Source organism: Acomys russatus, chromosome 26 (genome assembly GCF_903995435.1).
Source record: "Acomys russatus chromosome 26, mAcoRus1.1, whole genome shotgun sequence".
Lineage (NCBI taxonomy): Eukaryota > Metazoa > Chordata > Mammalia > Rodentia > Muridae > Acomys > Acomys russatus.
Genome location: NC_067162.1, coordinates 31,166,132 through 31,237,127, shown reverse-complemented (window position 1 = coordinate 31,237,127; position 70,996 = coordinate 31,166,132). Strand labels below are relative to the sequence as shown.

Below are 70,996 nucleotides of genomic sequence, written 5' to 3'. Positions count from 1 at the left end.
AAAACCCCCCCCCCAAAAAAGATAAAAGCTCAAAATAGTATGACTGGAAAGGATTCTGTGGCCAAGTTTGCAGTCTTCACCACTGAGACTGTTTTTAGTCAGGCCATCTCTTGTGAGCTTGCAACTGCCTGTGGCTTAGCCTATAAGCATCTGTTCCAAAGGCAGAACTGGGCCTTGGGTGGTGTTCGAGGGTGCAGAGCCTGAAGCCAGGCACTTTGGGCACCAGTCCCAGCTCAGATGCTCACCAGACATGCAAATTATTGGCTCTGTGAACTTCCATTTCCCCATTATGAAATGGCTTCATGATGTCAACGGTAGAACTTGCCATTTAGAGTTGTTGATGAATCAGCTAACAAGCTGACCAGCACCTGGCACAGAACACACTAGGTGTGCGTGGTGGCTACTCCATAGCACACCAGTCGCTTTTCGGTCCTTCTTGAAGGACAAAGCCAGAGCAAGTTTATCTGGTTTGTGAATACCTTCCCAGTTCTAGGGGTGGAGCAAGGATAGGAGCTGCCTGAGGCTAACAGCTGTGGCAATGAATGACTGAATGGCCTTTACTCTGGGAGCCAGAACTGCTGGCTATGTGACCTCTGGCAGTTAGCATCCTTTTTCTGGCCTTCTGTAAATTAGATCAGCATTGTGCAAACTTTACAATCAAGACTAAATTGTGCCGGGCGTGGTGGCGCACGCCTTTAATCCCAGCACTTGGGAGGCAGAGGCAGGCGGATTGCTGTGAGTTCGAGGCCAGCCTGGTCTACAAAGTGAGTCCGGGACAGTCAAGGCTACACAGAGAAACCCTGTCTCAAAAAACCATTAAAAAAAAAAAAAAAAAAGACTAAATTGTGCTGTACAGCTGGGCATGGTATCACACGCCTGTAATCCTAGCACTTGGGAGGCAGAGGCAAGCAAGGCCAGCCTGGTCTACAAAGGGAGTCCAGAACAGGACTACAAGAGAAACACTGTTTAAAAAAAAAAGAAAGTAAGAAAGAATGAGTCCAGGACAGGCAAGGCTATACAGAAAAACCTTGTTTCTAAAAATCAAAAATCAGCTGGGCGTGGTGGCACATGCCTTTAATCCCAGCACTCGGGAGGCAGAGGCAGGTGGATCACTGTGAGTTCCAGGCCAGCCTGGTCTACAAAGTGAGTTTAGGACAGCCAAGGCTACACAGAGAGACCCTGTCTCAAAAAACCAAAACAAACAAACAAAAATCAAAAAAAAAAAAAAAAAAAAAAGAAAGAAAGAAAGAAAGAAAAGAAAGCAAGAGAAAAGAAAGCAAGAGATGGTCATAGCCAAAAGGCTGAGAGCCATTCATAAAAACCAAAAATCAATCAATAAATGTGCTGTACACATTGAAACAGAGTTTCTACAACTTTTTCCTCCCCAGTTTTTCCTGACTTTACCTTTCAAACTCTGGGTTTACATGCATGGTTTTCTGTGGTGCTTGAGGTCAAACACAGGGCTTTATGCACTATAGGGCATGCTCTACCAACTAAATCACACCCTGCAGCCTTTGGGAAAACATATTTCATTTTACTTATTCTAGGGTTGGAAGGAGTAGGGATTGAGACAGGGAATCAGCTTGTGGCCTAGGTCAACCTTGAATTTAAGATCCCTTGAATCAAGCCAGTTTGTAGAGCAGGCTGGCTTTGAGCTCACAGCTCTGCCTTACTGAGGGCTGGAATTAAAGGTATATACCACCACACCCAGCTTTAACGTATTTATTTGCTTACTTGAGATACCGTCTCAAGGTGTAGCCCTGGCTGTCCTGGAAATCACGCTGTAGACCAGGCTGGCCTTGAACTCAGAGATCCCTCTACCCTTGCCTCCCAATTGCTGGAATTAAAGGCATGCTCCACCACATTAGGTGAGTGGTTTTTTGTTTGTTTGTTTTTTTAGTTTTTCCAAGACAGGGTCTCTCTGTGTAGCCCTGGCTGTCCTGGATTCACTTTGTAAGCCAGGCTGGCCTCAAACTCACAGCAATCCGCCTGCCTCTGCCTCCCGAGTGAGGTGATCGTTTTTTTAATTAGATGTATTGTATATGCAGTCCAAATGCCACAGTATACATGTTGGGGTCAAAGAACATCTTGTAGGATTTGTTTCTCTTTCCTTCCACCATGTGAGTTCTGGGAATCTAACTCAGATCCCTGCTTGGCAACAGTGGGGAGGAACCATTTCGTTCACCCAGAGTCGGCTTGCTATACATCTCAAGCTGTACATCTGTACCTCTCCCCCACGGGTCTCAAGCTGATGTCTCACCTCCAGCACTCACCTCATCCTAGTGCTGAGCACATTCCTACCATCGCCGACTTGAAACCCGAGAAGAAGCTCCACCTCTCATAGGTACTTTTCCAATAATGGAACCTAATGATCTCTCTCAAAGCCACTTTGCCTCTGTATTAACCTACAAGTGTCTTGAGACTTGATTCCTGTCTAGAGGCTTCTCATTCCAGAAAGCCTTCTGGCTTTAGCATCCCTCCAGCGACAGAATTTCCATGTACCTGCATCAGTGTACCATAGCACCCGCGTCACATTAAGCCACACAGCTAGGAAGTAAAGCAGTGATAATTTGAGGCCAGCTGTGTCTAGCTCTAAGGCCCAGCCATCACCTACACCATAGGAATGCCTGCACACACATCCCCGCCCCCCATATTCACAACTCCCCCAAGGACTCACTGTGGAGTAAAACAACAACGATGACAACATGCTATTGATGATCTACGTTTACTAAGTGAAGGGACATAAGGGCCACTGGCCAAATAGCCTGGGCAAGTCCTGGACCCTGAATCCTCTTCCTCACAGGAGGCAGAGTCCCACATCAGCCTGCAGGGAGTTGCTCAAGAGCAAAGGCCGACTGTACTAAGAAAGTGCTCTTGGCGGATAACATTGTAATAGAGGCTTCTTGTTCTGCTCCCCTTGAGAAGCTGCCCCATTTCCTACCATACCACCACGAGACGGTCATAGGAATAGTTAGCATCCTTTGCTGAATGACGAGCCTCAGGAGCTGCTTCAAAGCAAAAGACCTTAAAGGACCAGGCCTGGTGCCAGACCTCTCCAAGAGGGTCACCCTTCCTTGCTGGTAGGCAAAACAGAAGGCTCAAAACAGTAACATATGCACATTCTTGGGTTTTTTTTTTTTTTTTTTTTTTTTTTTTTGCTTTTATTTCTGTGTGTGTGTGCGTGCCTGTGTAGAGGCTGGGAAAGACTGTCGGGAGCCTCTCAGTGTGGGAGTTTTGTTTTTTTGGGGTTTTTTTGTTTTGTTTTGTTTTTGTTTTTGTTTTTTTTTTTTTTTTGGTGTTTCCAGACAGAGTTTCTCTGTGTAGCCTTGGCCATCCTGGACTCACTTTGTAGACCAGGCTGGCCTTGAACTCACAGTGATCCACCTGCCTCTGCCTCCCGAGTGCTGGGATTAAAGGTGTGCATCACCATGCCTGGCTTCAGATTGGGAGAATTTGAGACCTAAATTTGAGTTTTCTGTGAGAGCAAGTGCTCTCAGCTGCTGGGTCCTCCTTAAAGCCCATGAACACCATTCTTGACTTAGTAACTCTAAGAAGTTGACCCTAAGGACCTTTCCCATCAAAGCTCCACAGGATACCCAGGCCCATGCCTGGAATCCTAGTACTTGGGAGGCAGAGGTAGGAGAGTCAGCAACTTAAAGTCATGCTTGGCCTGTTAATGAGTTTTAGGCCAATCTGTACTACACGAGACCCTGTCTCAATAAAACAAAAAAGCAAAGCCTCATACATAAAGTGTTCCTTAGGTTTTTTTCCCTATAATTTTTCAAATTTCTCTATATAGCCCTGGCTGTCCTGGAATTCCCTCTGTAGATTAGGCTGGTTTTAAATACAGAGATCCACCTATCTCTGCACCACTACTGCCCAGGTATTTTTGAAAAAATTTAAAGGCCTACTGGTGGTGGCGGCAGCAGCAGCATATACCTGTAACCTCAGGACTCAGGAGGCTGAGGCAGGCAGATCACTGTGAGTTCGAGGCCAGCCTGGTCTACAAAGAAAGGCCAGGGCAGCCAAGGCTACATAGAGAGACTCTGTCTTGACAGCCCCCAGGCTCTGTTGACATCAGCTAGAAGAAGGCACAAAGTATCCCAGTAAGGAGCAACTAGTTCCACTGTCAGGAGTGAAGAAAGTTTTGTAGAGCAAGCATTGTGAGAGAGCGAGACACCGTGGCCATAATCCCAGCAGTCAACAGTCACAAGGATGCTGGGACAGGATTATCTTGAGTTGGAGGCCAGTCTAGGCTCTCTAGTGAGTTCCAGGATACCTTGGACTATGGTACACAGCCCCCACCTCACCCCAGTCTAACAATAAAAACTATTATCAGGTGTGAAAGGAAAGATAGCTGAAGCGGGGACCCTGAGAAAGCGTCACAGTGGCAAAGCCAACACCCCAGGAATGGGGACGGAGATTGTATCCTGTGGCTATGTGGCCTGTACCTGGAAATGGGACAGGTCAGCAGGAGCTAGAACTTTTGAACCAAGGCCAGGAATGAAAGAACTTTAACCAGCCTGCCATTGTATTTCAATGAAGGACTCATGGGAATGCAATGAAGTGTTTTGGCAGAAAGGGAGGAGGGCTAGGTTCTAAGAGACTGGTCTGGGGAGCACAGACTCCTGCAATCCTCTTCGTGGGGAGTCCAAGGTCTGGTCCAGGCCAGAGGAAGTGGGAGGCACAGAAAGGAAGGGGAGTGCTTGTCAGCCAACCTGAAACCCAAGCCCTGATACTATTCCCCGGTGGCCCCTGAGGGAGATGGCTAAAATCCCTAAGATAATAAAGGCTCCTGACACTGGCAGCAGCAACCTGATATGCTTCCTTGTGACTAGGGACCCCATGTTGATAGCCACTGAATTACTAGAGGGAAAAGAGCACAGTTTTTCTTTTCTTCTCTCATGCCCAGCAAGAGAGCAGCTATTAAAGTAAAATGACTCATATTGGTCTCCTGCTTCCTGACTGTGGCTATATGTTGTGACCAACTGTCTCCTGCCACCCTGACTTCCCTGCCATTATACACTGTTCCATTAAATACATTCTTTCTTGCTGGGCCTGGTGGTGGCGCACACGCCTTTAATCCCAGCACTGAAGAGGCAGAGGCAGGTGGATTTCTGTGCGTTCAAGGCCAGCCTGGGTCTACAAAGTGAGTCTAGAACAGTCAAGGCTACACAGAGAAACCCTGTCTTGAAAAACCAAAAATAAATAAATAAGATGAAAAAACAAAACAAAACCTTTCTTAAAACAAAACAGAAAAACATTAAATGGGGGCTGAGGAGATGGCTGCACGGTTAAGAACACTGGTTGCTCTTCTAGAGGTCTTGAGTTCAAAACTAATAAACCTTTCAGAAATGCATTAATTAACTAAAGGCCTGGAGTGATGAATGACTGGGTGAGCACTTAGGGCTTGATCACTAAGGCTGGAGTTCAGATCCGAGCACTCACTCACTAACAACCCGGTGTCCATCCCTCAGATCCCTGTACCTCCAGCTCTGAGGGATGCCATACCCTCTTAGCTCTGAGGGATGTCATACCCTCTTCTGGCTCTGCACTCACCCACACATAGGCACCCACACCATGCACACATAAATACACCTTTAAAAAAAAAGCAAAGTGGAAAAAAAAAAAAAAAAGGCAAACTGACTTAGTTCTATTGTTTTTTCCTTAATGGGAACAAGACAAGAATTTATCAACCTGGGTATGATAGCACACTCCGCTCTCTAATCTCTGCAGTTGGGAAGTGGATTGGTTAAAAAAAAAAGAAGCAAAAATTCAAGGTCATAGCAGGGCATGGTGGTGCATGCCTTTAATCCTAATACTCAGGAGGCAGAGACAGAGGCAGGCAGATCTCTGTTAGTCAGAGGCCAGGCATGTCTATGAAGGGAGTCTAGGACAACCAGGACTTCAAGAGAAACCATTTAAAAAAAAAAAAAAAAAAAAACGCCGGGTGTGGTGGCACATGCCTTTAATCTCAGCACTCAGGAGGCAGAGGCAGACAGATCTCTGTGAATTCAAGACCAGCCTGAGAGTTCCAGGACAGCCAAGGTTATCAGCATAAAGTGTAAGCCTAGTCTTACACTTGTTTTACACCTACAATCTTGTCTTTCTAGGAGATACCTAGAGGAGTGTAAGGAGGAACAGAAGGGCGTGACCACAGGGAGGAGGACAGCTTGCCTAAGTTACATAGGAGGGAGATGGCCTGCTGCTTCCTGAGAAGTAGACTGCTTAGTGACCTTGAAATTGGGAAAACTCTAGGTTCAGATCTCAGGCAAATCCATGAACTGTTCCCTGCCATTCTGTGAACCTGGGGTCAGCGAGTGCCTCTGCACCTGCACCTTAGGTCTTAGTCCTCAGGACACTTGAATGAAGTCCGATTTTCCTAAAATATCCTGCGGCTCTCTTGGCAGAGAGAAGGCTCTTCGGCTAAGGGCAGCACTATGACCGTCACCACCACTACCATTACTAAAAGTTTACAGATGATTATTTATTTCTGTTTGGGATTCAGATTGGCAGCTTGCCACAGCTCCAGCTGTCCTTTAAACCTCCTGTCTGCTGCGTAACCCATGATATCTGGCACCTGGGAGATATAGTTCCTTGGCACCTCAGCACAGGGTTGTCCCAGTGGCATCTGCCGGCTTCCCATGCCCCGAGCATTGTCACTGCAGGGCTCTATCCTGGCTCCAGCAGCACCAGGGTCAGCTTTATTCCCCCTTCCTCCCACTGTCTGACACCCTTCAGTTGGCACAGGGCATCCCTGCATCTTTTCATGTGCTGTAGGCTCAAGTTTCACTCCTCAGCTTTTACTTCTCTTTCCTGGAAACCGCCATGGGGAAGAGATGAGAAATACGCACTAAAAGAGGTGAGATCCCTTAGTGCTGTGGCATCACCACTTCTCCTTCCTCCTCCTCCCTCTGTGGCTGACGGTAACTTCTCTTCCCATTTCTAGTGGGAAGCAGGGTAGAGTCTGTGGGAAGCTAGCAGCGATGCCTCTCCTTTCTGGGTTTCCTGGCTGCCATACAACTCAGAACCCTCTCCAGGACCCAATGGGACATATCCACTTACAAGTCCCAGAGGCGCCTCAAATGCAGTGTTCAGAAGTGACTTGGTGATACATGCCTTTAATCCCAGCGCTCAGGAGGCAGAGGTAGGCAGATCGCTGTTGGTTCGGGCCCAGCCTGGTCTACGGCATGAGTTCAGGACAGCCAAGATAACATAGACACACCATGGGGAGGGGGGCGAGGGCGGGGGAGGAAGTGACTTGTCCTGTGGGTATCGTGGTGTGTGATACAGACTTGTAGGTGCAGTACTGAAGATAGGAGAATTGCAGGATTGCCACGAGTCTGAGACCAGCCTGAGTTACAGAGTTAGACTGTCTCAAAACAAAACAACCAAAATTCAGGCCTTTAGAGAGATGGCTTAGAAAGTAAGAGCACTGGCTGCTCTTCCAGAGGATCTGGGTTTGACTTCCAGCACCCACATGATGGCTTACAACCTTCTGTACCTCCAGTTTCAAAAGAGCACTTAGGGCTCGATGCCTTCTTTTGGCCTCTGCAGCCACTACTGGTGTCGGATAAGCCATGGACTCCTCCCAAGTAGCCCTGAATCCATTTCCATCCTTTCCCCTCCAGCCCTTCTGGGATCACCACTGTGATTCCCTTGCTTGTCCTGCCCTGGGCCCACACTTCCCTGCTCTAGACTCCTATCCCTGACAAGACTCTCTTACTCCCTGGATACTTGGCTAAATTGTATCAAGGAACCCATAAGAAATGCAGTAAAGGATCAAACTGGAGTGTCCCCATGAGAGGCTGTGTGCCTGTGATCCCTGCTTTTGTCATGTGGGCCCTGTCCCAGGCCTGAAGCTTTCTCCACTTCCAACTAAGACTATATCTTCTCTTTGGCTCGAGAGATGGCTCAGAGGTTAAGAGCACTGACTGATCTTCCAGAGGTCCTGAGTTCAATCCCCAGCAACCACATGGTGGCTCACAACCATCTATAATGTGATCTGATGCATATTGTATACATAATAAATAAATCTTTAAAAAAAAAAAAAAGACTTTGTCTTCTCCTTGCATATCTGTTTGGTAGTCTAGGGATGCCCTAGTTGGCCACTGTCCTACTTTAACTTCTTTTCTTTCTTTCTTTCTTTTCTTTTTCTTTCTTTCTTTTTTTAGTTTTTTTGAGACAGGGTTTCTCTGTGTAGCTTTGGCTGTCCTGGACTCCCTTTGTAGACCAGGCTGGCCTTGAACTCAGAGATCTGCCTGCCTCTGCCTCCCGAGTGCTGGGATTAAGGGTGTGTGTCACCATGCCCGGCTCCTACTTTGATTTCTATTGCTGTGACAGATCCCATGACCAAGATCGACTTGGGAAGGAAAGGGTTTATTTGGCTTACAGGAACTAGGCCACAGGGGGAATTTTGCTTACTGCCTTGCTCTCTATGGCTTGCTTTTTTTTTTTTTTTTTTTTTTTTTTTGGTTTTTGGAGACAGGGTTTCTCTATGTGGCCTTGGCTGTCCTGGACTCGCTTTATAGACCATGCTGGTCTCGAACTCACAGCGATCCACCTGCCTCTGCCTCCCGAGTGCTGGGATTAAAGGCGTGCGCCACCACGCCCGGCTGGCTTGCTTTTTTATACAACCCAAGACCACCTGCCCAGGCGTTGTACCTCCGGTAGTAGGTTGGATCTTCCCACATCAATTATTAATCAAGAAAATGTCCCTGTAGACTTGCCTAGAGGCCAATCAGATGGAGGTGTTTTCTCTATTGAGGTTCCTTCTTCCCAGATGACCCTTGCTGTGTCCAGTTGACAAAAGTCTAACCTGTAGAGTTACACTCATTATGTGGTTTTTTGTTGTTTGTTTGTTTGTTTGAGACAGGGTTTCTCTGTGTAGTCTTGGCTGTCCTAGACTCACTCTGTAAACCAGGCTGGCCTGGAACTCACAGTGATCCGCCTGCCTCTGCCTCCCAAGTGTTGGGGCCGGCATTTTTTTTTTTTTGTTTTTTGTTTTTGTTTTTGTTGACAGGGTTTCTCTGTGTAGCCTTGGCTGTCCTGGACTAACTTTGTAGACCAGGCTGGCCTCGAACTCACAGCGAGTCGCCTGCCTCTGCCTCCCGAGTGCTGGGATTAAAGGCGGGCACCACCACGTCCGGGTCCATATTTTTTAATTTTAGATTTATTTTATGCCTATGACTGCTTTGACTCTCTGAACCACATGTCTGCCTGGTGCCCAAAGAGGGAGTTGGATCCCCTGGAAGTGGAGTCACACACAACTAAATAATGAGTCACCATGTGGATGCTGGGAACTGATCCTGCAAGAGCAGTAAATTCTCTTAACCACTGAACTCCTCTCTCTAGCCACCTGCAACTTGAAATTTAAATAAAACAGCCCTCACACTGTGGGGTGGCCCACACATATCAAGGGATGAGCCTTGCAATGGGCGGGATGGCCTCAAAGTACTGGGCGGTCCTCACTCACAGTGCACTAAGGGGCTCCCTGAAGGAGCAGGAGGACATTTGCACAGCGAGCAGCACAGGGAATCCTCACACAACAGGGAATCCTCTCACCCACATGGCATTAGGGCTGTAGCTGTGAATTTACTGCCCTGTCACCCTGCTGCGAATGGTTCATCATTAGCACTCCTTTTTACAAGTGGGAGTTTTCTAAAGCGCTAGTGCTGGAACCAAGGCTTAAGCAGGATGCACACCACTCTACCACTGAGCTGCGAATACCCAAGCTTGCAGGCGAGTCTATGAGCATGCCTCTCTTAAAAGCATTCTGATGTGACCGGTCACTCTCACATTTTCTTCCTCTCTAACTACTCTCCACATAGACATGGGAGAGTCTTACATCTCTTTCTATCTCCCACTTTGCTTTCCTTTAAAAAAAAATATTAGTATAGCTGGGCATGGTGGCACATGCTTTTAATCCCAGCGCTCAGGAGGCAGAGGCAGGCGGATTTTTGTGAGTGAAGGAAAAAGCCCTTTCCTTCCTCCAGTTGCTATTGTTCTAAGTGTTTAATTGTAGCAGCAGATCAGCATGGAAACAAAGCCTGGGGTGGATAGAGAGGTCTATAAACTAAGCACTCAGGCGGGGCGGTGGTGGCGCACGCCTTTAATCCCAGCACTCAGGAGGCAGAGGCAGGTGGATCACCGTGAGTTCGAGGCCAGCCTGGTCTACAAAGTGAGTCCAGGACAGCCAAGGCTACACAGAGAAACTCTGTCTCGAAAAACAAAACACAAAACAAAAAACTAAGCATTGAGGAGGATGAGGCAGGAGGATGGAACATTTGAGGCCAGACTGAAAGCCTGCCTTAAACATTAATAAGGGTCTTGTTTCTATGGGAAAGGGGGTACACTATAGATTTAGGTCACTTTTTATAGAGTTTGCCAACCATGCATCAAGCCTGGGTTTGATCTCCAGTGTGTGAAAGCAGTATGTAAAAATTCAGGTCCTCGGTGCTAGATGTGGCTCTCAGCGGATGTTTCAATCGCGGCAGAAACGTCATTTGGACAGCATTGTTTTAGTTTCTGTGCATAGTTAAGTAAAAACAAACAGACAAAAATCCATACAGTCTTACTGTCTTCCGTTTCTACCCCAGAGGCAGCGCCCTTTAAACACAGTCCTCGGTCCTCCTGGGTCAGCTGGTTCTCTTGGGCCTTTCCACATCAGCACACAGCAAGCTTCCTCTTTCTTAATTTTCAGTGCCAGAGCATTCCACAGTAAATGGGGCGCATTATTTAAGCAGCCCCCACTAGCCGGTCAAAGGTCACTAGCCATCTTTGGCTGATACAGACAGCGCAGCGGTGGAATGAACGCTCTTTGTCCACCTGCCACCTTGCATAGGTGCAAGTGTCCATCAGCGATGGCCACAGGAATGGACTCTAGACCACCAGTCTGATCGTGCCTCTGTTCCCACTGAGCATGCCCTGCTCTTGTTGTCCTCCCAAGCCTCTGGAAAATTCCTACCCAGCTCTCCACTTGGGCTCAGTTTGGGCTTCCCCTCCCTAGGATCACTTCTCCCATCCTCAGACTGGAACCCTGTGAGGGAGGCATGAGGCTTCCCTCATCTCCAGGGCCCTGCCCAGGCCAGGCTTGGCAAAGCCTCCAGCCATGTCTGCAGAATTCTGAGCAGGCAAGGAGCGCCAGATACATGCACTTTCTTTTATCTATTTTTTAAAAAAGATTTATGTATTTATTTATTGCATATGAATGCTTTATCTGCAGAAGAGGGCATCAAATCACATTATAGATGGTTGTGAGCCACCATGTAGTTGCTGGGAATTGAACTGAGGACCTCTGGAAGAGCAGGCAGCGCTCTTAACCACTGAGCCAGCTCTCCAGCCCCTCTTTTATCTATTTTTAAGTGTGTATGTGCGCGTGTGTATGCATGTGTGTGTGTGTAAGCATGTGTGACATACATAGGCAAAGGCCAAGAAGGCCAGATAGGGTGTGAGCCCCCTGGAGGGGGAATTACAAGCAGTTGTTCCAGGCAGTTGTGAGCTGCCTCATGTGGGTGCTGGGAACCTGGGTCCTCTGCAAGCGCAGCAAATGCTCTGAAGTGCTGAGCCATCTCCCCAGTCCCCCTTCCTCCCTTACTTTGATCCTCTTAATTGTTACACACCCTCCAAGGCCAATCGGAGGGTTTCCTTCCTTCTTCCTTGCTGGATTTCCTCATTAGTGCAGGCCAGCCTTGACCTTGGTGATCCTCCTGCCTTGGCCTCACAAGATCTGACAGGCCTGTGTCACTCCTGCCTATCTGCCTAGATTTCTTTAGCAGTTTCCTTCCACCCTGCCCTGAACATAGTGACAGGGTCTTTTTTTTTTTTTTTTTTTTTTTTTTTTGGTTTTTTGGAGACAGGGTTTCTCTGTATAACCTTGGCCATCCTGGACTCACTTTGTAGACCAGGCTGGCCTTGAACTCACAGCGATCCACCTGCCTCTGCCTCCTGAGTGCTGGGATTAAAGGCGTGTGCCACCACGCCTGGCTCGTGACAGGGTCTTACTATGTAGCCCTGGCTAAATATCCTGGAACTCACAGACGTTCAACTGCTTCTACTTGCAAAGTTCTCAGACCAAAGGCCTGCATCACAACACCTCGCTGTCCTTGCATGTTCACTGCTCCTATTTGAACCTCACAAGCGCTCAGATTATTGGTGAATGCCACTATGTCTGGGTTTTTGTTGTTGTTGTTTGTTTATTTGTTCTATTTTTCCAGATGGGGTTTCTCTGGCTATCCTGGAACTCACCCTGTAGTCCAAACTGGCCTTGAACTCAAGAGATTCACCTGCCTCTTCCTCCCCAGTGCTCGTATTAAAGGCAGGAGCCACACCACCTGGCCACATCAGGTTTTAACAAATATTATTAATTACTATTCATGGGCTGGGCGGTGGCGGTGCATGCCTTTAATCGAACTCACAGAGATCTGCTTGCCTCTGCCTCCCGAGTGCTAGGGATTAAAGGCATGCACCACCACACCTGGCTTTAAGAGAGACAGCTCAATGGCAAGGTTCTTGCAATGGGACATAAGGACCTAAGCTCAGATACGAACATCATTGTAAAATGCCAGGGAGACTGTGCAGCAACACATGCCTGAAATCCCGGCACCTGCAAGAGGAAACAGGTGGATCCTTGGGGCTTGCTACCTGACCAATATAGCAGAATGGTGACCTTCAGGTTCAATAAAAAGCCCTGTCTCAAAAAATAAGGTAAATGGGTGTTCTAGCTTGCCTCCTATTTATGTGATAAACACCATGACCAAAGCAACTTGGGGGTGAGTATTTGACTTACACGTCAGAGGCCATTGTGAAGGAAGCCGGGACAGGAACTCAAGTGGGGACCATGGAAAAATGCTGCTCAGTGGCTTGTTCCTCGTGGCTTGCTCAGCCTGCTTTCCAGACAGGGTTTCTCAGTGTAGCCTTGGCCATCCAGGACTCACTTTGTAGACCAGGCTGGCCTGGAGCTCACAGAGATCCGCCTGCCTCTGCCTCCAGGGTGCTGGGATTGCAGGTGTGTGCCACCTTGCCCAGCTCAGCTTGCTTCCTTAAAAAACACAGGGTCACCTACTCAGGCATGGTACCACCCACAGTGGGCTGGGCCCTCCCACAGCAATCATTAATCTAGAAAACGCAGGTTGCCTGAAATAATGAGACATGCCTTTAATCCTAGTACTTGGGCACTTGGGGAGCAAATGCAGGTGGAGCTCTTTAGTTCAAGACCAGCCTGGTCTGCAAAGTGAGTTCCAGAATAGCCAGAGCTACATAATGAGACCCAGATTGGGGAGTGAGAGGAAGTGGAGAGAGAAAGAGTAAGCTCACACTAGTTAAGAGCACTTCTTGCTATTGCAGACAATTGGGGTTCAATTCCCAGCATGGCAGCTCACCACTGTCTGCAACACCCTCTTCAGCCCTTCATGGCATACACGCATAAATGCAAACAAAACACTCATACAAATAAAATAATAAAGTAAATTTTTTTTTTTTTTTTTTTTTTTTTGGTTTTTTGAGACAGGGTTTCTCTATGTAGCCTTGGCTGTCCTGGACTCCCTTTGTAGACCAGGCTGGCCTCGAACTCACAGCGATTCACCTGCCTCTGCCTCCAGAGTGCTGGGATTAAAGGCGGCACCACCACGCCCGGCTATAAAGTAAATCTTAAGAAAGGAAAACCTGCCTCACAGAACTGCCTGCTGGCCTATCTGATGGAGGCCATACCTCAATTGATGTTCACACTCTCCAGTTGACTCTAGGTTACGTCAAGTTAACAAAAAACTAACCAGCACAGCAGATGGGTTGGCACGTATCTGTAATGCCAGCACTTGGGAAGCAAAGGCAGATAATCTCTGTGAGTTAAAGCCCGTCTGGTGTATATAGCAGGTTGTACGTAAATCAAGGCTACAAAGTAAGACCCTGTCTAAAAAAAAAAAAAAGAAAAAAAAGAAAAAAGATAGTAGGTAGTGATGGTGGCACACACTGCCTTTATCCCAGAACTCAGGAAGCAAAGGCAGGCAGACCTCTGAGTTCAAGACCAGCCTGGTCCTACAGAGTGAATTATAAGACAGTTGGGGCCACACATAGAAACTCTTTATGGAACCCCCCCCATCCCCTGCCACACAGATGATGATGATGATGATGATGACAATAAGGTAGAGAACAATTGAGGAAGATACCCAACATCACCCTCTGGCCTCTACATCCCCAGCACACACATGCACATACACACAAATAGGTACATACACACAAAAAAAGAAAGAACAAAGAGGCCTATCCGAAGCCAGGCATGGTGGCACATGCTTTTAATTCCAGCACTTGGGAGGCAGAGGCAGACAGATCACTGTGAGTTCAAGACCAGCCTGGTCTACAAATGGAGTCCAGGACAGCCAAGGCTACACAGAGAAACCCTGTCTCAAAAAACAAAACAAAACAACAACAAAAAAGCGCTATCCAAGGACAGCAGCCCTGACAAGCTGACATTGGGCGGTGGCTGAGGAAGGGAAGGGGCTGGTGTGCCCGGCAAGAGGCAAACATGGAGGCCCTGAGTTAAGAAGTGGGTTTGATTTGGAGGAAGTGAACCTTAACCACTGTGTCCTGCGATGGTAGGTGTTTCAGTCACAAACCTCAAGTGCTTGTAAGTCCTCTGAGTCAGCACTGTCTTCCAGGAGTGCTGTGGTAGTCAGCATAACACACAGGCCTTTTGTGTCCTGCCCTGATAGCCACTGAGCCTGGCTCACTGAGAGAGCAGTGGGGACAGGAATGGCAGAGCCAGATTCCAGCATTCCTGACCCACCCATCCCCTTTCAGATTTCCACCCTAGACAGCCTGTAGCTTGCTGGGTAGAGACCGGGCTATGTTGAAGGACTGGGCAGGGCTGCTGGCCCACCTTGAACTTGGAGAGGGCCTAAGAACAGATAAGAGCAATAGTACCAGCAGGTACCTCTCATGGAACCTTCATGTCAGCCCAGGCCCTGACACTGGGTGCTCCTCAAATACCACCTCATAGGGCTCCCTTGGGCCCTTGGGGGAGATGTCAGGCGCTCCCCTGCCCCTCCACACACCTTGGTACTTTTAAACCAGGGCTCTGCTTTCTCACAGCCTCTCAGTCTGCCCTAGGGCCCTGAGAGAAGAATCTTGCTGTGCCTGTCTGCCAGGTCTGCAGCTGACACAGGCCCAGGCAGGCCCTGGCCTCCTCCTTGGTGACTGGGGATGGCTCAGTGAAAGAATCAGGTTTTGCTGGCTCCAGAGCAAGGCTGAGTCAGGACTTTCCGCAGGGTTTCCAGGCCTGGCCGGCTATCTTCACTCAGCCCCTAGCTGAGGAAGCTGTTCAGCACAGGGCACCCTGGATCTTGTTCCTTACTTCTCTCTCGCTCTTGTGCTACAGACAAGCTGGCCTGCGTGCCGAACAACCAGTCTCTTCTTTCTCCTTTCTTTCTTTTTTCTTTTTTTTTTTTTTTTTAGTTTTTTGAGACAGGGTTTCTCTGTGTAGCCTTGGCTGTCCTGGACTTACTATGTAGACCTGGCTGGCCTCGAACTCACAGCAATCTGCCTGTCTCTGCTTCCCAAGTGCTGGGATTAAATGCGTGCGCCACCACACCTGGCTTCACCAGTCTCTTCTGCATAGAGTTTTCATTTTCTGTTCCTCACACTGAAATATCCACTCGTGAGCTTGCTCCCTAAGTTTTTGCTACACACTTCTCAGCAAAGCCTTCTTTGGCTCTAGAACCAAGTCCTCTCTCCAGCCCCTTTCCCCTAACCCAGCTCTCTCTTCTCCTTGGGCTCACCTTTTATTGCACAGCAAACCCTACACATTTCATTTTTTTGTTTTTCTCTGTGAGACAAGGTTTCTCTGTGTAGGCTTGGCTGTCCTGGACTCCCTTTGTAGACCAGGCTAACCTCGAACTCACGGCGATCCGCCTGCCTCTGCCTCCCAAGTTCTGAGATTAAAGGTGTGGGCACATTTCACTTTTATTAGACAGCTTGTCACGCAGCCCGGGCTAGCCACAAACTATACAGTATATAGCCAAGGCTGGCCTCAAACACCTGATTCTCCTCCATCCACCATCCAAGTACTAGCCTAATAGATGTATGCCACTGAATCAAACATCTCTACAGAGATTTTTGCCCAGAGCCCCTGGTATGTTGGAGTTCAGGATTTTTAGCTGCTTACTGACTTTCTTTTTTTTCCATAACCAACAATGGTACCTGGCATAGAACACATTTGATCAATAGTTGTTACATAAAGGAATACAAGAGCTGTGGGATAACTTACAACATGCTCAAAGGGACCCCCAAAAGAGGCTGGAAGGGGTGGCATAGGGCATGGGGTCTCACAGCCAGGTGGGCAGTCTGCCTGAGTGCAGGAACAGAGTGACATCTGAAGGCTACACCCCTGAGCCATAACCTCCGGCAGGGTGGGGTGTGGCTTTTGTGTAACACTGGGCCAGGGCTTTACCTTTGAGTGTAAGGCAGGAAGTTGGTTCCTGGATTCATCAACCTTGCTTTCTTGTTGGTTTTGGCTTTCTGTTTTGTTTTGTTTTTCAAGACATGGTTTCTGTGTGTATCCTTGGCTGTCCTGGAACTCACTCTATAGACTAGGCTGGCCTTGAACTCACAGTGATCCGCCTGCCTCTGCCTCCTGAGTGTTGGGGATTAAAGGTGTGCGCCACCAACGTCCGGCTTGGTTTTGTTTTTTTTTGAGACAGAGTCTCTCCATGCAGTTCTGGCTGTCCTGGAACGTGCTATGTAGGCTGTTCTAGAACTCACAGAGTTCAGCCTGTGTCTGCCTCCTGGGTGCTGGAATTAAGCACATTTGCCATCATGCCTGGCTGAGAGGTTTTATTCCTAATGATAAAAAGAGCTGGGGAAGTACCTCCGTTGGCAGAATACTCGCCTGGCACTCATGAAGCTTCAGGCTCAGTTACAGCACTACATAAACTAGGGTGGTGGTGCCTTCCTGTTATCTGGGCATTTGGGAAGCAGGGAAAGAACAAGGGTTAAGGCTCCATAGTGAGTTCAAATTTGAGTTCCAGACCAACCTGGCATACATGAGACACTGTCCTTAAAGGAAACATAAAAAGCCATTCTTGGGGATCTAGGAGAACTAGATCTGAAGACTGTTGCTCTTCCTCGCCCTGTGTCTTTCTGTGTAGATCTGCCTAGAGCTCACAATTCCCACCTCGGTTTTCCTCTCAAGTACTGAGATTACAGGTACGCACCCTGGTGTGCCACCATGCCCAGCCTGGCACTTATCCTTACTCACAATTTCCTTTTTTTTTTTTTTTTTTTTTAGACTTATTCATTTTTATTATTTTATGTGTACTGACATTTTGCCAGCACCTGTGTGGGCCGGTACCAATGTAGGTCATTAGAGGACTTTGAATCCTCTGGAACTGGAGTTATGAATGGTTGTTGATAAACCTTATTGATCGGTGATATGAGCTAATGCAAGTCAAGTTGAAGTATATAAATGCAGGTTTACTGGGAGCAGCTCTTGGCAGCCAAGCAGGAGGAGGGGCAGAGACAGGTGCCTGAGGAGAGAGGAGAGAGAGGAGGGGGAGAGGGGGAGAGAGAGGGGAGAGAAGGAGAAAGGGAGGGAGGAGAGGTAGAAGAGAAAGGAAAAAACGGGAGGGGGGATGACAAAAAAATGTCTGGATTATATAATGAAGAGCCTCTGGGGGCCATGAAGCCCCCAACCCCACCCCTGGGTTGATGAGTTCAGGATAGAGGGCAGGGTATGCCAGCCACGCCCTGTAGCAGGTAGGGACCTAGGGATGCTGGGAGAACCTGGAGGTCACGTCCACCTTGGTTGAACGGGCACTTCAACTGCATATACGGGTCTGAAACCCAATAGTTGTGAGTCACCATGTGGATGCTGGGAATTGAACTTGGGTCCTCTGCAAGAGCAATACGTACCGTGCTCTTAATTAACCACTAAGCCATCTCTCTGGCCCTCAGTTTCCTTTAAAAACAGAAAACCATTAAACTGCTCCCCCCCCCCCCCAAACAAACAAAACAACCCGCTCTCTCCGTGTGCCTGACAGGTTTGAGAGAGCTGACTCTCTGGTAAAGGCTATAGACAATGACAGCCCAGTAGATATGGACCGCTGCTGTCCACTCAGTCACAGTCCCCATATGAGGATGGCGCATCTTCTGTCAGAAAGCTTTTTCCATTCACTGATTGAACACGTCTTTATGGCAGATCTGACTTCACAAGCAGACGTCCATATAAGGTATGCCACAGCCAGGGGCTTTGTCGCGTGACCTCCCTTCCCGTAGGCCCCACCCTGGCAATCCTGGCTGCAAATGCCTGCTACAGCCGTGGTTTGGGAGAATGGTGCCCTCTGCTGGGAGGGAAGAGAACGTCCCTTTGGGATAACCAGAGCGACTGGTCACGTGAGGTGGGGTGAGGTAGGGTGGGGTAGGGGGTGGTCTCTAGCACTCTGGGACTTTCCGGGAGTTCTTCCTATTGGAAGCTCACCTTCCAGGCAGGTTCCTTGTACAAGGATGTGTAACCAGGCCCGCCACTCCCTCAACCTCCCGCGTCAGCAGTGCTAGCAATCACTCTTACGCAGGCCTCACAGGCCAGGAACCCTTCTCAACACTTTGCAGATGAAACCTTGTTTACTCATCCCATTTGTAAAAGAAAAATGAGGGAGGGAGGGAGGGAGGGAGGGAGGGAGGGAGGGAGGGAGAGTGAGAGAGAGAGCGAGCGAGAGCGAGCGCGTGCCCGTACCTCAAGCGATTTGCTCAAGGCCTTACTCAGAAGTGCCGCTTGTCAATTTGGCCTCTGAACCATGCCTCCTTAGACAAGTTGCATGAGGCCCGGGTGCGTTGGGTCTCTGTGAGTTTGAGGCCAGCCTGGTCTTCAGCGTGAGTTCCAGGAGGGCTAGGGCTGTTACAGAGTCCCTGTCTCGAAAACAAAAACGACAGCAGCAGCAGCAAACATACATACATATATACATAAAAGGAAAGAAAGGGAAGAAAAAGAAAAGTTGGCTGGGAGGTGGAAGACTGGCTCTGCCTTCGGTCTGTGGGGAGGTGGCCCATACCGTTCCCCAGTGAGCCGGGCATGGTGGCGCACACCTTTAATCCCAGCACTCAGGAGGCAGAGGCAGGCAGTTGCTGTGAGTTCGAGGCCAGCCTGGTCTACAAAGCGAGTCCAGGAAAGCTAAGGCTACACAGAGAGACCCTGTCTCGAAAAACAAAACAAAACAAAACCCCAGTTCCCCAGTGAGCCGAACTAGATATATACAGGACAGGCTGCTGGCGCGCCTTTCCAGGGGGACTGCCCCAATTGTCAATGGTGGCTTGTCAGTCAGCTGACCTCCAGATAGTCCCTGCCTTGACTTGGACATCTGGCCATGGTTCACTACTTCGATTTTTTTTTTTAAGTTTTTCCAGACAGGGTTTCTCTGTAACTTTTTTTAGTTTGTGTGCTCATGTGTATGTGGGTCTGGGGACAACTTTAGGAAGTCAGTTCTCTGGGTCACCAGGCTTGGGCTTGGCAGCAAGCACCCTCTCCTGCTGAGCATGTCAGGCCCCTGGTTTCTGGTTACGGAGCCTGATGCCCACCGGTCCACTCTGCAGATGGGAAGTGCATTCACAGAAAGACAAGAGCATGCCGCACACCCTAACCACCTAGTCCAGGCCTGTCCTTCCTGGATACTCAGGCTGGTGACTCCATTCAGAGTCCAGACTTGGCTGTGAAAAGCCACGTCTCCTCTTGACACCCTCCAGAACCCCAGGGGAGAAGGCGGGCCGAACAGTAGCTGTGGGTAGGTTTCCCTGCTTCATTCAGCCTCTGAGAGGGGAGTTAGAGATAAGGGGTAGCAGGTGTGACTGGCTGGGACATCCTATCCGTCCACACCTGCTTAGCAACAAGAGTGGGGGTGGGGATGGAGGGTAAGGGGGGGCAGAGGCAAAGGGGCCCAAAAGAAGCAGGAACAGACGTGGTCTGACAGCTGGGGAGCAAACAGATCGAGGATAGACAAGAACCCTACAGAATTCCCTAAATTTTTTCCTTTTTTGGAGACAGGTTTCGTTTCCTTTTGTTTTTCAATACAGGGTTTCTCTGTTTAACAGCTCTGGCTGTCCTGGACTCACTTTGCAGACCAGGCTCAAAGAGATCCACCTGCCTCCGCCTCCCGAGTGCTGGGATTACAGGCGTGCACCACCATGCCCAGCTTTAAAAAAAAAAAAAAATATATATATATATATATATATATATATTTTTTTTTTTTTTTTTTTTTTTTTTTTTGAGCGTGTTCAGAAGCGCCACTGGCCAAAGCCCTAAAGGGGCCTTGCTCAACCCTGGCATGGCTTCTAGGATGCTCTGGTCCACAAGCGAAGCCCGGCAGATTATATTTTTTTATTAGTGAGCACGTGCACAGGTATGCAGGCCATGGTGCATGTGTGGTGGTCACAGGACAACTTGGTAAACTGGGGGCGGGAGAGGTTAAGAGCACTGTCTGCTCTTCCAAAGGTCCTGAGTTCAATTCCCAGCAACAACATGGTGGCTCACAACCATCTATAATGTAGTCTAATGCCCTCTTCTGGTGTGTAAGTGTACATGTAGGCAGAGCACTGTATGCAAAATATATACATTTTTAAAAAAAGGACAATTTTGTCTAAGGCTGTTCTTAATGTACTCAATCTCTTCTGTTTAATGTTTTCTCGATCTGCATATACACCTGCAGGCCACAAGAGGGCACCAGATCTCATTATAGATGGTTGTGAGCCACCATGTGGTTGCTGGGAACTGAACTCAGGACCTCTGGAAGAGCAACTAGTGCTCTTAACCACTGAGCCATCTCTCCAGCCCCTCAATCTCTTCTGAAAAGAACAATTTTGTGGGGCTGGAGAAAGATGGCAAAATGGTAAAGAATGCTAACTTGACTGCACAAGGACCTGGGTTCGATTCCCAGAACCCACATGACAACTCACAACTCCAGGTTCCAGAGCATCCAACACTCTCTTCTGGGGCCTCCTTGGGTGAAGGGGACGCCAGGCACACACACGTTACAGAGACACACATGCAGAAAAATCACCCATACACATAAAACAAAACAAAAAAAGGACAGTTTTGGATTTCACGTAAAGACAGCATTCTGATAGCTGCTTTCTTTTCTCCCTCCCTCCTTCTCTGAGTAGCCTTGGCTGTCCTGGATTCACTGTGTAGACCAGGCTGGCCTTGAACTCACAGAGATCTGCCTGCCTCCACCTCCTTGAGTGCTAGTGTTACAGGCATGCGCCACCATGCCATGCTGACCTGTTTTCTTGCCCTAGCAGTGTCAGCAACATTCTAATTTATTCTAATATGGCTAACACTCTGAATGGGTTCCCTTATTTCCCGTTTTGCTTAATTTCAATATATTGTTTAAAAACAAAACAAAAATAAATAAATAATACATAAATAAAAACTCACAAAGTTGTCACTCTTTAATGCTGGAATACCCACCCCCTCAGAGTTTGGCTATGAGGCCAAGCTAAAGATGTCACCAAATGGGGGCTGGGGAGATGGCTCAGAGGTTAAGAGCACTGTCTGCTCTTCCAGAGGTCCTGAGTTCAATTCCCAGCAACCACATGATGGATCACAACCATCTAGAATGAGATCTGGGTCCCTCTTCTGGCCTGCAGCAAAACAGGCAGGTAAAAACACTGTATACATAATAAGCAAATAAATCTTAAAAAAAAAAAAAAAAATGTCACCAATGTTAAGTGCTGTTAGACTTGGAAAACACTCACCATGTGGCATGTTTGTTTGTTTGTGACACAGCCATCACAAAGCTCTGAGCGAGCCCAGTGTGGTAGCACATACCTTTAATCTCAGCACCTGGGAGGCAGAGGCAGGCGGATCCCTGTGAGTTCAAGGCTACCCTGGTCTACAAAGTAAGTCCAGGACAGCCAAGGCCGCACAGAGAAACCCTGTCTCAAAAAAACCAACCAACCAACAACCAGCTCTGGCTGCCCTCCTAAGTACTTTTGTCTTGAGACAAGAGTCTTGATTCGTAACCCAGGCGGACCTCCAATTTGAGATCTCCGGCCTCAAGCCTCAGAGCTAGGATTATGGAAACACACCACCCATGATCCTCCTCCTCCTTCCCCCTCCCCCTGGGCACTGACCTCACTTGCTACAAAGCCCACAAAGGCTTTCAACTCCTGATTTCACACCCCAAGTAACTACAGGCTTGGACCACTCAATTGCAGGGAAGGAAGTAAACTGTGGGTCTCTCAGGGCTCTGAAGCTGCAGGGGAGGGACGGAAGGTCTATATAGCACCTCCTGTCTGTCGCTGCACCACTTCTGCCCGCCTGTCCCAAGATCAGTTGAAGCCACAGGGCATGTGAGTGAATTCTGAGCATATCTACCACAAGGGGAAGTCGGGGAGAAGCAAGGGCATTTGCAAGAGCTTGTAAAAACCACCAAACTCAATGCTTCACATAAGAAGCACTAAGTTGCTTTTCAGATTCACTCCCCTAGCACCTCTGGGAAAAATTCATTTAATAAAAAAAATTCTAGTACATTTACACGATTGTCATCACTTCCCATCTACAGCACAGAGGAAAAAAAAAATACAAGGCAAAAAACAAAAACAAGGCGACTTAAGACATACTCAGAAAAAATAAAATAAAATCGACAATCCATTCCAATGTGAAGCCTCAAGGTCTGGAGATCAGAGAAATGTACTAGGGCCAGTGAGCCCTGCAGGTTGTCTCTTTTGGAGGACCTGGGTGGACAATGATGCCCCCCCCCCCCTTTGAAAACTGTAGTAAGAGGCCTCTTTTTAAAGAGAAGGAGCCATTTGAGTGGGAAAGTCATGGAGGGCAACAGAGCAAGTCGGTCCTGAGGTGGCAGGGTCGAGCTTATGTTGCAGGCTGAAGACCTCTAGAAATTCTGCCTCTGAGAGGAGCTCAATGTTGGAGTCGGTGTCACATTCTTGCACCTAAAAGGCTTACAGTCCAGCCTTCATGTCAGATGCAGTATGGTACGCAGGACGCTTCCGGTTGAGCTGCGCAGTCCTCGGCTGAAGCGGAAGCTAGGCTCTCTTGAGATGCTGCTGTGACCAGATCTTCAGTTGTCGCCTGGATAGCCTGGCGGGCCGGCCTAGTCGTCCTCGCCTCCACCGTACATATCAGCCAGTTTCTTGAATCGACTTCCCCACTCGTTAAGGTAGTTGTAGTCCTGATCCTGGTCTGAAGCCGAGGAGGTGAGGGAGCTCAGGGAGGCAGCATCAGAGCCGCTGCCCTCATAGTCAAAGACCAGCAGGGAGTCATAGGGCGGGGCGGTGGGGTCGGTGTTGGCAGCCTTCAGGTTCTAGGGTAACAGAGATCAGCAGTTAGCCAGGCAGGATGGCAACCCTTGCCAGCTGCCTGGGTTTTGGCAGATCAGTGTATCTGCTTAGCCTCTGTATTCAGCCCCTTACCCCCACCCCAGGGAAAGGCTGCCTGGCCTCTGCCCCTCAGGCTTTGAAAGTTGAAATTAAATAATGCACAGAAACTATTTAGCACAGTTGGGCAGGGCGACCCAAGCCAGTGAGTGAGGACCATGACTTTGAAGTTAGACAGATCAAGCAAAATGACTCCACACTCCAGTTTTGAGACCTTGGGCAAATCTCTCAACTGTTGTATGCCTATTTCCTACCTGTAACATGGTGATGCTCTCGCGGTTTTTGGGGAATTGAGTACATATGAAACTATAGTAGGTTAGTACCTGACAGACAGGACATTGTTCTCTTATTTCCAAGAATGGGATGAAAGTAAGATAGAATTGGCACACTGTCTCATCTAGCTGTCCTCCTCTAACAAGAGGCTCAAAGCATCTTCTCTGAACCAGCTCTCCTGAACATTTCCAGGTGTGAGCACCTGTGTGTGTCTGGTGTACCTTCGCAGGTGTGAACAACTGTTTCTGGTGTGCCTTTCCAGGTGTGAGCACCCGTGTGTCTGGTGCAGCTTCCCAGGTGTGAACACCTGTTGCTGGTGTGCCTTTCCAGGTGTGAGCACCCGTGTGTCTGGTGCAGCTTCCCAGGTGTGAACACCTGTTGCTGGTGTGCCTTTCCAGGTGTGAGCACCTGTGTGTCTGGTGCAGCTTCCCAGGTGTGAACACCTGTTGCTGGTGTACCTTTCCAGGTGTGAGCACCTGTGTGTCTGGTGCAGCTTCCCAGGTGTGAACACCTGTTGCTGGTGTGCCTTTCCAGATGTGAGCACCTGTGTGTCTGGTGCAGCACTCTTCCAAACAAAGCTCAAGAAGAGAGGCTCGCTGCTAGACTAACTCCAACAGTCAAAGGGGCAAGACGTTCTGTTTCCATTTCCCCAAAAGAGAGGAATGAAGGGTGGGAGCTGGGGCTGAAGCCTGCTGCCCATCACCCTGACCCCAGGGCAGCTGACCGGCCAAATGTGAAGTTAAAGAAGCTAGATGGTGGTGGTGGTGATGATGATATGGTCGCTGTGGCATGTGTGTGTGTGTGTGTGTGTGTGGGCACACGTGCTGTGGTGCTGTGTGTAGACAACTCTGGGAGTCTGTTCTTCCCTACCACAGTAGATTACGGGGATAAACTGTTGTCAGGCTCACGCAGCAAGTGCTTCTTCCTGTCTGTCCTCTCACGCTACTTGTGCCTGACTCAGGGCTGCTCTGGGTTAACCTGGCATGCCTCACCTCAACGATGAAGTTGCCAATTTCATCTGGGTTGGCTGGCCGGGGACGGTACATGGGTGTGGGGATGAAGGTTGGTGCCACGTCATTGCGGAGAGCCACCTCAGGCCTGGCCTCCAGCCCCCGGTGGAGTTGGGTGATGTCATAGTCCTTCATGGAAACAAAAGGGAGCGCTGGGTTGAGAATGTGCCCCGCTCTCCAGTGGCTGGTCAACTGCCATCCCTCTGATGCTCTGGAAGGGACCCCCAGAAATCCCTTGCTTCTACTGTCCCCTCTTCTTCCAAATTAAGTGCAGACTTGAGAGCCACTTAGCTGGGGCAAAGAGACTCTGGCATTAGACACCCTCCCAGGAGAGGGAGGGTGGTGGCCCGTTCTGCAAGAAGATGATGCTTCTGTTGGGAAGTCAACACAATTCACAGAGGTTGTTGGATGATGCAACTGTTGCCGTCATGGGCCTTGGGGGCATCCATATCTACCATCCTAACCCCTTCCAGGACCCACCTGGTCCTCTTCGCCACCGCCCTCTTCACCATAGTAGAAGACATTGTCACGAGTGTCATCCTCTGGGAGCAGCAGGGGCTCTTTGACCTTTCTCTTCTTTCTCACCAGCAAGAGGAGTGCCAGCAGAAGGGCTGAACAAGTGGAGAAATGTAAGTACTCCCCCAAACACGAGGCCAGCCAGGCCCTCAGAACAGAACATTATTTATTTACGTTCAATCAATCAATTTATTTATTAACTTATGGGTTTTTCAGAGAGGGATTCCTGTAGCCCAGATTAGTCTCACTGTCTGGCTGAGGCTAGTCTTGAACTCCTGATGCCCCTGTGTGATGGCTGTTTTTGGTTGTCAACTTGACCACATCTGGAATTAACTAAAACCCAAGCAGCTGGGTACATCTGTGAGGGATTTGTTTTTTAAAAAAGAATTACTTATTTTATGTGTATGAGTGATCTACTTGCATGTACTCCTGCTTGACAGAAGGCGGCATCAGATCCCAGTATAGATGGTTGTGAGCAGACAGTGCTCTTAACATCTAAGCCATCTATCTCTCCAGCCCCTGTGAGGAACTTTGTTTTGTTTGTTTTTTGAGACAGAATTTTTCTGTGTAGTCCTGGCTGTCCTGGATTCTTTTTGTAGACCAGGCTGGTCTCAAACTCACATCGATCAGCTTACTTCGGCCTCCCAAGTGCCAGGATTAAAGGCATGTGCCACCATGCCCGGAGGAAGACCCACTTTTAATCCAGATCTTTTGTTTTTTTTTTTTTTTGGTTTTTCGAGACAGGGTTTCTCTGAGTAGCCTTGGTCATCCTGGACTCACTTTGTAGACCAGGCTGGCATCGAACTCACAGCGATCCACCTGCCTCTGCCTCCCGAGTGCTGGGATTAAAGGCGTGCGCCACCACGCCCGGCTAATCCAGATCTTTTGAGGTGGGAAAATTTACCTTTAATCTGGGCTATACTTTCTGGTGACAACCTATATAAGGACATGGAAGAAAGAAGCTTGCTCTCTCTGCCTGCATGCTCTCTCTGGCTAGCAGGTCTGTTCCTTCACTGGCATTAGAAACTCCTTCATTGGGATTCTTGCACACTAAAGACCAGCTGAAAATACCCAGCCTTATAGACTGAACAGCTACTCAATTCTTAGATCTTCCACTGGAGGATAGTCAGTGTCGGAATAGCTGAACCACATCCTGTAAGGCATTCTAGTAAATCCCATACACATATCCTCATTCTTTCTTTTTAAAAAAGATTTATTTATTATGTATACAGTACCTTGCCTGCATTACACCTACAGGCCAGAAGAGGGCATCAGGTCACATTATAGATGGTTGTGAACCACCAAGTGGTTGCTGGGAATTAACTCAGAACCTCTAGAAGAACAGTCAGTGCTCTTAACCTCTGAGCCATCTCTCCAGCCCGTTTTTGTTTTTCTTTCTTTCTTTCTTTCTTTCTTTCTTTCTTTCTTTTTTTTTTGGTTTTTCGAAACAGGGTTTCTCTGTGTAGCCTTGGCCATCCTGGACTCACTTTGTAGACCAGGCTGGCCTCGAACTCACAGCGATCCACCTGCCTCTGCCTCTCGAGTGCTGGGATTAAAGGTGTGCGCCACCACGCCCAGCTCATTTTTGTTTTTCAAAACAGGGTTTCTCTATGTAGCCCTGGCTGCCCTTGAACTCAGAGAGATCCACCTGTCTCTGCCTCCCAAGTGTTGGGATTAAAGGTGTGTGCCACCACTGCCTGGTAATATAGCCTCATTCTGTAAGTTCTGTTCCTCTAGAGAACCCTGGCTAACACACCCTGGCCCCAAGACCTTCCAAATGCTGGGATCACAAGAATACACTACCACATCCAGCTCCATGGAGATTCAGGGCCCCATAGTCACTGTCTTTTATGCACATTCATGGCTTTACCTTATGTCTCCGCTTAATGTCACCTCCTCCTGAAGGTGGAGGCACCAATCCTGCCTACAACCCTACAGCATTTGCTACATCAGAATTTGCCATGCTGATGGTATTAATGGAACAGGAGCCCCTGCAACCAGTCATTACCTCCCATCAGACTCTTGGGTCATTTGATGTCCTATAAGCCAGCCACAGACTTAAAGGTAAAATAATGCAATGTTGGTATACTGTAATAACTGATTTAGTTGCGAAGGCTAAATTGGAATTTTAAGGGGAGGCTGGCTTCCAGTGACACAGTTGGAAAGACTGGCAAAGCTTTTGCCTGGGAAGAACTGCCAAGCCAAGGCTAGGCTGTTCTCCCCAACTGTCATGGGGTCCTCTCTCGCCTTCTCTGCTGTGGCAGTCAAGAGGCCACGGAAACTGTTGGGATTGTTGTTGTTACTGGCGATGGATAGATCCACTGTCCTAGCTTTCTCAGGGAGGTCATGGCTTCTAAGGATGCACATCCAGGTATGGAACAGATGTGACTTTTCTTCTCTTTTCCTCCCCAGAGGGTCTGGGGGAAGAGTAAAGGCAAGCTGGGTTTCTCACCTGAGCCCAAGGCTTGTGTGTCTCTGCTTACTCACTTCCCCATTTGGCCTGGCTGGGCAAATTTCTTCCCACAACAAATTGGCAAAAGGAAATCATATTTTATTTTTAACTCCAACATCCTCTCCCAAGTCCTTGCCACAGTTTAAACTTATTATCCTTTTTTCCCCTCTCTCTCCCCCTTTTTCTCTTCTCTTCCCCCAAAACAGGGTTTCTTCGTGTAGCCTTGACTGTCCTGGAACTAGCTCTGTAGACTAGGCTGGCTTTGAACTCACAAGAGAGTTGCCTGCCTCTCCCTCCCAAGTGCTGGGATTAAAGGTGTGTGCCACCACTGCCTGGCTAAGGGCCAGTTCTCTTAAAGTAGAGATTCCTGGCTCATTTCAATTTAGTCTGGATGATGTGGGGAGCGAACTGTCTTATAAGGTCTTGCTTATTATCCCTTAACAATTTCTAAGATATGAATGACCACCACTAGTTTGATGGTTAGTTTTCACTGTCAACTGGACACACTCTAGAATGACTTGGGATTAGAATCTCAAAGGAGGACTGTCTAGGTCAGGTTTTCTTGTGGGGGATTATTGTAGGTGGAAAGACTTGCCCACTGTGGGTGGTACCATTCCTTAGTCAGGGGATCCTGAACTGTATGTGAGCGAAGAAAGTGAACATAAGTGTACATCCCAGTCTCGTTTGTTTGTTTGTTTATAGTTTTTCAAGACAGGGCTTCTCTGTGTAACAGCCCTAGCTCTCCCAGACTCACTTTGTACACCAGGCTGGCCTTGAACTCAGAGATCCAGTTGCCTCTGCCTCCCTGACTGTTGGTATTAAAGGCATGCACCACCACGCCTGGCTTGTTCCTTTATTTTTATGTGCACTGATGCTTATATTTCTAATAGTCATGTACATGTCTGATCCTCACAGAGGCTAGAAAAGGGCATCAGATCCCTTGGAACTGTAGTTGCAGATAAGTTATGAGCCATCATGTGGGTGCTGGGAATTGAACCCAGGTCCTTTGGAAGAGCAGTCGGTGCTCTTAACCATCGAGCCATCTCTCCAGCTCCTCCTCCCTGTTCTTGATTGCACTTATGACAAGCTGCTTCAAGTTCTGGACTGAAACCTGGAGTTGTGAGCAAAAACAACCTTTTCTCCCTTAAGTTGCTTTTGTCTTTTTTTTTTTTTTTTTTAAATAGAATGTATGAGTGCCCTATCTCTATGTACATACACCTGCACGCCAGAAGAGGGCACTAGAGGGTTGTAAGTCACTGTTGGGAATTTAACTCAGGACCTCAGGAAGATCAGTCAGTGCTCTTAACCAATGAGCCATCTCTCCAGCCCCTGTTCGTTTTTGAGACAGGGTGGCCCTGGCTGTCCTGGAACTTGCTTCAAGATGGCCTGAAACTCAGAGGTCTACCTGACCCTGCCTCCTGAATGCTGTGATTGAAGGCATGTGCCCCCACCACCTAGCATTTGACAGGATATTTTTATCACAGAACAGAAAACAAAGCTAACAAGGAGAAAAAACAATCCAATGGATCAAAAAACAGCACCAAGGAGTTTGATGGAGTTTGTAACCCAGTGAGCAAATTCCTTACCTGGCTCCTATGACTCACGGGACTCACCCCATGGGTGGGGGGATGTGGGGACGGAGGCAAGGCGCAGAAGGTCTCAGGGACCAGTTCCAAAAGCATTTCTACTTGCTCAGCCCCAAATGCTTGGAATCATTTCCAGCCATAAACGTTCGCACTCTGATGCTCCAAATCTAGTGACTTCCCATTTACCCAGAGTCTTTCTAGCAGTCCACAAAATCCACTACAAGGACCATACACCCATCACCCTCTGACCTCATTTCCTACTTTTCCCCAACACAGCCACTGCAGTTTCCATACTGAGCACAGTCCTGCCCCAGGGCCTGTTGTTCTGAACACGTTTGTGGTTGCTTTTCCTCCCTCTTTCAGATCTTTACTTTATACCTCCTTCATTGATGCCTATTCTGTTCATCCTAGTTAAAACCACACACTTCCTACCTGGTCCTTCCTCTGGCTTTCTCTCTCTATGGCAACACTCGCTGGCCTGCTAAGCTGCCTGGTATCAGCTCTCTGTGCTCTGGCAGCCACTCTGCCAGGGTGGCCCATGCCTGTTTTGTTCTGTGCTGCCTTCTCAGCCCCCTAGCCCTACCTCTTGGTGCCTAAGCCCTGGATGGGGAACAGTATGTTGAGTAGTAAAGGCTCATCCTTGTCCCATACCTCCCTGGCTGCTATGAGCACTGTGTGTGACGACCAAGCCAGAAAACCAGAAAAAGCACCTGCCTAAGATAGTTTCTATCCCTGCAGCAAAGAAATCTGGGGCTTGGATGTGTATGTGTGTGTTTTCTAGGACAAGGTTTCACTTTGTCATCCAGGCTGGCCATGAAATTTGTGATCCCCCCCTAGTGGTGGGATTGCAAATATATGCCACCATACTCAGCTCAAATTTGATTATTACTATTATTATTATTATTGTTGCTGTTTTGGAGACTGGGTCTCACTATGTAGCCTAGGCTGGCCTTGAACTTGTGGCAATACTCCTGCTCTGCTCCCTGGGGGCTGGGGTTACAGACATGTTATCACCATGTCCATCCCTAGGAAAACTTTATTTTATTTACTTATTTATTGGTGGTCTTTTTGTTTTGTTTTGTTTGAGTCAGAGTATCTCTGTGTAACACTCTGGCTGTCTTGGAACTCACTTTGCAGACCAGGCTGCTCTTGAACTCAGAGACTGGCCTGCCTCTGCCTCTAGAGTGCTTAGATTAAAAGTGTGGGCCTGGCTTTTATTATTTTATTTATTTCCTGTCCCCACTGCCCACTTGTGTTGGTCTCTTTTTCCCCCACACAAATGTCCTCCCCCCCTGCTTTCCTATCACATGTAACCCATTACCTCTTCTCTACTTCTTCCCCTTGTAATTCCATTCTAGTTTCATTACCTGCAAACCCACACATATAAACACACATATAAATTTACATATGTGGTTCTAAGTCTGGGTACCATATGTGAGAGAAAACGTGGTAGTGTCTCCCTGAGTCTGGCTTATTTTACTTAGCATAATGATTTCCAGTTGTAGCCATTTTCCTGCAAATGTCATGAAAGAAGGAAATTTGTTTTTAACTAAACACTTCTGCCTAGTGGTCCAATGATCCTTACACTGTGGCACATTTTAAAGGCCCTTGAGGGTTTGCTGAGACACAGGTAGCCAGGTCTTACCCCTACGCTTCTGCATCAGCAGGTCTGTAGGATGGCAGGCCTGAGAAACTGCCTGTTTTTGAAAAAGCAGGCATGTTGAGTATACTGCAGGGGGCAGTCAGCTGGAGGAACAAGAGGCTGCCTGACACTGGGAGTCTGCCTTTCTAACAGATTCCTGGGTAGTCTACCCAGAACCACAAGATGACACGACAGGAAGACATTAGCCTGCATATTCCAGAAGTTCTAGAAACTTTTAAAACACTTCTAGAAACTTCTGGAATAACTACTGACTAAAAGATGCTCCTTAAGTTTAGAGTTTAAGAAATGGATGAGCTGGAGCAGGAGACACAGGCGCACAGTGGTTAAGAGCACTGGCTGCTCATGGAGAGGATCAGGTCTGCACCCATGAACTCTCAGACACTGTCTGTGACTCCAGCTCCAGGCACATACCCAGTGCACATGCACCCATGCAGGCAAAACACTCACACAAATGAATGAACAGTATCGGCTTAGTTCCAGAAGTTCTAAGAAAAACCAGGTCTCTTAACTACACAGCTGTACATGGAGCCCTGCGGTACTCACTCAGCAGAGCCAGGATGGCACCCAGGATAGGCAGGACGAAACCACCCTTCCAGGGTTGGGGGCAGGTCTCCACATGGCCATGGCAGTCACACACGGTAGCCTTGATCATGGTAAGCTGCTCCCTGTTGCCATGGTCGGACAGAGAAAGGTGCAAGTCATATGTGTCTTGCTTCAGGAATTTCTTCAGGGACAAGGCCACGGTGTCTCCTGGAGAGACAGATCATTTAATTTATTTTTATTTTTATTTTTGGTAGAAAGAGTTTCTCTGTGTAGCCTTGGCTGTCCTAGATTTGCTTTGTAGATCAGGCTGGCCTCAAACTCACAGCGATCTATCCATCTTCCTCTGCCTCCCGAGCACTGGGATTAAAGGCATGGGCCACCATGTGTGGCCCAGACAGCCATTTTTGAGACCATTAATTCAGTCACCCTCACATGCTAGAACAGGAATGTGTGTGGGTCTTACTGTGGGGCTGACACCCATCCCGCTGAACTGGCAGCTTCCTGCTAGCACCAGTTACCTTTTTCATTGACTTCTGCCAGCCAGTAGATGTCTGAGTCATGTGTCAGCTGGGCCTGGAAGGGGAAGGAGTTGGGGGACAGGTCCTTGTCCGTGATGTTCAGCACTTGAGGCACAGGGCTCTGGTTACAGATGGTGATGTGACGGGGTTCAGGGACCGGGCCATGGTCGTTGATGTCAGTAAGTGTCAGCAGAAGTGTCCCAGTGCCGGTGGCGGGAGGGTTTCCTGTCCGACATTGCACAGGTGATCTCCTTTTACCTTTTGCTCTTGGTAGCTGAACGAACCAACAACACTAATTTCCCCTAAGACCTACTCAACCAGCCTCCAAGCGGCTCCTGGTTACCACCCCGCTATCCCCTCCTAAGTCCCTTCTTCATGCACTACCTTCATTGTAGATCAACCTGATGAGGGCGAATGCAAGGCAATCACACCCTAATTCTAAATCCCACCCTAATTCTAACTTGTGACCACAGCTGACATTACTAACAAATCATAGGTAGCTGCAGCGACTGCATTCAGGCAGCCACTACAATCAATCAAGAGTAAAACCTACCGGCTGCCTCAAGCTAGCACAGTCATCTACTGACCAGCTTCGGGGTCACCGAAGCTTCAGACAAACCTGCCTCAAGGCACCGGCTCGCTAAACGTCAAGCAGATGGCATAAGATTGTAACCCCACCCCCCTCCATTATTGCACACCACCACTAATCACTTGTGGTATTCCCAGAAGCCCTTGTCAGGCAAGCATCAGTAGAAACTGACAGGCCAATTTAGAGTGGAGTGAACTAAAAACAAGTTGAAAAGGGAGGCCGCAGCACCTTGCCTATCTCTTGGGATTTAGAATAATTAGGATCATAGCAGTCAAGCCTTTAAATCCAGATGGGTTTGTCAATCCTCTCTCTAAGGATTCTCCGCTGTGTCACTTGCCCTGGGTACTGCCACAGGCACGCTGGTGGGAAGGACCAGGCGGATGCTCTCACCGCTGTCTGTGGCCAGCACCACGACCTCGTAGACGTTGTTCTTCACAAACTGCTCGTCCTCACGATCAAGGACGCCCGCAGCAGTGATCTCACCACTGTCCGGGTCCATGGCTAGCCAGCTGGCTGGGTCTTTCAAGATTTGGTAGCTGGACAGAAGGTTGAGAAGGGTCACAGTGAGCACGCACAGAATTCTGCTACCGTCTAGAGTGTCCTCAGACCAGCTACAGAGCCTTCAGCCTCGGGCGAGGCAGGAAGGCGGGGTTTGGTGCAGGAACGGCGATGGCAGAGTGGAACAGACTTAACGGTGAAGGGAGCAGGCCACCCAAGCATGTCTACGCCCAGCCCCCAGGTACCTGATCTTCTGTTCCTCCTTGTCCGGGTCCTGTGCGGTATAGACACAGACCAGTTCCCCAAGAGCGATACCCTCCTGGGCCTCGATGACTTTGGAAGGTGGGACGAACACAGGGGCCTCGTTGACGTCTTCCACGTGGACCACCACGGTGGCAGTGGCAGTGGGGAGTTTCACTGCAAAGGGCTCCTTGTTGGTCACTTCTATGTACAGAGTGTGCTGGTTCTGAGCCTCAAAGTCCAAACCCTAGGAGAGAAAAGGAACCAGAGGCAGCATTTTGTGAGGTGGCCTGTGGGCATCAGAGGGGTCACAGGGAAGGGACCAAGGCTCTGGCAGCTGTCCCCTCCCACTCCCTCCAAACTGTGTTTCCTAAGAGGACATCTACTGGGGTCTCCCAGAGCATCCCAAAGGCTGAGGCCCAGAAGATTAGTTCTTTTTTTTTTTTTTTTTAATTTTTATTTAATTTTAATTTATGTGCATTGGTGTTGAGGGTGTCAAATCTTGGAGTTACAGACTCCAGTTGTGAACCGCCTCGTGGGTGCTGGGAATTGAACCCGGGACCTTTGGAAGAGCAGACAGTGTTCTTAACCACTAAGCCAACTCTCCAGCCCCCAGAATATTAGCTCTTAATGGGGTGGTGATGTTCCCGAGGAGGGGCCTGAGAGCCTGTGGGGCATGTACTTGTGACTAGGGTACCTCTGGGTAGGGTGCTATATCACATCTATGCCATGAACAACAAAAAACAAAACAAAAAACAAAACAAAACAAAAAAACCAAAAAAAAACTACCTCTGTATCCCTTGTGATTTGTCAATGTCCCCATAGTCACTCATACATACACTAGAGTGAGAAACCTGTTTATAATTAGAGCTGAGAACACGCTTTTAATACATAAACCAAGCTTTGGTGTGGTTTTAATATAGACTGAGTTCTCAAGGAATGCAACATCTGAAAGGGCCTTGTAATTTAATTTGTTTGGAACATTTTCAGTTGTTTATTCACTGTTCTGAATGCCAGCAGCGGTAGTGCGTCACCAGGCTGACACAGAGGACCCACTGCGTTTGGAATGTGCTACAAATAAATTCAAGTATCTGACCATTTCATTGTGCTTTCTAGTGTAACCCTGCTCAAACGTACCTCACATACAAAGTATTTAGAAACCTTTCCTTCTATTTTATAATTCCCTCTATATATCCAACTATGTTTTTAAAATGTTCATTATACATAATGTTTCTTTCTATCTATCCTTTTTCTTTTTTTTTTTTTTTTTTTTTTTGTTCTTTGAGATAGCATTTCTCTGTGTAGCCTTGGCTATCCTGGACTTGCTCTGTAGACCAGGCTGGCCTTGAACTCACAGCGATCTGCCTGCCTCTGCTTCCCAAGTGCTGGGTTTAAAGGCGTGCGCCACCACCGCCCGCCTCTATCCTTTTTCTGTATCTATCTATCCATCAATCACTTTTTCTTTTTGGCTTATTTTACTTTATTATTATTATTGTTATTTTTGTTGTTGTTGTTTTTGAGACAGGATTTCTCTTTGTAGCCTTGACTGTCCTGAACTCACTTTGTAGAAGAGGCTGGACTCAAATTTACAGCGATCGGCCTACCTCTGCCTCCTAAGTGCTGGGATTATAGGTGTGTGCCACCGCACCCAGCTTGAGGCTCATATTCTTTTTTCTGTTTGTTTATTATTTTGAGACAGGGTTTGTCTGTGTCACCCTGGCTGTCCTGGACTCACTTTGTAGATGAGGCTGGCCTTTAATTTACAGTGATCTGCCTGCCTCTGCCTCCCGAGTACTGGGATTCAAGGCGTGCGTCACCACGCCACCATGCCCAGCTCTAGATATATATCTATATATAGATATCTATATATATCTATATATAGATAGATATATAGATATATATAGATATAGATATAGATAGATATATCTATATCTATATAAACTGTTTTGTTTTGCTTTGTTTTTTTTTTCTGAGACAAGAGTTTCTCTGTATAGCCTTGGTTGTCCTGGACTAATTTTGTAGACCAGGCTGGCCTCGAACACACGAAGATCCGCCTGCCTCTGAGTGCCGGGATTAAAGGTGTGTGCTTGCCGAGGCCCATATTCTTTAAGTATCAATTATTGTTTTTTTCCCTCCTTGTTGAGCTAGTCTCACATACAGCTCAGGTTGGCCTTGGACTCACGTGGTAGGCCATGCTGGCCTTGAGTGAGCAACTGTCTTAAATGCTGGGATCACGGACATGCGATGCTACAGCCACATGCTCGCCTATTAAAGAATCCATTTTGTTTGTTGGCCTCTGGTTATGTAGCGGAAAATGAACTTGAACGCCTGACTTCCCTGACTCCACCTCTCAGGTATGCACCACCATGCTCTGCTCCCAAGGATTTTTTTGACCCCCATCTTGCCCTATATCCTGATAAAAACAAGACCATAAAAGAAAAAGGTTCTGTTTTTTTTTTTTGATCCCCAACACCACCACATTTGCCCATAGGACCCCCTAAACAAAATCCATAGTAAGACCCTGTTTCGAAAGCCCAAATAGCCAGGCATGGTGGCCCACGCCTTAAATCCCAGCACTCTGGAGGCAGAGGCAGGAGGATCGCTGTGAGTTCGAGGCCAGCCTGGTCTACAGAATGAGTCCAGGACAGCCAAGGCTACACAGAGAAACCCTGACTCAAAAAACCAACAAAACAAAACAAAACAAAAACAAAAACACACAAAAAAAGCCCAAATAAGGATTCTCAGCCCAAGAGCAGAGGGATGGAGCCGGGCATGGTGGTGCACACCTTTAATCCCAGCACTCGGGAGGCAGAGGCAGGCGGATTGCTGTGAGTTCGAGGCCAGCCTGGTCTACAAATTGAGTCCAGGATGGCCAAGGCTACACAGAGAAACCCTGTCTCGAAAAACCAAAAAAAAAAAAAAAAAAAAAAAAGGCAGAGGGATGGTACCCAGAGCTACCATCTTGGTGCCGTCCCCAGTGAATGGCCCAAGGGAAGCAGCCTGAGGCAGGAGGGGTCCCCTTTGTCCTAGAGGCCAAACAGACCTACCTTCTTGGTCGTCAGGATGCCCTGGTTGGTCTCTGGGTGAGTGGTGATGGTAAAGTAATGCCCATCGTCACCTCCCACAATGTGGTAGACAGCACGCCATGCCGGTGAGTTGGGGGCATCCAGATCAGTCACTGTCAGACTCTGCACCTCATGGCTCGCTTCATTCTCAGGCACCGAGGCCTCATACTGTTGGGGGGAGAGGGATGGGACACAGTGCAATCAGAGCAGAGAGAGGAGCCATCCCACAGGCCACTCCACTCACCAGCGTCTGGGAAGCCTCTGCCACACTGCTGGCAAGACCCATGACGGCCTTTTCACATTTCTGGACCACTGACCCATAGAGATTTTCAGGACACACACAGGTACAGAAAAACAAGCCCCAAGCGTAAGCACAGCTCCGGCCACAAGGCCACACATCCCGAACCCACTTTCCTTCACAGTCTGGGTGCCCACGCCCCTACTGCGCACAGCTACCCACCTGGCAGAGAGCAGAGGCTCCAAGAAAAATGGCAACAAAGTCAGGCGCCTCACTACGCTGGGGACTAGCCGGAAAGTTTGGGGACAGGTAACAAAGCCTGGGGAAGTCAGCTTTTCTTTTAAATATCTTTTTAAGTTTTAGTTTTTTAAAGAGAGTCCCTTGTCACCCAGGCTGGACCTGAATTTGACATGGAGTAGAAGATGACCCTGAACTCCTGATCCTCCTGCCCTTACCTCCCACACACTGTGACACCCCACCAGCTCTTCAGGACGTGTGTGTGTGTGTGTGTGTGTGTGTGTGTGTGTGTGTGTGTGTGTGTGTGTGTGTGTGTGTAGGTGTAGGGGTGAGAGGTCAACTTCAGACATTGTCCCTCCGGAGCTGTCCACCAAGCCAGGGAGCCCTAGGAATCTTATCTCCACCTCCCCAACAACGGAGCTACAAGTGTGTTCTACCACGCCTGGCTTTTGGCTCAGGTGTCTACGCTTGTACATCAGACATTTTATAAATGGTGCCACCTCCCCAGGGCAGACATTTTAATGAGGAGTAAACAACATTCCAAAGCTAGATTTATAAACACATGCACAGGGGCACAGGTCACCTGAACTGATCTGAGATTTTTTTCCCCCCTTTTAGTTTTGTATTATATTTACGTGTTGGGGGTGGGGTGGGTGCTTGTGCCGTGAAAGTCACAGGACATAGTCAGTCCTCTCCTTCCGCCATGTGGGTCCTGGGGATCAAACTCAGGTCATTTGGGCTCTTGCCTATTTCTTTGGTCCTGGCATTGAGTTTTCTGTCCCAAAAGCTATTTAAGTATTTATGGGGCAGGTATAAATATGAGGTAGCTAAGCCCCTGTATTACTTATAGACCGAAAAGAACTGTACACAGATCATTTCACCAAGCACTCAGCACAGTGTATCAGATAGTTATCATCACCACAGATTAAGACACTGGGCACAGAGAGGCTAGGTGATCTGCCTAAGGTTGCACAGCCAGTAAGTGACAGAATTGGGGCCTTGTTGGTTTGGTTTTGGAGAAGCAGCCAAACTCAGTCAGGGGTGCAGGAAGGACAGGGAGTTACCTTCTGTGGCACAAACTCGGGGGCATTATCATTGGCGTCAAGGATTTCCACTACGGCCTTTGCTGTGGTGCTAGAGCCGATTCCGTCCATGTCGGTGGCCTGGATGGTCAGTGTGTACTCAGGGACTTTCTGGGGGAGAAAAAGAGCAAAGAAGAAGCCCACTGTGAGTCCAACCTGAGAGGCCACAAGAAACTGCCGTGGGGTATGGAGGAGGGAGAAGCGGTCCTCCCAGTTCCTTGGCCCTGCCCCTTATCCACTTCCAGGAAAACAAACAAGTATATGCATGACTCTGTGTGTGTGTGGGGGGAGGGCGTGGGCAGCAGGGTTGGAGGTCTTATCTCCCAACAGCTCTCCTGGGCTATGCTGGGGAAGGCCCAGACACCGCCCAACCCTCAGCTGTTCCCCACAGGAACTTGGAACAAGGACCTAGGCAAAGATATTAATTAGGAAACAGAAGGTAATTCCAATATCCGCGGAGCCAGTTCTACTTTGTGGCACACAAGGGACAAATCCGGGCAACATGCAAAGTAAATGAGCCATTTGGACAGGAAATGAGAAAAGCTCAAAAGCGTGCATTTTACAGCCGCCTCTTCACCCCCAGGGGATCGAGCCAGCAGGCCACTAGCCCAATGGAGGTGTGGGACAGCCGCAGCAGATGCAGCAGCAGCAGGGTCAATCCAGCCTTGACCCTGGGGCGGCCACAGAACTTCCCTCTGGGTTATTATGCCTTGGCACAGGTAGCACCTTCTGGAAGGCTACTCACCTCCCGGTCCAGGCCACTGGAGATGACACTAATGGTCCCAGTGCTTTTGTGGATGGTGAACATGAGGTCATGTGGCTCCTTTGGTTCTTGGCTAAGAATGGAGTAGGCCACCACCCCATTGTAAGTGTCGATGGCATCGTCCTCATCGGTAGCCATCACCTGCATCACAGAAGTGCCTGCAGGGGAGAGGGGTCCACTGAGCCTTTCCCTCACAGCCCAGTGCCAGCCTTGCCTACCCTGGAACCCTGTGACGCTCTACCCTGCACCCCAGAAGGGTGTCTCCCCTCCTGCTCAGCGGCAGGAGCCCACTTGCCATCATGCCCTTCTTCTTTCCTGGAAATCGGATCCTCAGTTTAGGCTGGTCATGGCCACAGGAGACCCACAGTATGTACGCCCCACCCTTCCAGCAGCAGCTGTGACCATTGCAGTGACTTCAGACAAATACACATTTGGAGGAAGGCTTTTTTCAGAACGTACTTGTAGCTGGTGACTCACACTTCTCATCCCAGAATTTTGGGAGGCTGAGGCAGGACTGCTGTTTGCGCTCAAGCCTGGCCTTGACTGCAGGGCAGGGAGACTGTCTCACACAGACAAAAACAAGCAATAAAGAAAGACGGTGTCCCTCAGCTTCCCACTAAGCGTGATGGCTCCAGCAGCCACGAGAGCTAACCACGGCAAGACAACAGAACAACAAGATGGGATCCGTCCTCTTTAACTGAAGCCCCATTGTCACCTGGATCGACTGCATCTAGGGCTTTCTGAGCGTAAGGAAGGGAAAAGGCAAAGTTTTCATCTTGTTAAAACTGTTTAGGCCAGCTTAAAGAGCAAGTTCTAGGCTAACTATATTAGACTCTGTTTCAAACAAACAAACCCACAATACAACACAACAGGACAAAACACCTTTCAAAACTAGGCATGGTAGTGTATGCCTCTAAGCCCAGCACTTGGGAGGCACAGGCAGGTGATTTTTTTGTGTGTCCAAGGCCAGCCTGCTCTACATAGTAAGTTCCAGGCTAGCCACAACTATACAATGAGACTAATGTTGGTGCAGGCTTGTACTCAGGAGGCTAAGGCAGGAAGACCACAAGTTTGAGGCTAGCCTGGGCTACATGAGGAGATCTTGTCTCCAAAATATTAAGACAAACAAAAAACAAAAACCAGTACTTTAGCGGCAGGAATTCCTGTTATTGGCAATGTCTGGTCAACTCACCTTTGACATCTTTGAAACTCGTTTCAGCCAAAAGGCCAAGAGGTGAGCAGTCCAGACCACTCTAAACAAAGAGAGGACCCTTGCCTGTTTCCGGTGCCTGTCATAGCTTTGCGGTACACATCTGTTCCCTCATCTTCTATTTGTCTCTTCCCTACCATGGCAACCTATTTTTGCTTTCTGTAAGTCACACTCTCATATCCTGCAGCTCCAGTTGCTTGCCCTGTGGCTGCAGAACTTCTGGCTGGGTGCTCCACAGTATGTTGGAGTACACACACGATGTGTATGCTTGCTTGCCCCCCTCCCCCACCTCTCATGCTGCTGGCGCTCATGGCATATCACACACTCAGCATATCTTCCACCTGAGCTACACCCCCCCCCAGTGACACGTGCCATTTCTAATCCTCATACAGTTTCAAGGTTGATATGCCCATTTGGATTGAAGCTCAGAGGTTATGAATATACCTAAGGTCACAGCCAGGAAAGAGACAAAGTCCAGACTCAAGCCTTAGCTTTGCAGTTCCTAAGTCTGGCTAATCCCAGGGCTTCTGGGATGGTTTCATACGTGAATGCCAGCACTCTACCGCTTGTTCAGGACTCATGTCTGTGTGTGTGTGTGTGTGTGTGTGTGTGTGTGTGTGTGTGTGTGTATGCTTAGATATGACAGCCATAGAGGTCTGGGATGACCTCGAGGAATTGATTCCTGACTAGATCTGGACCCAGCTGGTCTGAACAATCCCTTCCCAATCTTCTTACCAGGCATTACCCCCTCAGAAACACTCCCTCTGAAGATATCTTGAGTGAACTTGGGCTTGTTGTCATTCTGGTCTATCACAATGATGGTGATGTTCATGGGATCCTCCACAGAGGCACCATTCTCGGACACCGCATGGCCAGAAAGCTGTGGGCACAGAGGTCCAGCGTTAGCTGGTGTTCCCTGCCCACCAGGCCTTGGGTCTACCTCAGAGAGTCTACACTGGGTGCTAAAGGCGACTTACCTCATACCTGGCAATCTTCTCCCTGTCCAGTGGCACCGTCAACAGCAACCAGCCTTTCTCTTTTTCTATAGTGAAGACACCCTCAGGGGGACTGTCTGCTCCAGGCCCAGTGATGCTGTAGAAGAGCTTGGTGCCACTGTCCTTATTAGATTTGAGCTGGGAACAAAATAAAACGACAGCTGACAAAGTACCTCACCTGATGACAAGCCTCACTCTTAGGCCTTTGGACAACAAACCCTGCTGACACTAGAGTTGCGTAGGCAGAAGGCACCGTCATACCTGGTTTAGCCTCTGAGGGTAAGGACCTTTGCCGTTCTCAGGGATATATATGGGCGGCATCACCCACTCTCTCTTTCGTCTTCGTAAGATGCGTTTGGGCCGGGAGCTCACAGCAGCCTTCTCTCTCTGCAAGGAAAGGTGTGAAGGATGCGTTAGCTTTTGCTTGAAAGGAGGAAGGAGTCAGTTGTGACACACCCAGCACTCAGGAGGATCAGGAATTCAAAGCCATCCTTGGCCACGTAGCAATTTGAGGCCAGCCTAAACCACATGAGACCCTGTCTCAAAAGAACAGTAATAAGAACAATTGTTTATTTACTTTTTGTTGTTGTTGTTGTTGATTTTTTAGAGACAGGGTTTCTCTGTGTAACAATCTTATCTGTCCTGGAACTCTCTTTGTAGACCAGGCTGGTCTTGAACCCACAAAAATCCACCTGCCTCTGCCTCGGAAGTGCTGGGATTAAAGGCACCACACCTGGCAACAATTGTAATAGTAACAATAAAGGAAAAGAAAAAAGAAAAGAAAAAAAAAATCTATTTTTTATTTGCATATACGCAAGGAATAACTTATCTGAATGTGTATGACATATAGAAGGAAATGGTGATGGGAGAAAATGTGCCACACTGGTTATCTGCCTCTCCTCAAGAGCAGTGGGCAGGATATTAGCAGATGGGGACAGAGATTTTTTCATTATATAGCTTTAAACATTTTAAAGCTTTGAACATTCAACTATGAAAAAATTAAAAGACACCAGGAAGCTGGGAGTAGTGGCGCATGCTTTAATCCCAGCACTCTGGAGGCAAAAGCTGGCAGACCTCCCTGAGTTCAAGGCCATCCTGGTCTATACAGCGAGTTCCAGGATAGCCAGAGCTTCATAGGGGAAAAATATAAAGACATTAGGCTAAGTGCCTCCGGTCTACAATCCTATAAGTCCGTAAGACTGGTAGTCCTGTGTTGAAATGGCCTTCACCTGGAGTTAACCTGGTCCAAACTGGAAGAGAGCAAGGTGCTGGAGGGAGCTATAGAGCCTGAGTGAGCTGGGTGATGGCAGCCCCGCCCCTCTTCCCTGCTCCATGTGGTGCCTTTCTTGCACCACCTACTGGTTAGCTCCAGTCATTGCTCTGCTCTGATGCGCAGTCAATGCTCACAGCTAGTTGGCTGGGGTTAGGGGATAACTTAGTTCCTATTGCTATAGCAACCGGGGACTCTGGCCAGCAGCAATCTGAACACAGCACCTTCCTTTTGTCTGAAGACAGACTGGGCATTTTACCTGGACTGTCCCACTATTCAGAATAGTGATTTCTCCACTGTCAGCGCCACACATCTCATATCCAGTGCATCCGGGCAATGCTACTGTGAGGAAAAGAAAAAGGGAATTAGAAAGCAGTACCGTGACTAGATTAAGGACTGTCAAGTGGAGGTACCCGGAGACCTGGGTGTTTTTTCTGCTTATATGTCTATGTACCACATGCATGTAGTGCCCAAAGAGGCCAGAAGAGGGCAATGGATCCCCTGGTACTGCAGTCACATGCAGTTATGAGCCAACATATGGATCATGGGACTCGAACCTGTGTCCTCAGGAAGAGCAGCCAGCGTGCTCTTAACCACTGAGCCACTTCTCCAGTAGCAGTTGTAGTTACTGACTATAAGTCACCAGCATCTGCTCAAGCTAGCCATTAGCCCCACTGCTTTTACTTTGTTGTTTGGGTCAAACCCAGGGCTTTCAGAGTTGCCCTCTCAGAGGGAGGATGCAGAGAAACTAGACACCTCACGCATGGCTGGTGGGAACATGAAAGCACGTGAACAGCCACTGTGGGAAAGCATGGCAGCGGGGCTGGAGAGGTGGTAAGCAGTAAGAGTGCTGGCTGCTCTTTCAGAGGATCTGGGTTCAATTCCAAGCACCGGCATGATGTAACTCTAGTTTCAGGAGGTCTCACGGCCTCTTCTGGCCTCCATGAGCACCAAGTACACATGTGGCGCACAGACATTCAGTAGACAAAGCACCCTTACACATTAAATAATAAATAAAATCTGAAACAAAATTTAAACGTATTCACAAGCCTGGGCATGTAGTTCAGTGGTAGAGTGCTTTGTCTAACATATACAAAGCCCGGAGTTCAATCCCCAGGTCAGCTTGATCTACCAAGTGCATTCCAGGACAGCCAAGGCTACACAGAGAAAGCATGTCTTGAAAAAAAGCCGGGCGTGGTGGCGCACGCCTTTAATCCCAGCACTCGGGAGGCAGAGGCAGGCGGATCGCTGTGAATTCGAGGCCAGCCTGGTCTACAAAGTGAGTCCAGGATGGCCAAGGCTACCCTGTCTCGAAAAACCAAAAAAAAAAAAAAGAAAAACAAAACAAAGGTGCATGTTAAGATGCTCACAGCATCCCTGCTCATTGTTGCTACAACTGAGAACGGTAGGTGTCCATGAAAGCAGCGCAGACAGACACACTGCGGCATCGTCAATTTGGAATGACTCAACCGCAAGGGCATGCAGGAAAGGGGTGGATTCAAGAAGCAGAAGCTGAGAGGCAAAGCCAGACATGAGGCAGGAGGCATGCCTGCCGGAAGAAACACAATCCTCCTGCGAAAGCCAAAGCTTGTAGTCCAGACAGACCCTGTAATCAAAGACAGAGTAAGAGGAAGAAAGCAAGCTCATGAATGCATTCGGTATGTGCTGCATGGGTGAAGGCTCAGCGGACAGCATCTTGGAAGAACTTTATGCATCTTCTCCCCCAACGAACAGTGTGGTTCAGGGAAGTGACAAGACAAAGGGCAGGAAGCTGTGGACATAAATCCAGGGAACAAACCAGACAGGCTGGGAGGGCAGAAAGCCTCAGCCTCCCCAAGGGCTGAGATTACAGGTGTGTACCACCACACCTGGCTCTTTGGGTGCTTTGCCTTTTCCTCAAAAACATATATCCAGAAGGCATTTCCTGGTGCAACGCATTTTGGCTTCCTGCAGTGTGATCCCACTGTGTGAGGTTGGAAAAGCGGCAGAGCTTATGGAGGTGGATGCAGTCAGAAGGGGCAGCAGGGCGGAACAACCAGAAGGAGGCACCTGCAGCCCACAGGAATCCAGCGCCAGCCTTCAGGAGCCCCAGAGTCCCGGAGCGCACACATCCAGGCAGAACCTCCTGGAAGGCTGGGATGTGTGTGTGTGTGGGAAAGCGAAGATTGCTTAGAGACAGTCCTGCCTCCTTGACAATATTCTCTCTGAGGAGTCTTGGGCTGACACACTTGGCTTGGGGGAGGAAGGGAAGAAAGGGACCTGGCCTTGATTCCACGCCAGAGGATCCCCGGAACTATGAGATCCATGGGGCGGCTGTGTCGTTTACTCTATTGCACACTTTTGTAGGCTCATTTGAGAAATTTTGCTATGCCTTAACCCCAGAAAGACCAGAAATGACTGACATGATAAAGACTAAATCACCTTAAGTAGAGAAAATGTTATATACCTGTGTGGTACACACTCCCTGGGTTGTCTATACAGCTGTGCAAAATGACATTTGCAGAGTTCTAAAATTATACAGGGCCACCCTTGTGCTATGAAAGCAAGCAGAACTGGAAACGACATAAAGGGCACATGCAACTATAGACAGAAAAAAAAATATGAAGAAATGACCCCTCCTATGATGATTCCAAGTTATTCTCGAATCTTTTAGGCACTTGGCCATGACTATATGATAACCACTTGTTTTTATTTCTTGTGCTTCTGGTGCTCTCTTTGTGTGTGTGTGTGTGTGTGCGCACACGCATCCGTGCGTGTGCGTGCATGTGTGTGTGTGCATGTGTCTCTACTTTACTTACTGAAGCAGGGCCTCACTGAGCCCAGAGTTCAGCAAGAGCTAGTCAGCCAGCTTGCTGGAAATACAGGTGGGCCACCATGCCTACCTGGGTTTTCATTATTTTACTATAATTACGTTTGTTTACATACGTGTGGACACATGCATCTCATAGCACACCAGGTTGGTTCTCTCCTTCCACTACCTGGCTTTTGTGTGTGTCACGTGTTAGAATTCCTGGGCTTATCTTTAGTAGCAAGTGCTTTAATGACCGAGCTGTCTCCCCGACCCTCTGTTTTGAGACAAGGTTTTGATATGTAGCTTGGGCTGGCTTGGAATTCAATTTGAAGCCCACGCTGGCCCTGAATTCACAATTCTCCGACCTTGACCTCCCGAGGCTCTATGATTTTAGGTGTGTTAGCCATGCCCAACTCCTGGTTTTATCCTGAATTCTTGCCCCACCCCAATCCTATGCTAAAGTTCTTTGGCTCCTTGTATGTCCCAATGTGATTATTTTTTCCCAATGTGGTGGTGATGATGATGATGATTATTATTATTACTGTGTTTTTTTTTTTTTTTTTTTTTTTTTTGAGACAGAGTTTCTCTGTGTAGCCATGGCTGTCCTGGACTCACTTGTAGACCAGGCTGGCCTTGAACTCACAGCGATCGACCTGCCTCTGCCTCCCAAGTGCTGGGATGAAAGGTGTGCACCACCACGCCTGGCCCTGTGATTATTTTTTTAAAGTTTTTGTTTTTTTACTTCATAAGTATGGCTGCTTTGCCTGCATGTATGTTTGCACACCACATGCATGGAGTGCCTGAGGAGGCCAGAAGAGGATGCAGATCCCCTGGAACTGGAGTTATAGGTGATTACAATTATATATAGGAGTTATAGGTGTCCTGCCCAATGTGGATGCTGGAAACTAAACATGAGTCCTCAACAAGAGCTGTATATGTTCTTAACCACTCAACCATCTCTCTATCCCCGGTATTTTTATTTAAAAAATCTGTTAGTTGTGAGCGTCAGAGTCTTTTTTGTTTGTTTTGTGAGACAGTGTTTCTCTGTGTAGCCCTAGCTGTCCTGGAACTTGCCCTGTAGACCAGGCTTTCCCTCACTGCCCAGCAGGAGCATCAATGTCCTGATGTAGAACTTGGATTAATTTACTAGAAGCTCAGATTTGGAAAACCAGCATTCGACTTCACAGAACCAGCACAAATACCACACAAACTAAACCCCCAAAACATGACTCTCAGCCACATAGAGCATCATCCAGCACTCACGAGGAAATGGAGACCCCATGGCTAGATGACTGGCCTAAATCCAGATTGCTAAAGACTACAATTAGAATCAGAACCCAGGCAGGGTCTGAGTCCAAAGCCATACTCTTCAGCAAGGCCTTGGTACAACCTGTGGACCTGTGACATTAGGACACACGGAGGAACAAAAGTGCTCACCTACACGTATGCCTAAATTCATCTTCACCAACCAACAGTGCGTGACTGATAGAGCAGAAGTGCAGAGACAACCTAAATGTGCATCATCGAGGGGTGGACTTGTGTTACCTCATTATCCGTGCAATGAAAGACGGTACAGAAAACACGAGAAGGGCAGGGGGTCTAGCTTAGTGGCAAAGCACCTGCCTGGCATATGAGACCTTGGATTTAATTCCCCAGATCTCAAAAATAAATAAACAAACAAATAAATAAATAAATAAATAAATAAATAAATAAAATCAAACTCTCAGAGATGGATGTTTTCTTTCTTTCCTTCCTTTCTTTTTTTGGTCTTTCCAGACAGGGTTTCTCTGTGTAGCCTTGGCTGTCCTGGACTCATTTTGTAAACCAGGCTGGCCCCAAACTCACAATGATCCACCTGCCTCTGCCTCCCAAATGCTGGGATTACAGGCATGCACCACTGCGCCCAGCAAGATGGATGTTTTCCTTATGTAGCCTATATGAGAAGACCCTAGAATGTATCATTAATACATTTAAAGGCAGACAGTGGTGTTTCCCTGCTAGTATGTTTACATTTGTACTTCAATTTTTTTATTTTTTTATTTTGGTGGCAATGGGGCTTGACCATGACCTCTCATATGCTAGGCAAAAACTTTGTCACTAAGTTATACCCTTAGTCCAGATATACTTTTGTTGTTTTGAAACAGAATTTCCCTATGTAGCCTTGACTATCCTGGAACTCACTCTGTAGACCAGGCTAACCAGCCTCAAACTCAGAGATTATTCTGTCTCTGCCTCATCAATGTTGGGATCAAGGTCAGGTGCCACTATGGCCCAGCCTGATGTGCACCATTAAAACTGTATTTGAGGGGCTGGGAATGGTGGTGCACTCCTTTAATCCCAGCACTCAGGAGGCAGAAGCAGGCGGATTGCTGTGAGTTCAAGGTCAGCCTGGTCTACAAAGTAAGTCCAGGACAGCCAAGGCTACACAGAGAAACCCTGTCTCAAAAAATAAAAAATTTAAAATTTAAAAGAAAAGAAAACAAAAGGCTCAGTGGTTGCAAGCACTTTCTCCCCAATCACAAGAAACGGAGTTCAGATGTAAGCATCTCTGTCAGGTGGGTCACAAACATCTGTTAACTCCAACTCCAAGGGACTTGATGCCCTCTTCTGGCCTCTGTGGTCACCCCTTCCCAAATAAAATGGAAAAACAACAACAACAAAAACAATACCTGAAAAGCAATTCAAAAGAAATAGGTTTCTGGGCAGAGAACCCTGCAGCTAGGACAAAGATAAGACTTCTCTTTATCACAGACCCTGCTGGAGTCTCATGGTAGTGACTGTATTAGTTGACTTAAACCTTGCCAGGCATGATAACCATACGCCTGTAATTCCAGCATGTGGGGGTGGAGGCAGGAGAGTCAGGAGTTTGGTGTCTTTGTTGGCTATGGTTTGAAGTCATCCTTGGCTGTACAAGATCCTAGCTCAAAACAGTACCAAACAGGGGGACCTCCTCCCCCTGTTTTTGCTCATAGGGTATCAAGTCTCTTCTTGGTAGCCTGTTATCCTTCCTCTGAGTGCCACCAGGCCTCCCCATCAAGGGGATGTGGTCAAATATGGGGCACCAGAGTTCGTGTGAAAGTCAGTCCCCACTCTCTACTCAACTGTGAAGAATGTCCTGTCCATTGGCTAGATCTGGGTAGGGGTTTGAAGTTTACTGCATGTATTGTCCTTGGCTGGTACCATAGTTTGAGCAGGACCCCTGGGCCCAGATCTGCCCATCATAATGTTGTTCTTGTAGGTTTCTAGGCCCCTCTGGATCCTTCTATTTCCTCATTCTCCCATGATTCTCTCACCTAGAGTCCCAATAGGATGTCCTCCCCTCTGTCCCACTTTCCTGGTAAGTGCAGACTTTCATGAGACATGCCCCTTGGGCTAGTCCAGATATAAGTGAGTATATGCCATTTGACTCTTTCTGCTTCTGGGTTAACTCACTCATTGTGATCATTTCTAGTTCAATCCATTTGTCCACAAATTTCAGGCATTCCTTGTTTTTAATAGCTGAGTAGTATTCCATAGTGTAAATGTACCACAGTTACAGTCATAGGGGAGGGGAGTAAGGGGAAAATGGGAGGGAGGGAGGGAGGAATGGGAGGATACAAGGGAAGGGATAACAATTGAGATCTAATATGAATAAATTAATAAAATAGGCCGGGCATGGTGGCGCACGCCTTTAATCCCAGCACTCGGGAGGCAGAGGCAGGCGGATCGCTGTGAGTTCGAGGCCAGCCTGGTTGGTCTACAAAGCGAGTCTAGGACAGCCAAGACTACACAGAGAAACCCTGTCTCGAAAAACAAAACAAAACAAAACAAAAATATATATATATATTTTAAAAATAATAAAATAAAAACTAAAACAAACAAACAAAGCAGAACAACAACAACAACAAAACCAAACCCAAAAGCAACAACACATGCTGGCAAGGATGCTGTTGGGAGTGCAGACTCGTACAACCACTCTGGAAATCAGTCTGATGCTTTCTCAGGAAATTGGGAATCATACTACCTCAGACCCAGCTATGCCACTCCTGGGCACATACCCAAAAGTTGCCCCATCACGCAACAAGGAAAACAACAACAACAACAAAAAGTACCAAACATAAAAACGTAACAGCAACCTTCCCTTCCCTGTTCCTGACCTGAGAGATGGCCTCCAGTTAGCACAGGTGTGTTAGTAGTTTCTTTTCACTCTCTCCAGCAGTTTTCCTCTGTCCTTCCAGGTTACCCAGCAGGGAACTAACGACTCCCCAATACTCAGAAGCCTTAAGTGTCCCAAACTCTAAAATCAGCAATACCTACAAGGAGCTAGTAACTCAGGAAAAAACCCTTCCTATTACCTACAAACTCTGCCCCCAAGGAGTGTGCAGCTCACACTGCTGCTTTGTCTTGGCGTTCCCGCACTGGTACATGGTGCTGGGTGCTAGCATCTCAGTATCCAGGCTGTCCCACCTATTCTCAGAGGAGACAGTGCCAACAACCAAGCAGCCAACAGTCATGCACTCTGGGTGTCTTGGCCTCCCCCGCAGACTGCATAGTCCAGGCGCGTCAGTCCAACCCACGTTCACCAGGAAGCAGAACACCAGCAAGGGGCAGGAGTCCAGGCAGGCAGGAACATGCTTCAAAACACCCACTCTGCCACAGACACTCAGCTGAGTGTTTTCCTTCCCAGTCCTGGGAAGTAATATCAGCTGCAAGGTAGGTATTTCAGCTTCTACTGACTCAGTAAACAAGAGCTTGTAGGAGTATGGGGATGGACGGTGCCCTGAACTGCCCCCTGGAAACAGCTTCAGAGAAAGAAAGCCGCAACAACTACAAGGAATCAGGACCAGATTTCAAATCTTGAAGGTGGTAAGTGATGAAGAATACAGAGGTCTAGAAGACTTGGGTCAAAATCTATAAAATGCTGATTATCAACTGTACGCCTAGGCAAATGGTGTGAGCCTATGGACACTCAGCCTACTTAATAATGTGTGCCTGGGGGCTGGAGCGATGGCTCAGCAGTTAAGAGAGAGGCCTGCTCTTCCAGAGGTCTTCAGTTTAATTCCCAGCAAGCACATGGTGGCTCATGACTATCTATAATGTGATCTAATGCCCTCTTCTGGCCTGTGGGTATATATGCAGGTAGAGCACTGTATACATAATAAATAAATAAATAAATCTTTAAGAACAAAATAAAAACAAAATAATGTGTGCCTGGTCCAGGATAAGCCTTCAATAAGAAGTACTGTCAATCAATGCATGCAGTTAACCAAGGTGTCAGGTGGGCATGGTGGCGCACACTTTTAATCCCAGCACTCGGAGGCAGAGGCAGGATGGCTGTGAGTTCAAGGCCAGCCTGGTCTGCAAAGAGTCCAGCTCAGCTAGAGCTGTTACGCAGAGAAACCCTGTCTCAAAAAACCAAAACCAACCAACCAACCAACCAGCCAAAAACAAAAGCAAAAACCAGTTAACCAAGGCATTTGTATCCAAGTCCTGGTTTCTATCCCCCAACTCATGTGTTGTGTATGTGTGTGTCGAACCCTTCCTTTCTTTTTTTTTGTTTTTGTTTTGTTTTGTTTTGTTTTTTGAGACAGGGTCTCTCTGTGTAGCCTTGGCTATCCCAGACTCACTCTGTAGACCAGGCTGGCCTCGAACTCCCCTTCTTTTTTTATTGAGAGAAAGCTTGCTATGTAACTCAGGCTGTCATTGAACTCACTACGTAGGCTAGGCTGGCCTCAAACTTGTAATTTTTCTGTCTTGGCCTTCCACGTGCTAGGAAATAGGTGTTTGTCACCATATCCTGGCTGGTCTTTATTTTTAATAAGATTAAACAAATTTTATGTGAAGGCCAGATGTGGTAGTGCACACCTCTAATTCCAGCACTGGGGTGGCAGAGGCAGGCAGATTGCTGTGAGCTCAAGGCCAGCCTGGTCTACAAAGTGAGTCCAGGACAGCCAGGGATGTTATACAGAGAAATCCTGTTTTGAAAACCCTTTAAAAATATTTTTTAAAATTATTTTTTAAATGTGAGGCAGGTGGTGATAGCACACTCCTTTAATCCCAGAACTTGAGAGGCAGAGACAGGAGGATCTCTGAGTTTGAGGCCAGCCTGTTCTGCAGAGGGAGTTCTAGTACAGCCAGGGATACACAGAAACAAAAACAAAAAATTTTTTATGTGTATGAGTGTTTTGCCTGAATGTACTAGTGCATGCAGTGCCTGCAGAGGCCAGAAGAGGGCGTGAGATACTCTGAAACTGCAGTTTCACAACTATAGTTTTGGTCACTTATGTGACTGCTCACAACTGAACCGGAGTCCTCTGTTCAGTGCTCACAAACCCTGGACCGTCTCTTCAGTACTCACCCGTCTCCATAGCTAGTTCTTTCCAAAGCACAGAAAAAACACCTCCCGATCTGCAAAGGGGTTAACTGTGACTATGATTTACAAGAGAAGCAGGTGCCCAGTGCCTAGAGAAAATTGGTTCAGTCTGTCTCTGGAAAGGGCTGTTAGTGGGGGTGTCTCTGGTTGAGGGGGGGTGGTGGAGGAAGGGGGCAGAGGATAGGCATCTCACAGACACTCTGACTTTTCTAGGGAAACTTGTTGGGGCATCTGTAAGAACATGAGTCATTTTCTTAGCAAGTTAGGCGTCACAGGGAACCTGCTGAGCGGTTAAGCCCCGGGGGCAGGCAGATCATTACAACTTCCTCCCAAATGTTTCCTGGAACCAGTGGCTTTGAGCCACTGTCTCTGGGTAAAGCTGATCCGCCAGCCAGGTCTCACCATCACTCATGCTGCTTTGACCTCAGCTTCCTGAAAGAGAGAAGATGCTTCTTCCTGGCTGTGGCAGCTTTGCAAGGCCACGCATCTTAGCCAACTCATGGGGGCATGAATGGGCTTGTGTTGATGAGCACCAAGGAACACATGACATAATGGTTCAAACTTCAAGGCTGGAAAACAAAGGCCTAAACATAATTCTGATTCCCACACCTACCTGAGGCCTCAGACTGCTGTCGCTGTCCCCCCTCCCCTTGCCCAGGGATTCTGACAAGGGGAATGAACTTGAGCAAGACGTGCCTGCTGGACCCAGAGAAACTGACAGCTTCCAGCACAACCAAAAAGATTGGAGCCTAGCTGGCTGTGGTGGTGCAGGCCTTTACTCCCAGCAGAGGCAGGTGGATCGAGGCCAACCTGGTCTACAAAGCGAATCCAGGACAGCCAAGGCTACACAGAAAAACCCTGTCTCGGGAAACACACACACACACACACACACACACACACTAAAGGCCAAGGGCTGTGGATGATAGCGGGAAGTCAGGAGCTGCTATATGCACTGCTGGGATGAGTGAGAACGGAAACGGGCAGGCTCCTATCAATTACAAATCCATAAATCTGCCCTTTGACCCAGGTATGATGCCACATCCCAGATGTGGCAACCCCTGCCCTCCCAAAACAACAACAACAACAACAACAACAAATCAGACCTTGGAGGTCCTTAAATCTGTTGCCTATACAGGAGAAAAATGAAGGATTCAATAACCTTTCAATGGAATGCTTAATTAGGCTGTATTATGGGCATTCTAATGTCTAAATGACAGCCTCAAATACTATAAAAGAAGCCCCCCCCAGGGGAAACAGTGCTCTACAAAGCAGAGGAAAGGTCACAAAGAGCCATTTATAGTGCCCGTCCATCCAACAATTATACAATATTAATAGTTTCACACTGCACAAATAAGGAGGGATAGAGCCAAGCCCTAGGACTAAGCAGGCCCCCCCAGGACTAAGCAGGCCCCTGGCTTTTGAACCCTAACCATCAGGTATCTTCCAAAGAAAGGAACACTGTGATGACCAGTTGTGGTGACACATGCTTATATACACACCAACACCAAAGGCTGAGACGAGAGAATAGAAAAAGATAGTAGTGAAAAAAATGAACAAAGGTTGGGTGTGGTGTGCATTTGGGAGGCAGAGGCAGGTGGACCTCTGAATTCCATGCCAGTCTGGTCTAGAGAGTGAGTTTCAGGACAGCCAAGGCTACACAGAGAAACCCTGTCTCAAAAACCAAGTGGGGGGGGGGGGGAGGAGAAGCCGGGTGGTGGTGGAGGCAGCGCACGCCTTTAATCCCTGCATTTGAGAGGCAAAGGCAGGTGGATCTCTGTAAGTTTGAGGCCAGCCGGGTCTACAGAGTGAGTCCAGGACAGCCAGGACTACACAAAGAAACCCTGTCTCGAGAGGAAAAAAAAAAAAAAAAAAAAGATGAACAAGACTGGAATTGAGCAGACTAATGAGGAGAAGCTGCAGGGCAGAAAAGCATGCTGGGACTATACCCCACTATGAAGTTAATCTCCAGGACACTTAGGGGTTCCGCTGCTGTTGCTGCTGTTCCTTCTTCTCCTTCTTCTTCTTCTATTTAATTTTAATCTATGTGCATTAGTGTGAGGGTGTCAGATCTTGGAGTTACAGACAGTTGTGGGCTGTCATGTGGGTGCTGGGAGTTGAACCCGGGTCCTTTGTTAAGAACAGGCAGTGCTCTAAATCACTGAGCCATCTCTCCAGGCCCCAAGTGCTTCTTTTCCAGAGCTTCCACAGCGGGCAGGCTGGATGCCCCAGCATGAGGTGCTGAGTGTACCCTGATGCTGGCTTCTGGATCTCTAAAGGATCTGCAGTGCAGTGATGTTGGAGATGGAGTGGAAGGCGTATGCTCCTAGTTGTAGCTCTATCAAGAAAGACAATGCACTCCTGCAGGATGTAAGACCTTGGAGAAATGAGGCAGGGTGGCTGGTTCATTTCTGCACGATTCACCCCAGACCTGATCTTGCACAAAGCCTGATGCTATTTGAGGCCCTCAGCCTGGAGTCACTTTCCAGCTATGGTAGTCCAAAAGTGGTGGAGAAACTGGGAAAGTTAGCTTTGGGCATGAGATACCTCAAGAAAGACTTGGGTGAGCCGAGCGTGGTGGCGCACGCATTTAATCCCAGCACTTGGGAGGCAGATGCAGGTGGATCTCTGTGAGATTGAGGCCAGCCTGGTCCTCACATAGCCACCTCTGCTTCCCTAAGAGCTGGGATTGAAGGCATGTGCTACCACGCCCAGCAGGAGGAGATAGGAGGATCCGAAGTCCAAGGTCATCAGTCACAGAATGCAGTCCAGGGCCAACCTCGTCTACCTAAGACTCAGTCTCTAAAAACAAAAACAAAAGGACTAGAGACATGGCTCAAAGATCAAGGGCACTTATTGCTCTTGTAGAGGACCCTGGCTTGGTCCCCAGCACACACACTGGGTGGCTCACAGTCATTTGTTAACTCTGGTGTCAGGAATTCTACAGTGCCCTTATCTGGCTTCAACCAGCTCTTGCATGTGGCTGGTGTACATAAACTCATGGAGGCACACTGTCTCCTAGATCAAAACACTCCATCCTGCAGGGGAGCTTCTTAAGCAGGAAGGTAAACACCTCAAGATACCTACAGGAAGTACCTGAAACTGACCAGATTCACTTTGCCCCTCCCAGGCAGATTAAGCAGAGCCCAGCTGCAAAGAAGACTCTTAAGGTAAACTGAGCTCAAAGAAAACTCTGAGACCAGACCAGCTGCCTGGAAGAGATTTAACTCAGAGTCTTCTGGAAAGGCCAGCCTCCAACCTGTTGAGCTGTCTGAAGGCTTTATAGTATGCTCCAGGGTCCCAGCTTTCTCGAGTTGTCACACATGCTGGGGGTGCGCTTTGGTGATGCAGTTGTCTCTGAGTCATTTCTGCTCCTGCAGGTAACCACCCCCACTATTAGTAACCCCAATAAAATTCATTGGTGCACCAGGGTAGATTGGTGGTCTCTCTTTGAAGATAAGCAAGATCTCACTATGTAATAACAGCTGGCCTCAAATTCTCAATCCTCAGACCTTCACCTCCCGAGTGCTTGGATTACAAGTGTGTCCACCTTCCACCGATAGAAGTTGTGTGGTTTTATACACACACATTTAATTCCCTCACTGTAGTTCCAGTTTTACTTTGCTTATTATAATTAACTTTTTTTTCTAATAAAGGATTTCCTATGTAGCCCTGGTTGGCCTGGAACTTGCTACTACAACAGCCAGTGCTCTTAACCACTGAGCCACCTCTCCAGTCCCTAATATCTCTATTTTATAAATGAGAAACTAAGATACTGTGATTAGTTAAACAGGCTGACTAAAAGAGCCACAGCTATTAAGTGGACAAACAGACTCAACTCAGGCCCTGTGATGCTGCGATCCCCACTCAGGCACCCGACATGGTGTACTGTAGATATGTAAACCTCAACTACAGACATTTGAGCTGGACGTGGTGGCGCACACCTTTGATCCCAGCACTTAGGAGGCAGAGGCAGGTGGATTGCTGTGTGTTCCAGGCCAGCCAGGACTGTCACACAGAGGAATTGTCTCAAAAACAAACAAAACAACAACAAACTGAAATGATTCTACAAAGTGCCCCTTTGTGTGCAAAGTTTAATGACACACAGATTCCTCGTATTATGGTCTGGAGAGATGGCTTAGAGGAGAAGAGTCCTGCTGCTCTTGCAGAGGATCTAGGTTTAGTTCCCAGCACCCACATGGTGGTTCACAAGGGTCTGTTCACAACTCTAGTACCCAGAGATCTGATGCACTTTTGGACTTTCCTAGGCACTGGGCATGTACATGGTGCACTTATATACACGTAGCCAAAACAACACAGAAAATTAAATCTTTGTTTGTTTTTCAAGACAGGGTCTCTCTGTGTAGCCTTGGCTCTCCTGGTCTCGCTTTGTAGACCAGGCTGGCCTCGAACTCACAGCAATCCACCTGCCTCTGCCTACCAAGTGCTGGGATTAAAGGCATGCGCCACCACACCGGGCAGAAAATTAAATCTTAGAAGAAGAAGAAGAAAAAAAAAAAAACCAAAACCAAAACCAAAAAACCAAAACCCCACAAAAATCCGAAATGTCTTGTATTAAAGTCACTGCTAAGCTGTAGACAGTGGGGCTGTAAAACTCCACATGCCCTGAGCCATGCGCGCACTTCACATGTTATCATATGGAAACACACATCTCAAATGGTGAGTGTTAGGGATTATTTGAGGATTTCTGGACGCACCCTTTACATCAGTACAACTGTGTGCTTTGCAACGAGACTGTCTACCGCAGCACTATCTGGGATTATGAAAGAATATATAAATCTCTTCCAAGGGAAAAACAAGATCAGAAGTGAGGGTTTGCTTTAAGAAGGGATACTAGCTTTTACTGAGCAAAAGACCTGCTAGCAGAAGTCTGGAGAAAAAAATTGAGGGGGAAGAATACATTTTCTTTCTTGCTTTGTTTGAACCACACTTTCAAGCTCTGAGCTGCCCCAGGAAATGATGCCGGCATGCATACATTTGGCAGTTTACTTCTCAGTCATACAACTTTAAACTGTCTTGATATTTGGAGATTTTGGGTGCTTTTGAAAGATCCATATTATTGAGTCATCAAAAAAAAAAGTTTATCGTGAAAACTAACGATTTTTAAATAGTGTGGACACCTTATCTGGGGCTCGCAGCAGAGCCTGGCCATAAAAAGCTCAGTTAGTCTGGAATGAGGTTAAGACTCACACATAGCTCACTGCGTCATCTTTTGGCCGCTGTCTTTCCTAATAAGGCGACTCCTGATAGATTTCCGAAATCCAAACACTTTTTGTGCTAACTCCCTCCTACCACCACATCTGTAAAAGATAAAATCCAGAGGGCTGGCTCAAATAAATCATGTCCCGTCCACCACTGGAAGACTCCGGACTGGTTACCATCAAGACAGACATGCATTTCATAGTCTGGAAAGATGCCTGCATCTCTCAGCTATCAAAGCAAGCTGTACAGTAACGTGTACGCATGACATAGTCCGGTTGTTCAAAATTCCTCTATGTGTGCTCACGTTCTTGTATACAGAAAAAGATCTGTAACAGGGCCATTGCAATAAGCCAGTGAATGCGCCTGCTGCCAAGACTCAGGACCCAAGTTTAATTGCTGGTGCCCACACTGCAAAAAGATTTTGAAAACCTGACCCCAGAAATAAAGAAATGTTTTTTAAAAAGTAGAAAGGTCTACAAGATAAGAATATATTAGGGCTGGAGAGATGGCTCAGTGGTTAAGAGCACTCACTGCTGTGTTCAATTCCCAGCACCCACATGGCAGCTCACAACTGTCTGTAACTCCAAGATCTGACACTCTCACACCATTGTACATAGATTAAAATTAAAAAAAAAAAAAAAGGATACATTACACCACTAATGGTGCTTGCCCAAAGTGCATAGAATCTGGGAAGAGAATTACCCTGTCTTTATGATTTGCTGCTACTGACAGGGAGTCAAGGCTGTTAAGCCCAAACTCTGTGTCTGCTGAGATCAGCATGATGGGGGGGGGGGTGTGCGTGGGGTGGGGGGGTCCACTTAACTGACTTCAGTTCCACTGCCTGTAAAACTGGGCGCTGTTACCTCCCTCAAACAGTGTTTGAGACTTTATTGAGCTAGTTCGTATCAAGTGCTTAGAGCTACGCCTGTCACATAGAAAGTGTGGAGTGTTTTACTGTAAAAATGTTGGCATCTATAGGGAGCGTATGTACATGGTTTAATTAAAAGTCTCGGGGGTTGGAGAGATGGTAGCAGTTAAGAGCATGCACTGCTCTTCCGAAAGATCTGATTTGGTTTCCAGCACCTATATCACGTGACTCAAACTGCCCATAACTCCAGCTCCACAGGACCTAAATGCTCTGGCCTCTGTGGGCACCTACAGTTTCATGCACATACCCACATAGAGACACAAAAACATACACATAATTATAAGTAAAATAACTCTTAAAAAAAAAAAAAAACCTCAATGGCTCAGCTCTATATAAACAGTATAAAATAACATATATGGGGGGCTGCATGGTTAAAACATAAGACTCCCCAGAGAATGTTGATTATCAGCCAAACTTGCAAATTGTTGGCTCAGAGGCCAAAAGTAGGGATGAAACAGTGGGAGTACGGTTAAGTCCAAGTTGTGGAATGCAAGAAAGTTCTGGAATGGGATAAAGAACATAAAAGACAAGGGGGAAAAAAAAGAGTTGGGGAGTCCATTGGGAAACTGGCCTAAGGGACTCCACAGGGAGAGGGAAGGGTGTGGGCCTGGTGTCCTGTCCTGGCTTGTCTGTGAGGATCCCTGAGCAGCTATTTCCCCCATGCCTGAAGGTACAAGATATGGCTTGCCCTGTGAGAGTAGCTCAGCTAGCAGCCAGGCTGAAAAGCAGGATGCCCAGGATAGGCGGAAGGGCACGGAACCCGTAGCAGACCCTCCCAACTGCCTCTCTAATGGTCTAAGCAGTCTCATCTCCTCAGAGGAACTTGCCTCAGGTAACAGTTTGGGGTGAGCATCAAGACCAAAAGTCCTCCTTTCCCTTAAGTGCACAAGTGTAAACCACACATCTGTCCCTTCTAACTAGTTTTTTTTTTTTTTTAAGATGTATTTATTATTATGTATACAATGCTCTGCTTACACATACACCTTCAGGCCAGAAGAGGACATCATATCACATTATAGATGGTTGTGAGCCACCATGTGGTTGCTGGGAATTGAACTCAGAACCTTTGGAAGAGCAGACAGTGCTCTTAAACTCTAAGCCGTCTCTCCAGCCCCCTTGTGACTAGTTTAACAAGAGTCTAAAGGAATCTGGGACGTGGGAAACAGGATCTTGCCAAACAAAGTGAGCCCAGGACAGCTAGGGCTACAACAGAAACCCTGCCTTTTTGTTGTTGTTTTTTTTTTGTTTTTCAAGACAGGGTTTCTCTGTTTTATACCTGCCTATCCTGTAGACCAGGCTGGCCTTGAACTTGCAGAGAGATCTGCCTGTGTCTCTGCCTCCCAAGTGCTGCAATTAACGGTGTTTGTCACCACTGCAGAGAGAAACCTTGTCTTGAAAAACCAAAAAAAAAAAAAAAAAAGTTCAGAGAATCTTTTTAGAAACATGTACATGCACCCCTAAACACGTAATTCTAGGGGATCAAAGACTACCACTGAGCTACTTAGACCTCCAGTCCTCTCAGGGAGTCTATTTATGTATTTATCAAGACAAAGTCTTGCTATGTAGAGCAGGCAGCTCTGTCCCACAATCTTCCCGCCTCAAACTCGAGTACTACAATTACAGGCGTGCAGGATCATGCCTACCTTCCAGGCCCCCTCGGTTCTCCTGCCTCCACCTTCATGTGCCACAATGCCTAGTCCTTAAGCCCGAATGAGCACAGGCCAGATCTGAAAACTCAAGCCCTGAGGGCGACAGGCCACAACCATCTCTCCTCACTGAATCCGGTTCCCACACTAACTGGCTGTGTGGCTCTGAGACTTCTTCTTGGACTGACAGCCAGTCAGTGACAAAGCAAAAGCTGCGAGTTTAAAGAACTGGTCACACAGCTGGGTGTGGTGGGCACATGCCTTTAATCCCAGCACGGAGAGAGGCAAAGGCAGGCAGAGGATCTCTGAGTTCGAGGCCAGTCTGGTATACAAAGCAAGTCCAGGATAGCCAGGGCTGTTACACACAGAGAAACTCTGCCTGGGGTGGGGGGTGGGGGGCGGGGAAGAAAAGCAGTTCACTGGGCTTGCTTTCCTAGAATAAGGAAGGTATTTCTGAGTAGTTTAGACCACTGACGTTGGTGGCCCCAGGATCAGTTTGAAGGTTTGGAATTCGTTAGTGGAAGAGAAAAGAGGGGGCTGGGGTCTTTCAAGCTCTACTATACAGGGCCAAGGGTGGGACGAACTGCCAGTGGCGGCATCTGCTAAGAATGTCTGCCTGAGCCCTGTCAAGCGTGGTATCTGCACCCCATCCCCCATCCTAAAGGACCCACCACTCCAGTGCCCGGTGATTAACAGAAGCCCTGCCTGGGAGGGAACAGGAATTCAAGGCTCCTGAGTCAGAAGTTAACTATTTCCAATCTTCCCCTAGCTCCTCTGAGGCCAGAGAACTTTGCAATCGTTTTCCCACAACCACTTGGATGCCCACACTGGCAGTAATATATACTTAGCAGGGTTCAAAGCCTGATTCTACAACTTTCTAGTAGACAGTGTTGGTCAAGCTACAAAATAACTAATGTAGGCTTCCAGTCCAGCTAAATGGAGCTGATTCCACCGGCTCCACGGGGCTTTTTAAAAAGGAGAATTAAAGGGGCTATTACATCGGGTACAAAGTGTGATTCTGGAATGCAGGAAGCCCTTGAGAAGGGGCACTCAGAGCTTGGCGAATCAGTGGACAGAGGTACGCATCACCAAGCCTGACATACCAAGTTCGATCCCTGGATCCCACACTAACTCTTAGACGAGACCGAACCCCCCCCCCCCCACCAAGTTGCCCTCTGACCTTCACTCGAACACCCAATAAGTAAACAAAACGTAATAAAAATAAAAGATGCGGCATTTAGGCTGATGGGTTTTGAACCTTTTCTTACCGGTTCCTCTGCCCTAATCAACGAAATGTGGGATAAAGGGCAAGGAATGTCTTCTGGTCCGAGGAAAGCGAGGTGGAGGGGGCGGGGCTGGGAGCAGAGAAGCGGGGCGGCGTGGAGGTGGGGCGTTTCAGCATCCTGCCTCAGAGGAAGAGTTCAGTGAGGGGCTGACAGTGCCTAAGCATCTGGCCAGCCTTTCCGTAACATCCGCGCTGCCTTTGCCGAGGGTTCAGACAGTCCGAAACAGCTCTCGCTTCTTCTCTCTGCCTTACACTCTATGGTTCAGTCACATGAGAAGTATTCAGAGGGCTGGAGAGATGGTTCAGTGGTTAAGAGCACTGGCTGCTCTTCCAAAGGACCCGGGTTCCATTCCCAGCACCCACACGGCAGCTCACAACTGTCTGTAATTCCCATTCCTGGGGATCTAACACCCTCACACGACAGACATGTGGGCAGAACACCAATGTACATACATAAAAATAAAAATAAATAAATACTAGAAGAAAAAAATGTATTTAAAGTTCTGGAACCTGTGCCATTCACCTGCAGGAACATCCCCTGCCCTCTCTTACGTCCAACACTCTAGCCTAGTTCCTTCCTAACCTCGAGCTAAAACATCGTTTCCTATGGGCCCCTTCCTAGTGACCCTACAGTATTCCTTTCTAATCTCAACCTCAAGTCCTACCCCACCCTGATACTTATTTTGCCCATCTCTCTACTTTTCAAAGTGGCCTTCAAAGCTTGAGATTTTGTTTGCCCCCCCCCCCCAAGACAGGGGTCTCTCTTGGCTGTCCTGAACTTGCTTTGTAGACCAGGCTGGCCTCGAACTCAGAGATGCACCTGCCTCTGCCTCTTTGAGTGCTAGTAGTACAGGTGTGTGCCACTGCACCCCACTGGCTTCGGGGTTTTGTTCGTTTGTTCACTGATGTGTCCCCAGCATCTGACGCAGGACCTGGAACGCGTCTGTAATCCCAACACTCAGGAGGCTGAGAAAAGAGAATCATGTCTCGGAGGCTAGCCTCGACCACACTGTGAGAGCCTCTCTCAAGTGGGGTGGGGTGTAGGGTGTGGTAGTTGTTGAACTGAGGGTTAGCAATTATACTTGCCTGGTGAGTGACCTGTGTTTTTCTAACTGGGAGCTCACAAGAATCTATGGGTCTTGCTTACCTCTGAATACCTCACATCAATTACATGCCCAGGCATTTGTGGGCTAAATCACCATTTCAACTTGGTTTTAGATCTCAGACACTTAACTGCTTCTGTTGTGTGTGATCTGACCATGGGCAAATTGAGAAAGCTGCTGCCTTCCCCTTGAACTGGTCAGGATAAAAATCCCTGCCTAGAAAGCCTCGCAGCTGCTGTCAGGCTTTGTGGTGGTTTGAATGGGAGTGGCTCCCATAGGATCGTATTTGAATTTCTGGTTCCCAGTTGGTGGAACTGTTTAGCAAGGTTTAGAGGGGGTGGCCTTGCTGGAGCAGTGTCACTGGGGATGGGCTTGGAGGTTTCAAAAGCCCACACCAGGTCCAGTCTCTCTCTCTCTGCCTCCTGTTTGTGTAAACTTTCTGCTACTGTTCCAGCACCATGCCCGCCTGCTGCTGGCCCTCACACTCCCTGCCACAATGGTCACCAACTAACCCTCTGGGACTGCAAGCAAGACTCTAATTAAAGGCTTTCTTTCTTTCTTTTCAAGACAGGGTTTCTCTGTGTAGCCTTGGCTGTCCTGGACTCGCTTTGTAGATCAGGCTGGCCTTGAACTCACAGCAATCTGCCTGCCTCTGTCTCCTGAGTGCTGGGATTAAAGATGTGCACCACCACTGCCCGGCTTAAATGCTTTCTTTTAGAAGCTGCCTTGGTCATGGTGTCTCTTTACAGCAGCAGCAGAACAGTGACTAAGACAGTCTTCCTTCCTACTTCGGGGAAAAGGAGCAACCTTTAGCTTAACAGCAAACAATAGGAAGTGAGTCTCTTCCAAGGGAAAAACCAAATGCATCCTTAAAAACCTGCCGTCTCCTCACCACTAGGCCAAATGAGGAACCAGTCTAGGTGGGAAGAGCACCCAGATGAGGTCAGCTACTGTAGTGCAGAGAACTGCTGTCAGCCTGAACCAATACCACACAGTACTGGGATGCACAGGTGAGCCAGGTCACTGGCCTTAACGTGCTGCCATCTTGCTGCCCTCAACACATAGTACTCTTCAACATCAAGTGCCTGAACAGAAGCTCCGCTGATCTTGGCAGGAGAGGCTTTCTCCCATTCCTATCTCACCATCCTCCAAACATTTTTTTTTTCTTTCAAAACAGAAGGTCTCTCTGTGTAGCCTTGGCTGTCCTGGCCTCTTTGTAGACCCAGCTGGACTTGAACTCACAGCGATCCGACAGCCTCTGCCTCCCGAGTGCTGGGATTAAACGTGTGCACCCACCCGGCTTGCCAAACCTTCTTTAAAAATTGTAGCTTCTGGCCCTAGTCACTCACTGCCCAATACAAGATGCTTTCCTCATGCAGTATAGAGGTGAGAACACCTGAGTAACCTAGGAACGAAGTGCTATGAGAGGAGGTGACTAGAGGTTTGAGACCTGCTCCCCTGACACAGCGGATGGTTGATACGGGGCAGAGTCTTCAGCAACCAGCCCTCCCCTCTGTTGAGTGAGGAAGGCAGCTGGCTGGGCTCCAAAGCCCAGTTCCCTACCTTTCATTCCTCTGAGGCAGATTTATGGGGCACTACAGAATCCCTTGGGGCTATGGAGGCAGCCAACCAGGATTTACATCCTGGACTTACTGCTGACTGCCCAGCGAGTCCATTTTACATCTAAGGAGAAGGTACTAGCACCTGCTTTGGGAAGTGGCCATAGCATTAAAATATAGTTCACACCAGTCTGTAAGCTTTCAAAGGCAGGGGCTCTGTTTGGTTCACTGCTTTAGACACAGTTCTTAAACAGACCCTGAGACACACAGATAGCAATGACATGTTTTCTGAAAGAATGAAGCAACTCCAAACTAAAGGGTGGTTTTATACAAAAGCTAAGCTAAACGCAGCCACTTTGAAACCAAGTCAGGCTCAGTCAAGCTCACTAGTGAACCCCAAAGCTTCCTATGACTAGCTTTTAATTTTGCCCAACGGCTTCCTCAGAGTTGGCTGCTCAGCTGAGGGGGTTGGGTCACAGTTAAATCCCGAGTGTCTTTGACCAGTGCCACAAAGCCAATTACTCATCAAGGATGGGTGAAGTGGCTGTGTTCTGTCACTTCTGATCACTGGACTCATACCTCACAAATTCCTACCTCTCATTTCAACTCTGCTCTCAGATCACACTTGAAGGACCAAAAATAGGGGACCAAGTCTGTTCTCTGTCCTTCCAAACTGACTTCACTAATAAAGCTCCTAATACTAGGACCCTTAGAGACTATCTTCCTGTGGAGAAATGTATTTGGAAAATCCTACAATAAAAACATCTGGCCAGGTGGTAGTGCTGCACACCTTTAATCCCAGCACTCGGGAGGCAGAGGCTGTGAGTTCGAGGCCAGCCTAGTCTACAAAGCAAGTCCAGGACAGCTAAAGCTACACAGAGAAACCCTGTCTCAAAAAACAAAAACAAACAAACAAAAACCCCCCACCAAAACAAAACAAATAAACCATCTGGGGGTGGGAGAGATGGCTCAGAGGTTAAGAGCTGTCTATTCTTCCAAGGTCCTGAGTTCAATTTCCAGCAATCATCTGGTGGCTCACAACCATCTATAATGAGATCTGGTGCCCTCTTCCGAGTTGCTGGCTTACATGTAGGCAAAATACTGTATGTATAAATAAATAAATATTGTGTGTGTATATATGTATATATGTGTGTATGTATATGTGTGTACATATACACACATAAATATAAAACAAACTGGGCATGGTGGCACACACTTGTAATCCCAGCACTCAGGAGGCAGAGACAGGCGGATCTCTGAGTTTGAGGCCAGTCTAGTCTAAACAGTGAATTTTAGGCCGCCCAGGGCTACCCACTGAGACTCTGTCTCAAACAAACAAAGACTAAGTGCCCACAGGAGTAAGGCTTGTGACTGGTGGCTGTGAGATTCAAGACTCAGCATTCTGATTCTTTTGTCCACACAACATGAGAGTCAAAAATTCCGCTCAACTCCTAGCTGTGGTAAAATCGTAGCCACTGGAGTTTCTTTTGTGAAATGAGTTGAACAGCTGGTTATGGGAGGCATAGGCAAAGGCAGGCAGATCTCTTGTGGAGTCCAAGGCCAGCCTAACCTACATAGTTAAAGGCTAGCCAGGGCCACATAATGAGACTATATGGTTTTGTTTTGTTTTGTTTTTTTCCCCCTTCGAGACAGGGTTTCTTTGTGTAACATCCCTGGCTGTCTGAGACTCCCTTTGTAGACCAGGCTGGCCTCGAACTCACAGAGATCCACCTGCCTTTGCCTCCCAAGTGCTGGGATTAAAGGCGTGCACAGCCACCACCCGGCTGAGACCGTATCTTTAACAAAGGGGGTGAGGTAAAATATGGGCTGACCTTCACAAGGGAGTCTTGATTTCTTCCAATGGACTTACTGGGCCTTGGGCAGGTACCAGGAAGTAAAAGTTCTGTCAGGGAGCCTCAACGATGCTTATGAGCTGTTGAGCAAATGGAAACCAGAAAGCCGAGTCTCTGGTTCTCCAGCTTTAAAACTCTGGGCAGGGTTTCTTAAGTTCCAACTCCAAGATTAAAACCTCAAAGTGTTTAATATTCACCTTTTCTGCTTCAAGGGACTGTTAGGAGGGTAGAGCAAGCTCAGAGTTGTAGAAGGGCTTTGAAGAGGAAGGCACACACACAAACAAAGCATTAATTATCCCGGATCATTTCTTTGAGCTCAACTTCATAGCCGCTTGTAATATTCATAACCCAGGGGCAAGGAGAGAGGATTGTAATGTGGGAAGTGTTGTTTGTTTGGGCAAACTTGGAGGGTTTGTATGCACCCGCAGGATAACCCTTTCAACCTTGTCAGATAAAGAGACATTGATGTTTTAAAAATGAGGAGCTAGGATGAGGACAATGAAGAAGACAATTAGCAGCAGTTGAGGAAATATACTGGGGAACAAGACTTGCACTTTTTGGGGAGTTTTGTTTATTTAAAAAAAATCAAAAATTTGGGGCTGGAGAGATGGCTCAGTGGTTAAGAGCACTGACGGACGGTTCTTCCAGAGGTCCTGAGTTCAATTCCCAGCAACCACATGGTGGCTCACAACCATCTATAATGTGATCTGATGCCCTCTTCTGGACTGCAGGTGTACATGCAGGCAGAACACTGTACACATAACAAGTTTTAAAAATCTAAAATTTAGTTTTACAATGCTAAGTATCAAACTCAAGGCCTCGTTCTGTCACTGACCTATACTCACAGCTGTATTTATTATTTTTAAGAGATGGACTCAAAAAAAAAAAGAGAGAGAGACAGAGATGGACTCTTGGGCTGGAGAGATGGCTCTGTGGTTAGGTGCACCAACTGCTCTTGTCAAAGACTTGGGTTCAGTTCCCAGCACTTCTATCAGGCGGCTTACAACCTCTGTACCTTCAGTTCCAGAGAACTGGAGCCATCTTCTGGCCTCTGTGGGCGCGCGCGCGCGCGAGCGCGCGTGCGCTCTCGCTCTCTCTCTCTCTCTCTCTCTCTCTCTCTCTCTCTCTCTCTCTCTCTCTCTCTCTCTCTCTCTCTCTCTGTTGGCCCTGAATTCCTGGGGCCCAGGGACCCTGTCTCAGCCTCTGGCACAGCTGGAACTATCAGCATGCAGTCTCAATTTACTAGCATCAACTAGACCCAGAAATTTGCTTTTATTTAAGACCAAAATGACTTCCCGTTTGCAGGGAAGCCTGCCCCCAAGAGTCAGCAGTGTTTGCAGGGGAAAATAAAAATAAAAATCAAGGTGTGTCAAGTACATTAACCCACTCTTTGTTTTTTTTAAACCAGGTGCATTCTTGGCACAAAGCTACCACTTTCACAACCATAAACCAGACATCCAAGAAAGCAGAATTTTCTTCCGGGGGTGGGTGGTGACATCACCAGGAAGCGCTGGCCAACTCAACCATGAAATCAAAACCCTGATCAGCACTTCCCCACACCAAACTCAAGCCAAGTGAAAGTGACAACTAATCTGATATTTGTTGCTTCAGTAAGAAAGATAAGACACTCACAACACAAAGCCATACCTGCTCCCAGAATACAGCAGAGAATGGGGCAACAATGGGGTAGGGATGGGGAGGTGAATTTGGCAGAGATCTGGTTAGCCACAGAGCTTCCTCAGGGAGCCGGAATTGGATTTGGGGCCCTGCCCACGTTAACAGTTTTACAGGTTGGCTCAGTTGCAGTTTGTTAGCCAGCCAGTAATAAACCCATGTGCAAGAATTTAAAGTTTATGAGGCATGGCCTCTTAATGCCTGGGCTCTGGCTCCCTCCAGCCAAGCCTTTACAGAACCTAGCCTAGCCTCGGTGTTAATTGTTTTGTCAATCTGCAGAGTTATTTGAGAAAAGTTTTTTCCCCCTTAAGGCTTTCTACAGACTCAAGGGCCTCACTTTTCTTTTGGAGAAACAAAGAACGGCCATTCTGCCTCAGCTTTGACACCCCCATATTTGAGCTGTGGACACGTGCACCTAGGGTCAGAAATAGTTGATAGAAGCAGTAGAAAATGCTAGGTGGCAAATGTTTTGGAGGTCGTTTAACCTACCAGTCCCCTTCTCCCAAAATGCACGCAAAAGTTCTCTGGAGCTTTACTTATAGATCCCGAGTTACTCTTGTTTAACAACTTGGGTTTAATCTACAGAGAAAAACCTCATTGTCCTCTCTAGTCAAGCCCCCACCCCTCCCCAGCTGGCAGATGCCCGGGCCTCATGATACACTGGTTCTCAGCACCAAAATGACCCTCCACTTTCAAGTGTTTGAACTTGAGTGGAGAAAATCGCAACAGAAAGATCAAAATGTGCTTTGATCGTTTATTCACTCGCAGGCTTGGGGCACAGATGCCCCCTTGTCCCCGCCCCCCAATTCCGACTCAAGTGATCTAACATCCTAGTACCAAGATGCTTAGAGTGAGGTACCTAGGGTCCCCCGTGCGTGATGGCCTCCGCCAAGGTGTGCCAGGCCATTAGCAGGCAAGCAGCAGGGGCGCAGGCCCTCCGGGAAGGGCAGGGTTAAGAGTACATTCCAGCTGCCCGGGAAGAAGGGGGGCGGGGAGGGCAGCCTAGAGAAGAGAAACAGACCCGGTCTGTCTGTCGGAGACACAAAGCACGGTTCACAAAGGGGGCCCGAAAGGGGTGAAGGGGGCTGCCCGGGGCACGGTTCATCCCCACACCTGCGCGGGGGTTGCGGGAGGAATGTGCATTGCGCATTCCTCGGCTGTGGCCGGGCTGGAGAGTTTTCCACGTCGGGGCTGGGTGAGGGGCTAAGCCTCGAGGCACTAAGCGCTCAAGACAAGCAGCAGCTGCGGGGCAAGCAGAAGCTGGACTTTAGTAGGCGCGCCGTTGCGCTGCCTTCTCAAGTCCTTCCCAGCCCTAGAGCCACTTTCAGCACTTCCTCAGGATGTATAGTGGCTCCAGAAGTCCCCAGCTCTGGTATCGACAACCCTCCGAAGGTCCACAGTAAAGTGGACCACGTGTGGTCTTCCGCACGGTGGTTCCATCCAGGCTGGCTCTGGGAGGGTCTTACCTTTCCCCAGCGTTTTGCTGGGCTGTAGGTCAGTTCCTTCCAGCTCCAAGGTCACTTTAGCCTCCCCGATGCCCGCTTGATAGGGCTCGGAGGCCACGCTCGGTAGCCAGCAAACCTGCGTCTGAGGGGAGAAGGGTTAAAAGAGGGAGGCTGAGTCACAGGCGTGCGCGGTTCTGCACACCCATCCTTGGGAGTCCTCGGTGGGCCTCCGGGAAAACCTTGGCTCCAAGGAGCACAGCCTTAAGATTCCCTCCGACGCCCGCAGCCTGAGAACCCCGCCCGCCCTCTAGGGAGCAATCCGGATTAGGACCATGGCAAAAAACTGTAGTACCTGGAGCAAGAGGAGCAGGGAGGCGAGAGGCCCATTGAGGAGCCCCATGACTAGAGGAAAGTGAAGAAGCTGCCGCGACGGTATGACTACACTCTGCTAAGCTCCCGGTGCAGCTTTGAGCACTTGGACTCGCTGGAGCCCGCGGGAGGAGGCCAGGTGCACTCAGGTGGTTGCTGATTGGTCTAACGTCATAAGTCCCGCCTCCCCGCAGGTGGGGCCGAGGCCAGTCCGCAGAAGGCACCCGCGAAACACCTCCTGGTCTTCCCTGGTACCTGGTACCCTCCTGAGTCCTCTCTGCTTCTCTCGAACTACTCCTGAAAGATACCCCGTGGCTGCGGTGGAAAATAATAAAACAAAACCGCCAATCACTCCACCTCAGCCTCTGTAGCACGGGAAGACAAATATTCCACTGCTGGCAGCTACAACGGAAAAAAAGTGGAGACGCATCTGAAAAACAAAACACAGGGGCTCCCCATTCGTGCTGCCAGAGGCGCTGTGTTCAAAAAGATGTGATGGAGGCAGGGCGTGTCTTTCACAGCAACTACAGCAGGGTCTGCCCACTTCCACTTTCTCCACCTCCCACGCGAGTCCGCTGGGAGCACTACGGATTTGAAACTGGTATCACGGTCTCAAAGGACTGCAGTACACGGTCTGATGTTTGAGACAACAGTTACTTCCTTTTGCAGCTAAACAAATGGAAGGAAGCTTATAGAGAAAGCCCCAGAGTTTGGGAGCCCTAGTAACTTCTAAGAGCTTGAGGTAGGGAGTCTATATCAATTATTAGCCCCATTACTTCCGGAACCCCCAACACAAATGCATTCTTTACCCAAATATAAATGCTTCCTCATTTTTATGTTAAAAGCAAACAACAGAAACTTTTTTATCTTGTTTATTATTATTACATGTGTGTATGGATCCGTTGCACACATGCCAGGTTAGAGGACAACTTTGTGGAGTTGGTTCTGTTTCCACCTTTAAACGGGTTCTGGGGATTGAACTCAGGTCGTTCGAATTGTGCTTTCCTTTGCCATTTCCTTTGCCCATCTGTTTTTTTTTTTTTTTTTAAAGGCAGGGTCTCACACTATAGTCTCAGGGTGGCCTTGAATGCATCACAAACCTTCTGTCTCAGTCTCCTAACTGCTGGGTTTAAGGCCATGACCAGCTGAATAATGATGATTTTTAAAAAATATAACATGTCTCAGATTGGCTTTAAACTTTTTTTTTGTTATTGTTGTTGTTTTTGTTTTTGTTCTTTTTCAAGACAGTTTCTCTGTGTAGCCTTGGCTATCCTGGACTCGATTTGTAGATGAGGCTGGCCTTGAACTCACAGCAATCTGCCTGCTGGGATTAAAGCAGTGCTGGGATTAAAGGCGTGTGCCACCACGCCCGGCTGGCCTTAAACTCAATATGCAGCTGGGGATGGCTTTGAACTTCTGATTCTCCTGCATCTGCCTTCCAGGTACTAAGATTACAGGCTGTATCCCCAAGCCTGGATTAGGTGGTTAATGGGAATTGAACCTAGGGCTTCATGCACACAGTCTATCAGCTGAGCTTTTTTTGGCCTGAGATACTGTACATCACCTAAAAACTACCTGCTATGTGATGCTTGTCCCTTAGAAGACGGCTCTCCTGCTGAGCTGGAGCCTGATCCTCTGTATTTCTCTTTCAGCTATATTGGACAAGATGGCTGTCCTTGAGGCACACAGTTTCCTGGGCAGGCACAGGCTTCAACTGCCCGACTCCACGTGCCCTTTCCCTATATAGGCTCACACATGCCTGCGCGCGCACGCACGCACACACACACCACCACCACCACCACCACAATGCTAGAGATTGAACTAAAGGCTTCGCACAAGCCAGGCAAGGGCTCTGCAGCTGATGCCCATATTCTCTGCACTCTCATCTTCCACGGCTCCCCAGAGATGACGTCTCTTCTTTCCCTGCCTTCTCCTCCATCTAGCTCAGCTTTTTTTTTTTTTTAATATTTTATTTAATTTTAATTTTTATGTGCCTTAGTATGAGAATGCCATGTGGGTGCTGGGAATTGAACCTGGGTCCTTTGGAAGAGCAGGCAGTGCTCTTAACCCCTGAGCCATCTCTCCAGCCCCATCTAGCTCAGCTTTAAAGGACAGGGTTTTGTTTGTTTGTTTGTTTGGCCTTCAAATATTAACCTGAGTCTACCTGTCCTTCCTACCGCAAGTCTCTGGCTGAGCAGTGGACCTTGTGATGCAATCAGGCAAGCATTGGCTCTACCCTGCTGGATGGGTCCCACCTCTTACTGGGACGGAACCCTCACCTATCCATCTATCACTGCAACTGCACTAGAGTGAGGAGTGCGGGTATATCCCTTTAATCCCAACACCGATGTGGAGGCAAGATGATTACTGCAAGTTCAAGGACTACCTAGTGAGCCTTTGTTTTTTGTTTGTTTGTTTACAGAGTGGGTAGAATAAAGGAAACGTCTCAGTGGGTAATGTGCTTTGGGAAAATCCCATGTTCACATCCTCAGAACCCATGTCATGTGGAAAGCAGTGGCCTATCTCTAATGAGATCTATCTTCTATGGAGAGAGGGGAGGAGTGCAGGAAACTCGAAGGAACCTAGCAGGCCAGCTAGCCTGGCTTATACAGTGTCAAACAACAGAGGCCCGGTCTCAAACAAGGTGAAA

At 48.1% G+C, this 70,996-nt stretch overlaps 1 protein-coding gene and 1 long non-coding RNA gene across 2 annotated transcripts; both read right to left on the bottom strand.

Annotated features, from left to right (window-relative positions):
• Positions 1-23,058: 23,058 nt before the first annotated feature.
• Cdh3 (cadherin 3) lies at positions 23,059-68,377 on the bottom strand. Its single transcript, XM_051168858.1, has 16 exons — positions 68,330-68,377; positions 67,999-68,119; positions 42,381-42,460; positions 41,113-41,238; positions 40,834-40,989; positions 40,592-40,736; positions 38,629-38,804; positions 37,866-37,994; positions 36,309-36,494; positions 33,267-33,508; positions 32,914-33,059; positions 31,935-32,159; positions 31,417-31,623; positions 25,137-25,267; positions 24,639-24,785; positions 23,059-23,300 (listed from the first exon to the last, which is right to left on the bottom strand). The coding sequence occupies exons 1-16, from the start codon at positions 68,375-68,377 to the stop codon at positions 23,091-23,093; spliced, it is 2,475 nt and encodes an 824-aa protein (XP_051024815.1). The 3' UTR covers positions 23,059-23,090.
• Positions 23,968-24,309, bottom strand: LOC127209444 (uncharacterized). Its single transcript, XR_007833195.1, has 3 exons — positions 24,191-24,309; positions 24,105-24,122; positions 23,968-24,071 (listed from the first exon to the last, which is right to left on the bottom strand). It is a non-coding gene; the product is annotated as an uncharacterized LOC127209444 (long non-coding RNA).
• Positions 68,378-70,996: the final 2,619 nt, after the last annotated feature.

What these genes read in the sequence shown, in the direction of transcription:
- Cdh3 (XM_051168858.1), bottom strand. Translation starts at nt 68,377, where the DNA reads ATGGGGCTCCTCAATGGGCCTCTCGCCTCCCTGCTCCTCTTGCTCCAG. An exon ending in AAGGAGGAACAGAAGATCAG is followed by an intron (nt 33,060 to 33,266) that starts GTACCTGGGGGC and finishes CCTTCTGTCCAG; the next exon opens with CTACCAAATCTTGAAAGACC. An exon ending in TTGGCAACTTCATCGTTGAG is followed by an intron (nt 23,301 to 24,638) that starts GTGAGGCATGCC and finishes CTGTTACCCTAG; the next exon opens with AACCTGAAGGCTGCCAACAC.